This window comes from Manihot esculenta, chromosome 9, assembly GCF_001659605.2.
Source record: "Manihot esculenta cultivar AM560-2 chromosome 9, M.esculenta_v8, whole genome shotgun sequence".
Classification (NCBI taxonomy): Eukaryota; Viridiplantae; Streptophyta; class Magnoliopsida; order Malpighiales; family Euphorbiaceae; genus Manihot; species Manihot esculenta.
In genome coordinates this window covers 29,379,223-29,451,311 of record NC_035169.2, presented here as the reverse complement: position 1 = coordinate 29,451,311, position 72,089 = coordinate 29,379,223, and the positions used below count along the sequence as shown (strand labels likewise).

At 32.2% G+C, this 72,089-nt stretch overlaps 5 protein-coding genes across 8 annotated transcripts in view; 2 read left to right on the top strand and 3 right to left on the bottom strand.

Moving 5' to 3' along the window:
• LOC110623778 (protein NRT1/ PTR FAMILY 2.8) overlaps positions 1 to 1,204 on the top strand; it is a 2,141-nt gene extending 937 nt beyond the window's left edge. The window contains exon 3 of the mRNA XM_021768800.2: positions 1 to 1,204. This exon is cut by the window's left edge and continues 306 nt beyond it. Coding sequence (XP_021624492.1) covers positions 1 to 1,116 — 1,116 coding nt within the window. The 3' untranslated portion in view covers positions 1,117 to 1,204.
• Positions 1,205 to 3,965: 2,761 nt separating this feature from the next.
• LOC110621997 (dynein light chain LC6, flagellar outer arm) lies at positions 3,966 to 14,150 on the top strand. Of its 2 annotated transcripts, none has more exons than XM_043960515.1 (2): positions 3,966 to 4,219; positions 5,253 to 9,556. In XM_043960515.1, the coding sequence occupies exon 2, from the start codon at positions 7,445 to 7,447 to the stop codon at positions 9,317 to 9,319; it is 1,875 nt and encodes a 624-aa protein (XP_043816450.1). In that variant the 5' UTR covers positions 3,966 to 4,219; positions 5,253 to 7,444; the 3' UTR covers positions 9,320 to 9,556. The 2 variants fall into 2 exon arrangements, with proteins under 2 accessions (XP_043816450.1, XP_021622022.1); XM_021766330.2 differs by lacking the exon at positions 5,253 to 9,556 and adding an exon at positions 13,757 to 14,150 and having other exon boundaries at positions 3,990 to 4,219.
• A 3,545-nt stretch (positions 14,151 to 17,695) lies between these two features.
• Positions 17,696 to 22,282, bottom strand: LOC110622770 (protein RETICULATA, chloroplastic). Its single transcript, XM_021767399.2, has 7 exons — positions 21,200 to 22,282; positions 20,946 to 21,044; positions 19,756 to 19,976; positions 19,473 to 19,542; positions 19,315 to 19,394; positions 18,512 to 18,576; positions 17,696 to 18,094 (listed from the first exon to the last, which is right to left on the bottom strand). The coding sequence occupies exons 1-7, from the start codon at positions 21,773 to 21,775 to the stop codon at positions 17,901 to 17,903; spliced, it is 1,305 nt and encodes a 434-aa protein (XP_021623091.1). The 5' UTR covers positions 21,776 to 22,282; the 3' UTR covers positions 17,696 to 17,900.
• A 139-nt stretch (positions 22,283 to 22,421) lies between these two features.
• Positions 22,422 to 25,120, bottom strand: LOC110622769 (putative receptor protein kinase ZmPK1). 2 transcript variants are annotated; one of them, XM_021767398.2, is made up of 2 exons: positions 24,472 to 25,120; positions 22,422 to 24,375 (listed from the first exon to the last, which is right to left on the bottom strand). In XM_021767398.2, the coding sequence occupies exons 1-2, from the start codon at positions 24,990 to 24,992 to the stop codon at positions 22,569 to 22,571; spliced, it is 2,328 nt and encodes a 775-aa protein (XP_021623090.1). In that variant the 5' UTR covers positions 24,993 to 25,120; the 3' UTR covers positions 22,422 to 22,568. The 2 variants fall into 2 exon arrangements, with proteins under 2 accessions (XP_021623090.1, XP_021623089.1); XM_021767397.2 differs by having other exon boundaries at positions 22,422 to 25,118.
• Positions 25,121 to 35,792: 10,672 nt separating this feature from the next.
• LOC110623046 (serine/threonine-protein kinase ATG1c) lies at positions 35,793 to 52,519 on the bottom strand. 2 transcript variants are annotated; one of them, XM_021767884.2, is made up of 13 exons: positions 51,939 to 52,519; positions 51,307 to 51,424; positions 51,150 to 51,208; positions 50,716 to 50,780; positions 49,461 to 49,554; positions 49,301 to 49,381; positions 49,014 to 49,122; positions 48,122 to 48,194; positions 47,662 to 48,044; positions 47,235 to 47,575; positions 41,024 to 41,306; positions 37,067 to 37,137; positions 35,793 to 36,387 (listed from the first exon to the last, which is right to left on the bottom strand). In XM_021767884.2, exons 1-13 carry the CDS (start codon positions 52,179 to 52,181, stop codon positions 36,142 to 36,144), a joined length of 2,166 nt encoding a protein of 721 aa, XP_021623576.1. In that variant the 5' UTR covers positions 52,182 to 52,519; the 3' UTR covers positions 35,793 to 36,141. The 2 variants fall into 2 exon arrangements, with proteins under 2 accessions (XP_021623576.1, XP_021623575.1); XM_021767883.2 differs by having other exon boundaries at positions 47,223 to 47,575; positions 51,939 to 52,499.
• Between the last annotated feature and the right edge of the window lie 19,570 nt (positions 52,520 to 72,089).

Genomic DNA, 72,089 nt, shown 5'->3' with positions numbered 1-72,089 from the left:
AGTTGGGTTGTCGGTTACGCCATTCCAGCCGGTTGCCTGTTCTTCTCCATTTTAGTTTTCTTGATTGGCAGACACGTTTACATAATGAAGAAGCCGCAAGGAAGCGTCTTTATTGAGATTTTCAAAGTTATTGTAGCTGCCTTTAAAAAGCGGAGTCTTGATTTGGCTTCTGGGCATTCTCTTTATGATCCTCCATTGTCTGGATGGGACCAAGGGGAAGCAAAACTTGATCGCACTGATAAATTCAAGTTCTACGATAAGGCTGCTGTGATTGCTGATCCAAGCGAACTGAATGAAGAAGGCAAGCCCAGAAATTCTTGGAGATTATGCAGTGTTCATCAGGTGGAACAGCTAAAACTACTGGTAGGAGTAGTGCCAGTTTGGTTTACAGGAATTGGTTGCTTTATTACCATGGACCAAATGAGTACTTTTGGGTTGATGCAAGCAATTCAATCAAACAACTCCGTAGGAAAATTCAAAATCCCACCAGGCTGGATGGGCCTCAGTTCGATGATTGCCCTTTCAATCTGGATCTTCATTTATGAGAAAATTTACCTTCCAGCAAAAAGAAACTCAAAGAAAGACAAAAGATTGACAATGAGACAGAGAATCAACATTGGTATTGTAATGGCAATTCTATGCATGTTGGTAGCTGCAGGCGTTGAGAAGAAGCGCCGAGAATTGGCTTTGAAAAATGGCTCGCTCGTGTCACCTCTGCATCTTCTTTTGCTCATTCCACAGTTTTCCCTGTCGGGTTTGATCGAAGCATTCTCTGCAGTTGCTATTATGGAATTCTTCACCACTCATTTGCCAGAAAGCATGAGAACAATTGCTGGTGCAATTTTCTTTCTCAGTTCCTCTGCAGCCAGTTACTTGAACACGGTTCTTGTCAATATAGTTCATCATTGGACATCAAAGAATGGACAGACACCATGGTTGGGAGGCCATGATCTTAATAAGATTAGATTGGAAAATTATTTCTATCTTACTGCTGGTCTAGCAGTGTTGAATCTCCTATATTTCAATCTGTTTTCATGCCGTTACTTGAACATTTCTGATGTACCCGGATCATCAGGACAAGAGGAAAGTGACTTGGAACTGAAAGCAACTGCTTAATTTGCTTTGATTTCCTTTCTGAAGCCTCAAGTATTATTTTGTTGTTTATTTGTTTTCTTTGTCAGTTAATTAATTAGCGATTCTTTCTTTTTCCTCTCCAAATCAAGTTAAATGATGAGATTTTTATATTTATTGAGAAAGTAGTATCGTGTTCTCTAATTGGAGCAGGAGGTATTAAGCTTATAAATGAATATAAATAGTCATCTTATAAGTAATTAAAGTACAAGTATTATTCATTTTTTTTCTCTTAACGATTACCGTAAGATTTCGTAAAGATTTTTCAATAAAATAATTTTATTTTTTATTATTTAATTTTAATATAAAAATAAAATATATTGATAAATTTATATATAAAAATTCTAATAAAATTTTTAAAATGGAGAAAAAACATCATTTTCTCAAAATGAATTAATTTAGTTTGAATAGAAAAATATTTTACTTATAATGTCACCAAGAGTACCAATACTCATTAATTAGTGTTAAGAGTGTTAAAGTAAATTTATGATAAAAAATTTGTAAAAATAAGATAAATTAATTATTCCGTTAATCTGTGCGATGAACTAAAAAGTTTTCGGTCTCACATTGACTTAACAGAGGGAGTGATTTTTATTCTTTTATTAATAATTTAATAACACTGAACCCTCCTTCGAAATATTTCGACTTTTAAAAAAAATAATTTAAATGAATTTTTAAGATTTTTATGTTAAATAATAAATAATTTGTAATTTCTAAATGTGTAAATTTAGATTATTGTGTGACTAATTTTTTTTATAAATTTAAATTAATGTGTAATTAAATTTTTTGTGTCTAAAAATTAATGAGTTTCATAAATATAGTTATTGTCCTAGAATATTAAAGAGTCGTTTGAAATATCAAGATTCACAAATGTCAACAGTTAAATTGTTAAAAGAGTCGCTGTTATATGTTTATAAATACTTCTATAGTATTTGTGGTCAAGTGAAGTATGGAGTTTAGGAAAAAATATTTTTATTATTTATAATATAGGAAAAAAATAATATGTGATTTATTGATTTTTCATTAATTTATGATTTAAATTATATTAAAATATAAATTAATGACAAAAAGAAAATTTATATTTTAAATTTTATTACAATTACAACTGTATTTTTTTATTAATTAAAATTTAAAATTTTAAAGTTATTTCAATTTACTCTATTGTTTTTTGTATCGCTAAAAAATTAATCACACTGCTCGCCACGTTAGTGATAAATCAACATGGACAAATTTTAAAGTAAAATTAATAATAATTTAAAATTTTATGGTAGAATTATAATAAAATTAAAAAGTATAGGATTTTTTTTGTAATTATTTATTTTATTAATATTTTTTTAAGAGATAGAGAAATAAAAACTAAATTTATAATTTTGTGTGAATTATATATTCTGTAATTACTTAATCAAAATCAGATTAAATAATTAAATATTTAATTCATATATTATTAATTTTTTTAAAAAATTTATTATAAATATTAGTATAATTTAAAAAAATGGTGAATTAGTATTATACTTGAGAATTAAAAAAATAATTTAATATATTTTGAAAAATTATTTTATTATTTTTAATATTTTTAAATTAAATCATATTAAATATTATTTTAAATTAATTTTTAATATTTTATAACTAATATACTTAATAAGGTTATTTTCTTAACAATAGTTTTAAAAATAATACTAAATAGTAAGGATATTAAATAATAAAAATGGATTGATAATAATTTTAATTATAAAATAAATTATTATTATTATAAAATTATTAATAAAAGTTAAAAAATTAAATAATAATATAAATAATAATTTTTAAATATATTTAATAGTGAAAAAAGTAATTTTATAATTTTATAAATTTTCAATCATTGTATTTGATAAACGTTAAAAAAATCAAATTTAATTGATAAAAAATAAAAATATATAGTAAAATTATAATAAAAATAAAATAAAATTTTTTTATAATTAATTTTAAATTTTATTAACGTGATGTGATATGGTGATATGTATTTACGAAATAATTTTATTAATTTTTTAATAATATAAATATAGACTGAATACAATTGAAATAATTTTAAAACATAACGATTTAATTGATAAAAATATGTATGTGAAAATTAAAAATATAAATTTATTTTATCATTAACTCATATATGTATTTTGAGCGGAAGTAACAATTTATTACAAATTAAATTATAAATTTTAAAATGGAAATAATTGAAATGGCATTATATTTTTTTTATATATTTTTTTAATTAATAATTATATTTTATTAGTTATATTAACATTTTTTAGCCGTGTCAGTAAATTATTATAATTATTATTATTTACTAATAATATAATTTTAAATATATTATTTTAATATAAAAATTCTGAAATAAAAATAAATAAAACTAGAGAATACCTTTTTTATATTCTTTTTCTATTATATATATATATATAAATTCATATTTTCTCTATTTTCTTAATATTTCATCCAATAAAATTATATTAAAATTTTTCTCCAACAAAATGATATCAAAATATTCCCAACAAATGACTAACAGAAATCCTTATGTTTTTCTAATGTTCAACTTATTTTAGAATTTAAAAAGAAAAATTGAATTCTTTTATTTAAAAAAATAATAAAAAATTAATTAAATTTAAATTATTGTAAAATTTTTAATTCCAAAAGTAGGATAAATGATGAAATGTCAACCACCACTCAATTACAAGGCACGTTTTGGAATACCAAAGGCTACTTGGTCACTAATCAGGAAGCTGTCCTACATCTACAAAGATTTTTATGTAACAACTGTTCTGATTTCAACACCTCCTAATGCAAACAGAAAGAGAAAATATCATGAATTGCTCGTATCTGGACCACCAGATTATTCTGCCATTAAAATTAATTTCATTTTACTTGAATGGTATTTAAAGCCTTTATTAAAGTAAAAAAATTTTCTTGGGTTTTGGTGAAGATGTTGGAAGGAAAAGCAGTAGTGCGAGAGACAGACATGCCAGAGTTGATGCAGAACCATGTGACGGAACTAGCTTGCCAAGCTTTGGATTTGCATGAGGTCTCTGATTGCCAAGCCATTGCTCGTTACATCAAACAGGTCTCTTTTTATTCCCAGAAATCATCTTCTCTCAAATCCAGAATTTTATTAAAATTTAATTTAATTAATTTTTTAATAACATTTTTATTATTTAAAATAAAAAATTAAAATTTTTTAAGTTAAAAAATTTTCATTTTATAAAAATTTAAAATTTTATAATTTTATAAAAATTTATCTAAATTTTTTTTTATACAATAAATCATACCAAATAAAAAGATAGATTATAAGGAATTTATTCTATATTGTGGCCTATATACTTGACCGTTAACATTTGATTTAATTTTCTGCTGAATTTATATAGAAATTTATTAACTAAATCATTACATATAACTAAAATCCTTATAGGATCCTCGACACATTCTTATTGTTTTAATATATAAATGTTGATAATCGATTGAGATAAATGTATTGAAAGTAGATAATGTAAGGTTGAAAAAAAATTAGCTGCTACTTAATTTTCTAGAAAGGCAAATAAAGTGGAAAAAAATATATAAAATAAAACTTAAAACGTGGAAGTATATGTAAAGTTGAAAATAGAATTAATACTTAATTTTCTAGAAAGGCAAATAAAGTGGGAAAAAAATTATAAAATAAGACTTAAAATGGAACATGGAAGTACCATTTTGTGGGTTAAATGCCAAGAACCCCACACATTATTTATTAGTCTTCTACAATAAGTTTTAGAGTCTATACTGTTTTACATATGAATTATCTGAATCTCTCTCCATATTTTAGAAAACGAATTTTTTTAAGCAATTGGCCTCTTTTTTATTAGTGTTTTGCGCGGTCTTCTGTCCCTTTTGGACAAAGAAGACTCTTCTCACCTTGTCTAATTATAGATTTTTTTTCTCTCTCCTCTTTTAGTGGGATTGTACATATTTTTTGTTGTATTATTTTTTTGTTAGTTGATGGCAGACGGTGCTATTATGAGAGGGGAATTGGTTTTCTTACCTTGTGTTTGTTTGTTGTATTTTTCTTTATTTCCTTCTTCGGTTGCACATGTTAACCTTCAAAACCTATGCTTCTCTTCAAGATATGTTCGATGGAAGGAGGTCGTGGGGTGCTGGCGATCTCATGACGAATATCCTTCTCTTTGGGCTAGCATTAAAGGTTTTGGAGGTTGTTTGTCTCGTCTCTGGAGATGATGTCCCGATTCAATTGTGAAGGTTCTTGTCTTCCCTTTCTCATACGTCAGGACCATACTTCCAACTTTATAAGACTTTTGTATATACTTTTTAAGGTCGTGTTTTCGCTCTTTCTCATCTGGAAGTTGTGATTCCTTAATGTCTTGGCCAATGTAGCATTTTCTCGTGCTCTTCAGTTCATTGATTTGCTACTTTTAGTCTCGATTGAGAGAGGTTTTGCTTTCGTTGATGTGATTCAGGTAAATATGCGAAAAGCAATTGAAACTTCTAGTTTAAGGAAGGAGCGGCTTGTGTTGTTTAGGTTGCTCGGATTAGATATCTAGTTAAATAAGAGTTGGATTTTTTGGGCTCCATAATTTTTTAGACATTTATCTATTGGGCGTTAAACAATCTTTGTTTCGTTTGATATTCTGAATGTTGTAATCTTGGATTTTTAAGGGCTCATCAATAATATTCTATACCTTTAAAAAGAAAGTCTATATTGTATTTGTTGAGAGAATTCTGCACTAAAGTAATGCACCTTGCATTTTCATATACGTAAGAAATTATAAAAGTTAAATCTCATATTTATATGAGATAACATTTTAATTATAAAAAGATATGTTTGATACAATCATCTCTAATTCAAATTTAAAATCTTACAGTCTTGTATGACTTTAATATTAATAAGCTAAAATCCATCTATAAAAGATATATGACTATTTGTTTTAATCAAGTGAAACTTATTGTGGCTTGGAAACTTTTTGGTTCCGGTCAAACACTAGATTGGCCTAATGGAAAGGTGTCTTTTCTTTTTCGGAAGCAACTTTCCATCGTTAGATTGTGAAGGCTCCACTTGCTTCTTTAAGAATCATTATCTTTTTTGTGGTATAAGCATATGTATCTATTCTTCATTAGATTAAAACTAAATATTGTTCGCATTGGGCTAGCTCAATAAGGAGTAAAGTGTTTTTGGTGAACATTTGGATCATTTATGAGATTAAATACTCAATCTCATTAAAAAAAAAAGGTTTCAAATCACTCAACTCAATGAATTACTACTTTTACATTAAGAAAAACTAAATATAGCAATGAATCATTATTAAATGTGCACGAACAATGCAATGCAGAATAAATTATGGAGGGAAGAAGTGATTTGCACTGATTGATTGGGAAATGGAAAAACAAAACTATATATACAATGTTCACATATTCTATCAAATTTGTGGTTTAGGTTTTAGTAGATGCCATTATTTGTTTGTTTGTCTGTCTTAAATTAACCCAACGATATATCTTATGCTTTAAAGCATTGTTTTTTCTTTTTAAGAATAAATTTTTGAAAAGTTTCCTCTGTGGTCCCTTTATGGCTCGATACTCTCGCCTTTTCCTCTTCCTTAAACCTAACTTCTTCTTTTCTCTTCCTCATGAAAGACGATCTGCATCAATTGACTATCGATAAAGAAGAATATGTTGTTGTCCCTATTAAGAGCTCTAGAGATATTCCGATCGTCACTTATGATTTCTGTATGGTGGAGATGTTTCTCACATACAATCCAATCAATTTTCAGAATATGCAGACCTCTTTGGCAGATTTATGGCATCCAAGAAACACTAAACATAACGTTGTTACATGTTTTTCTTCCTCTCAATAGGATGCCTGAAGAGATATTATATACTCCCAAATCCAAACGACGTCGCAGGAGGGAAGCAAAAACAAGACAGTACACCGCCAAAACGATGCCGCAAAGAAGAAGCAAAACGACGCAGCATATACAGATTCAAAACGGCACCGTTTCCTGTGGATGTAATTTATTCCAAGGGAACCCAGAATATTCTAGAAAAATCCAGAGAACTTAGTTAGTTAGAATTCAATTTTCCAAATGTGTATATATATGCATGAGAATTAACAAATCAGATATATGAAAATACTCTATTTTCCAATCCAATTTTAGCTATTCTTCTCATGGTATCAGAGCATACCCTGTGTAAACTGCCCCAACAAATTCAGATCCAGATCTGAAAGAAACTAACTCAGATCTAGATCTGAAAGAAATCACCCTTCTTTCTTTTCTCAAAACACAAAGTACATTCAGCAAGTGCAATGGCAGAAATTACTGAAGATAACATACCTGGGAAAGCAGAGAAGGACGACAAGATGATTAGGCTGTTGAACTCTGATTCCCCCAGCATGATTCTTGTCAGTTCTCCTTTAAATGGCAACAATTACCTGACATGGAGCAGATCAATGGTTATAGCCTTGAAAGCAAAAGACAAGCTAGGATTCATAAATGGCAAGTGCAAGATGCCAGATCAAGATGACACAAATTACGAGGAATGGCAGAAGGCAGACAACATGGTAATGTCCTGGATCTTGAATGCTCTTTCAAAGGAATTGGCTGATGCTTTTCTTTATGCCACAAATGCCTATGAATTATGGGAAGAATTAAAAGAAAGATTTGGAGACAGTAATGGTCCCCTGATGTACCAGTTAATGAAAGAAATAAGTAATGCCAGTCAAGCAAATGATAATATCATGATGTATTACACAAAATTAAAAAAACTATGGGATGAATATGCATGTTTAGAGCCAATTCCAGTATGTGAATGTGGTGTAGCAAAATCTTTTGCTGAGATAGAGAGCAAACACAGATTAATGCAATTCTTGATGGGCTTAAACGAGTCTTATGACCATGTGAGGAATCAAATCCTTATCATGGAGCCACTGCCTAGTGTAAATAAAGCATATTCCATGATTTTGAGAATCGAAAAACAGAGGGGAGCACAAAGTGATGAAGCTGGAAACAGTGCAATGACAGCAAAAACTTCAAAGATTAACAGAGGCAGAACATGGAAAAATCAATTCAAAAAGAAGGATGACAGAACCTGTTCCTACTGCAAAACCATAGGTCATGTGAGAGAAACCTGCTTCAAACTCAATGGATATCCAGATTGGTTTAATGAGCTCAAATTGAAAAGAAACAAAGGAAAAGAAAATGTTGCAGCTCATGTGTTCGAAACACCCCTAAACTGCAATGATGATTACACTCAAGGCAAAGCTGATTGGAATATGGAATCACTAATGCAAGAGATGATGAAGTACATGAAGAATCATAGCCAAGGCCCTACCAACAGCAATGACGCAAATTGTGTGAATTACACTGGTTTTGCAGGTATGACATCTTATTGCTATTCTAAAGCTTATGAAAATAGAACTATAGGAGAATGGATTATAGACACAGGTGCCACAGCTCACATGTGCAATGACCTATCTCTTTTTTCAAGCCACAGAACTCTAAATAAACCAAGTATTGTGACCTTACCCGATGGCAGCATGAAAAATATTTCCAGAATTGGAACAGTGCTTTTAAACCAGAATATGCAATTGTTAGATGTGCTATATATGCCCACATTTAAGTACAATTTACTATCTGTTAGCCAAATCACACAATCAAACAAAATATATGTGCAATTCTACCATGACCAATGCATCTTGCAGGACCTAGTGACTAAGCACCTACTGGCTGTTGGGAGAATGCACCAAGGATTATATAGACTAAATAAAGACTCATTTAGCCATCAAGGAAGCAGAATAAAGACAATGGGCACAGCGTTGACATTTCAACAATCTCAAGACAGATATGGAGTATGGCACAGAAGATTAGGTCATGCATCAAAAAACAAATTATTACATCTAAATGTAATAAAAGCTAGTGACTGTGATTCCCATGTGTGCACCATTTGTCCCATTGCAAAACAACAACGATTGAGTTTCAATAAAAGCAAGATTACATCCAAAACACCATTTGAATTGATTCATGTGGATCTTTGGGGTCCATATTCAGTAGTTTCAGTCTCAAATGCAAGATATGTACTAACTATAGTTGATGATTACTCTAGAGCCACATGGACATATTTACTACAGCACAAACAATCTGTTTTTGCTGTATTAAAAGAGTACATTGCTCTGATACCATGAGAAGAATAGCTAAAATTGGATTGGAAAATAGAGTATTTTCATATATCTGATTTGTTAATTCTCATGCATATATATACACATTTGGAAAACTGAATTCTAACTAACTAAGTTCTCTGGATTTTTCTAGAATATTCTGGGTTCCCTTGGAATAAATTACATCCACAGGAAACGGTGCCGTTTTGAATCTGTATATGCTGCGTCGTTTTGCTTCTTCTTTGCGGCATCGTTTTGGCGGTGCACTGTCTTGTTTTTGCTTCCCTCCTGCGACGTCGTTTGGATTTGGGAGTATATAAGTCATGCCCATACACACCACAACAGAACGGAGTGGTTGAAAGAAAGCACAAACACTTATTACAAGTTGCAAGAGCTCTAATGTTTCAGTCAAAATTACCAAAAAGATTCTGGGGAGAATCCATACTCACAGCCACCTATATCATCAACAGATTACCAAGCCCAGTACTCAATTGGGAAACACCTTATGCTTGCTTACATAAGGAAAAACCCAATCTAAACTTACTCAAAACCTTTGGATGCCTATGTTTTGCAACCAACACCTTAACCCACAAGACAAAATTTGAAGAAAGAGCCTTTAAAGGAGTATTCCTTGGATATGTTCCAGGAATGAAGGCCTACAAAATTTATGCCTTAGACCTAAACAAAACCATAGTTTCCAGAGATGTCGTCTTCCATGAAGACACATTCCCATTCAAATCACAACCAGACCCTTATGACCCACAGAAAACTGTATTACCAAATATAATACTTGAACCTGACTGATCCCCAACAATACAAATACCATCACAGACCAATGTCAGCCCTCCCCACGAATCCTTAAGAACAACTGAAGGAACTGAAACATACATTGAGAATCCTACAACTGAAGATGAAGAAGAAGCATCTGCCACTCTTGAATCAGCCCAAGCACTTTTAGAAGAAAGGGATTCCACACACACAAGAAGAAGCACAAGACTACCTACAAGACCAAGATGGCTAAATGACTTTGTGGCCACCTCTATATGTCCTATTAATCCTGGTGTGTTCTCCAACAACACCACAGGTAAATCTCCCCAAATCTATCCCTGTTTTACTTCAAAACCTATTTTCACCCCTCACTACTTGAGTTTTGTGGCAAATGTCTCTATAAACTATGAACCTAAATCCTATTCACAAGCTAAGGAAGACAGCAATTGGGTGCAAGCCATGCAAGATGAACTGACAGCCTTAGACACCAATAATACTTGGTACTTAACAACTCTGCCCAAAGGCAAAAGGGCCATTGCCTTAAAATGGGTTTTCAGAACTAAATACAAGCCAGATGGTTCAGTTAACAGGTTCAAGGCCAGGCTGGTGGCTAAGGGATTTAATCAACTACTTGAAGTTGACTACACTGATAACTTTTCTCCAGTAGCCAAATTGGTTACCGTGAGAATGTTCATGGCAATAGCTGCTGCCAAAAACTGGCCTATACATAGATGTCAACAATGCATACCTACATGGTCATATAGAAGAAGACTTGTATATGCTACCTCCGGAAGGCTATGACAAAGCTCAACCAGGACAAGTGTGCAAACTTATCAAAAGTATCTACGGATTAAAATAGGCAGGAAGAATGTGGAATAAAGAGCTTACCCAATGCTTAACCCAGTTTGGCTTCAAACAATCATCTTTTGATCATTGCCTGTTCACAAGGACAAAGAAAGACAGATTTTTAATATTACTTGTCTATGTTGATGACATCCTTATAGCAGGTCATTCAGAAGAGGATATAGCAGAAATTAAATCTCACCTTGACAAAGCCTTTACAATCAAGGATTTGGGGTACGTCAAGTATTTTCTAGGCTTACAAATTGCACGTTCTGAAACTGGATTATTTCTTCACCAAAAGAAATATCTATTAGATATTCTTCAAGAAACAGGTTGTATGCAAGCTAAACTATCTGACACTCCCCTACCACAAGGAATCAAACTTGACAATACGACAGGAACCATTTTGACTGACCCAGAAAAATATAGGAGGTTAATAGGTAAGTTACTTTACCTTGGAGTCACAAGGCCAGACATATCCTACGCGACACAGCACCTCAGCCAGTTCATGCAACAGCCGCGTCAACCTCACTGGAACGCAGCACTTCACGTGCTTCGCTATTTGAAAAGTTGTCCAACACAAGGGTTGTTCTTCCCAGCCCAGAACGACCTCAAGATTCAAGCTTTCTCTGACGCTGACTGGGCTTCCTGTCCGATGACCCGGAAATCACTTACAGGCTTCTGTATATTCCTCGGACCATCCTTAATATCCTGGAAAACAAAAAAACAGAACACGGTTAGTAAATCCTCAGCAAAAGCTGAGTACAGGAGCATGGCCCTTACGGTGTGCGAGCTAAAGTGGATAACTTACCTGATGAAAGAGTTTCATGCTGATCTGCAACTCCCTAATCCTCTTCACTGTGACAACCAAGCAGCCCAACACATCGCGGCCAACCCGGTTTTTCACGAACGAACGAAACATCTGGATATCGACTGCCACATCGTCCGCGAGCAACTCTCCAGAGGTTTCATATCTACGGTGCACGTACCTTCACGACAACAAATCGCGGATCTCTTCACAAAACCCTTAGGAGCGGCGCAATTTCAAACCCTTCTGTCCAAGATGGGTTTTCCCAAAAATTAGGGCAACTCCATCTTGAGGGGGGCGTGAAGAGATATTATATACTCCCAAATCCAAACGACGTCGCAGGAGGGAAGCAAAAACAAGACAGTGCACCGCCAAAACGATGCCGCAAAGAAGAAGCAAAACGACGCAGCATATACAGATTCAAAACGGCACCGTTTCCTGTGGATGTAATTTATTCCAAGGGAACCCAGAATATTCTAGAAAAATCCAGAGAACTTAGTTAGTTAGAATTCAGTTTTCCAAATGTGTATATATATGCATGAGAATTAACAAATCAGATATATGAAAATACTCTATTTTCCAATCCAATTTTAGCTATTCTTCTCAATGCCTCTAACAACACCCTGGTTTTTCTTCCTCTCAATAGGATGCCTCTAACAACACCCTGCGAATGTTAATTTGACAGGCAATAGTGAAGCGGCTCATCCCGTCAAAGGTTGGGATAGCCGAAAGCAATGATCGTCCGGTGTTGGAACTGCCAAGGACTCGGCAATCCTCGAACAGTTAATGCATTGAAGGATTTGGTTACTAGTTACAAGCCGGACATTTTATTTTTGATGGAAACAAAAGCTCTTAGTTCTCATATGGAATTTTTTCGTAGTTTTTTACATTTTGATGGTTGCTTCTCAGTTAATAGACAAGGATTGGGAGGATGCATTTCGTTAATGTGGAAGAGTCATGCGTCTGTTTCTGTAGTTGGCTTTTCTTCAAATTTTATTGATTCAGTTGTTTTAGAAGGTAATATTCAATAGAGATTTACTAGTTATTATGGGTTTGCGGAATCGTAATGACGACGTTAGTATTGGAATCTTATTCAAGCTTTATCTTGTAGAAGCTCTCTTCCGTGACTTTGTTCAAGAGATTTTAATAATTTATGCTTGAGAGATGAGAAAGAAGGAAGAGCATTTTTGCCAAATTATCTTATGTAAGGGTTTAATTTTGAATGTAAATATTTATTAGACTCTAAAACTGATATTTCTGTTAGATGAGTTCGTCGTAATATTATTCTAACTGCTCATACTTTGCCTAAAGAATCTATTGGGCATAATTCTCTCTGTTTGAGATGATTTTTTTTTATTTGATAAAATTTTATTAATACAATCCGTAGTTTTGTTTTAAAAAATAATAATAAATATTTAGAATAGGCTGCTAAATGAATTGTCAATACAAGATATATTAAAATTAGAAATAAAAGTTTTTATTACAAAAAAAATATAGTATTTATGGCTAAAAATTTAGCAACAATATAATTTTGCTATAAAATTATAATTATAGATTTTTTACAATAAAATTATATTTGCTGTTAAAAAAAGTCATGGTCAACTATTGAAAATATTTTTTTATTAATGTTCACAATTTTCATTGTTTTCATATATCTTTTTATATATTATTACTAGCAATTATTTATATTACTAATATATATATATATATATATATATATTGGTCTTTATAACAGTAAGATTAATAGGATTTTAAAATATTTTCGCTACTGATTTTAATATTTGTTGTACTGTATCTTTATTGATTTTATGAATTATGTATTTGCTAATCTGCGAGTGGGCAAGAATCATGGATTGAACTTCTCTCTGCCGCCTCCTCCTCCTTCTTCCCCTCCTTTAACAAAGTTCCTTCCCCTCCTTCTTTAACAAATAATTAATGTAGTTAACTTCTTCAGAGACAAGTGTGTTTTCAATTTTGGAGACTCCAATTAGAGTTCTTGCAGTATACAACAAGTAATTCATTCTGTAAATGTACTTGCTGAGCAGAAATTTGATGAAGCTCATGGGCCAACATGGCATTGTGTGGTTGGTAAAGATTTTGGCTCTTGCATCACCCATTTATGTGGAAGTTTCATTTTCTTCCGGGTGGAGATGTTGGAGTTTCTAATCTTCAAAGATGGCAAGGACTTCACTGAAAGCAAGGAAGTTTCTGGGATGGTGCAGAAGTCTTAAGTGTTAGAATCATGTGATATTATAATTGCTTCAAACTCCAAATTTCTACAAGTTCTAAGAATTTAGTGTATGTATATTTTGTTTGAATTTATATCCTTAAATCTAGCTACAAAAGTAGATAGGATATATCTAAGCTTATAAGATTAATCTTCTAAGTAATTCCTCTCATGCATAGTTGATAATAAAAAATTATTTTTCTTAAAAGTAACTTTTTTTTCCTTCAAACCCAGAAATATGACAAATATATATAAATTCATGTTGAAAATAGATATGAAATAATTGAAGATTTCTAAATTTAGATAATTAATTTTATCTTCTGTTTCCTGTGATGAAAATCAGTGAAAATATATATCAAGATTCAAGCGATTAATCATGCACCTAAGAATGATGCAAGGAAATGAAAGGTTAAGCACATGATGATTAGATAATGAACTATATACTTAGCGATATGTGCAAGTATTAATTAAAGGACGTGTACGTGCATGAATGAGATTATGGAAATAGAGGAGGTTCATTGTAAATTTCTAGTTTCTTTTCTAAATGCTCTATACTATCAAAGGGGTGTTAGAGAATAGTTCTAACAAAGACTGCTTCAACAAGTTCAAGAATAGTTCAATCTTGTAAGAATAACAATGGTTATAGATTAAATTAATTATACTAAATACCTCTTCTTCTCTATCAACAAGCTTTAGAGATGAGTGATTCAGTATTTTTTTCTCTCAAGTCAAGAGTGAAGTCGAGATTTCGATTTTAAATTGTAAGCAATTTAGTCCTTAATGGACCCACTCGATAGAAACAAGATGATGTTTATACCAAAACTGGAGATTGCGTTTTGTTCGCCAGCGACATCATCAGACGCTGTGAGAATGAAAAGTGGAAAACTACTGTATGAGCGTACATAGTTGTGCAGATAAGTATGCTTTTCATAGCCTGATCACTAAAGAAGCTTTCAACCGTGAGAAGAAAATCACCTGAATAGCTAAAGCTAGCCAGCACCTACAGTGGGTGTTGTCCATACACAGCGCAGCCACCTGAAGTTTCTTTCCGGCATTGTCAATGAGGACGAGATAATCTGCATCCCAAGGGCTAGATTATCCAAAATCATTTATGCCAATCTAAACCTCAGGATGCAGATTACCCAATCCTCACCCAACATTCACTATCAACTCCATACAATATATCCTTTCATCAGAGAGAGAGAGAGAGAGATTAAACAAGGTATGAAGGTTTGTAGTAGGGAACTGAAGATTGATGTCCATGATTATGAGAATTTATAATGGTTAAATTTGTTTAAGTGACAGGATGTAAAGGGGGTGGTATAAAGTGGATATGACAAGTTGATCTCTTGAGCTGGAATCAAAATAATGAGAGTTGGAATTCTAAATTCTAATAAAACCAATGATAGAATTAGGAAGCTTACTTTCTGAAGACAATGATTTTTGAACAATCTTGACTGCTTTTCAAGAGGACTGGTTGTCAGAGATATTCTCTCTCTCTGCTGGTTAATAATCTTATATGCTTCTTCTGAATCAATCATTGTTATATATCTATACTTCTACTTGAAAATTGGGGAAAAATAAATAAATATCATAAGTTTTCATGAAGAGAGTGAGAGAAAGAGAGAGAGAGAGAATATTTATATAGTGTGCTTGAAGCTTACTACTGTGATTGAATTCCAGGAATCTGATAACGTGGTATATTGTCATTCAAAGATTGTGAATTGATGAGGAAAGTGTGTTGCATCTTGTATCAGATTTCATTGGGAGCATATCTAATTTGTTCTATTCCCTTTTCTATTTATATTTAATTTCCATTATTGGTCCTTTTAATATTGTTTTCTAATGGAATGTTTAAAATCAATTTTTTTTATATATAATTAGTTTTGATTTTAACTTACATTACTTAAAAAATAGGTTTAAGAGAGCGACAATAACATTTATCTTTATATATTTTAACAAATAGGTTTAACTTCCACCGCCAAGTAGGGGTGAGCATTCGGTCGGTTCGGTTTAAAATTGAATCGAACAGAACCGAATAAATCGAAAATCGAAATTTTAGTGTTTATGAAAATCAAACCGAATCGATTTTGGTCAGAAACCGAATCGAACCGAACCAGTCTGATTCGGTTCGATTCAATTCGGTTTGATCGGTTTCGATTTTTAATAATTTTTTTATATTTTACACTTTATTTTTAATATTTTAAAATTTAATTAAAATATTTTAATCTTAATATGATTTAATTTCTCTATATTATTGAAAAAATATATTATTATCACTAATCGGTTCGATTCGGTTTTTTCGGTTTTTTTCTGATCAAAACTGAACCGAACTGAAATAATCAAAATTTCTGAAATTAAAAACCGAACCGAACCGAAATGTATAAAAAACCGAACTAAAATTTTAAATCGATTTGATTCGGTCAATTTTTTCGATTTGAACCGAATACTGCTCAGCCCTACCGCCAAGTATAAGACAGCAAATTAATTATTTTTTTACTGCACGTAAAAAAATTATTAAAATTATAATTTAATTAAATATAAAATAAAATTTTTATTAAAATATATTATTATATAAAATAAAAAATTAAATTATTATATAGAATAAAAAAATCAAATTTTCTTTATAATAGTTTTGAACCCTAACCTATTATTTTAATTTCACAACCGCTCATACTATTACTCTAAACTTAAGAACATAACTAGTAAATATTGGTGAAATTCAAATAGCTTTTTACTATAACTTTTTTTAAAGATTTTTTTTAATATGTAAAGAAAATTGCATTAAACAAGGTCTATTGAGTAAATATACAGGATGGCATATTGAAAACCAGATGAACATATTAGTTCATGTTTTTCTATACAGAGCTAACTTTTAAATAATATTTATTGCAGAAAAACTCTTTCCATTATAATTATATAGTAATAAAATTAAATAGTACAATAATTTAATACACTGTTTATTATTAAAATTTAATTTTTTTTCTCTAAATTTAAATATTCTAAACCATTACCAAAAAATTATATTTAATCAACATTTTAATTTTATTTTTTTAAAATTTTAATAGTCTAACTAAATAATCATAAAAAAATACTCGATTTATATTTAAGTTTTTAAATTAAATAATTAATATAACATGTTACTTATTAAATTCATATTTTTAAATTTAAATTTTATTTTTATAAATTTAAATAGTTCATAAAACCCTTCATTTATCTAACATTACTCATAAAGCACTTTTTTAAAAAAATAATAAAACTTATTTCTCTAATTTTAAATAATTTAATGTATAATTTTAATCACATAAATATATGAGCAATCTATTTTTAAAATTTTAAAAATGAAAAAAAAATAAAAATAGATTAAATAGTATAATATAAATAATTAAAATTTATTTAAATTAAATAATATAAATATTATGAGCAGCTAATGATTTTCTTTTAATAAAAGGGTCAAAGAATTTATAAAATATAAAGATGTGTGAATTGAATAATTTTGAAATAGAAACTATTTAATGAATTTTTTAAATATAAAAACCTGATAATAACTTTTTCTTATTTATTTAGGTTTTATGAAAAATTATTTAAATAATCCTAGATAGTTTGAAAATTTTTCAGGCACATGGCCTTTTTGTCCAACTCCGCCCTGCATTTAGGATCAACGTTATTTGATTCAAATAAAAAAATTAATAAACTGAATTAATTTTGAACTCTCCAGCCTGAATTAATAGCTTTTGTGATGTGGCGACTTCAGTGATATCATCAATCTACTTGGCCTATTGTGGCCCTTGATTTGAGTTGCAAAGTCTTGCCAACACATTCTACTGCTAAAATAGAAATTCAATCAATACAAACATTCCCAAGCATCAAATAGATGTCTCTCATTTGATGCTACTGCAATTTTAACAACATCCAACATGACTGCTTGAAGCAAACATGAGCATAAGAGACGCACCGATCCGTTATTGAACCCCACTCCATCTAGCCCAATCCACAAACTGCATTCCACCGTAAACGTTGTTGGCGAATCGCACACCGACTGTGAAAGCCATTGCAACAAGCGGAACCTGCTTTGCTAAGGGTGATGCTTCTACTACACGTTCCATCCCATTAATGATTTGGTACCTTGTGTTGGAAGAAACTGCAAGAAAAACACCTGCAAATTGGGGACATAAAAAACCAGTTGTTGTGATTATTTAGAACAGTAAATCTCCACAGAGAAAGTAGTTGGTCAACAATTAAATCTGGAAAATTGCTCATATAATGATTATCAAAACTTGGAAAACCGACAAAGCAAACAAGAATCGCCTACTGTAGATCAGCTGGCAAAAGTATCAGATGAGACATCAAAATTCATATTATCCTAGAAATTGGTAAGTCATTGTAACTTAAGACAGACAGAGAATTGGGACAAAACACAAAATCAAATAAAATGATGAAAGGCCATCGAAAAGCTGAATAAAACATCAGATACATCTAAACAAAAGCAAAATGCAACCATTCAAACCAGTTAATGGGCATTAATGGCAATGAACTTGACAACTTAAGACAAATATAAATGAATGGAACATACCCCAAAGAGCTGCACTTTTCACAAGAGGCGGTACAGGTATGTCATCTTCTGATTTCTTTATGCTCCTGACACAAAAATTACTTTGTAAGGAATGATTCACATGAAGAAAACAAAAGCTGAAGGAAAATGTCAAAAAGCATGCTGGTTACTTTGACATATAATGTTGTTAGACATTAATATATGCAATAGATAACACAAGTCTGTGGGGAATGCAGATATTGTTCCTTGGAAAATGATATAACAAAGTAGAAGTCAAAAAAACCATATATATGTATATGTCATATTTTATATAGCACATGTAATTCTTCAATCAGGAAACGTGTCAATTACAGAAAGCTGAAATAGTAATTTTAAGGAAAACATCTCTATTAAAAAAGAATCATCAAGGACCTATTTCACAGTTTTAGAACTGTCTACATAAGTGTAAATGACTCGATAAATTCCCAATTTACACAAAGGGGAAAAGAATAGCTGCAGAACATCATTCCTATTGGAGATATAACAGTTTGGCTAACAGTGAAACCCATCTTTTCCATTTTTATATTTGCATTAGCATTTCAAGCCACCAAAAATATTATGCGACGAAGAATTTGTGTTCCAACTAGGAAGATTACACTGATACAATGAAACTTATTCCATATTTTTACTCGTCAGAACTAATAATCTGAGTTCATTAAATCAACAACCAATATATATATGTGCATGTGCTCTTGAGTGTGTGTGTGTGCGCGCGTGCAAAAAGATTGAAAATGCATAACTAGGAAATAAAATTAAATAATAACCCATCTAGTTAAAAGTAATACCGCTTGGCAGTCATTATGAGATTTGCTATTCCTTGGCCAATGATACCACATGCAAAGCCAACAGATCCATATAGGACTCCCTATAAACAAAAGTGTTTATTATCAACAATGAATCCAGAAGAATTCCAAAGTTTATTCAACTTCCTTGAAAACCTTACCTTGTAAAAGTATGTTGCAATTCTCTGTTGTACAGAGTATCTACATCCAGGCCTTTCGGCCTCAAAGACACTGCAGCAAATGATTATTTCAGAGACTTATCACCATGCAAGATAAACTGATTGGTAGATACAGTAAATATCCATAAACTGATTGGTACATACAGTAAATATCCAGACCAAGTACTCGAAGACTGATGCCAAGTTTCTTTGTGAAGACAACAAAAAAACACCAAGTTTATTCATGAAAAAACAAAACATATTCTACTGGGCACGAAGTACTAACCTACTAGGAAGAGATCCATAAGCATGTAATAGCCGTCCAAAGAACCCTTTAGATGCAGATGGTTGTCCAATACGTACATAAGGTGCTAACATGCCAACCAAAGCAACGTTTACCACCACACCAACCAAAAGGTCTGCAACATACAGTTCAAACTCTGCCCAAAAGTCTTTACCCCTCTTTTGAATTTCGGCAAATGTGGCACAGCAAGAATCAATAACTATCTGCATGCATTATGCCAAAACTGACAACTTATATACATGAAAAACAGCACAATGCCAAAACCAGCCCAAAAGATTCTTTCAAACATTAAACACAAAAAAGCCATTAGATATGACCAGTTGATAACAGCAGACTACATGAGAAGATGGCCACAACTATAACTCCATTAAGGGTTCAAATTATACAAGATAAATAATCGCATACACTCTTTAAATTCATAATCAGCTGCTTTCCAAGTTTGAGTAGTAACCACCCTCTTAAAGCTTACCATTGAAGGATTTAAATAGTAAGGCCATATTACACTTAAATTTAATTACTATCTATCACTAAATTTCAATAAAATACTCAATTTCAATAAGGTCACTGCTACACAGTTTTTATATAAATTCAGCCAACCAAGTAAAATATTTTTCAGTTCTCTGTAAAGTTAAAGGAGGATCCTATAGCTTTCAAAATTGGCCATCTCCCAAAAAATAAATCCCGATTTTTACTATAATAAGTAATAAGTGATTAGAGAACTTATTGAAGCTCAAATTGAAATGAAGTAATTCTTACATTAGAATTCAACTAGGAATGTAGTGACCACAGGTAAAAGTAACCCACCTGGACATATTTGCTAGTTTACTAATTTAGCACAATCATATATGCGAACTTTCACAAATCATATTTCCTTTATGTTTGAAATAAATGAGTGGCATTCATTCATATGATGAATTCTACTAAGAGAATTAGTTTGCAAATAGATTATCACGTTTGCTATCTTATATATTAATAATAGAAACCATTTGACACCTCTACCAGTTTGACCAAGTATTACAATACTACAAATTAATTGTATAGAATTAAAATGATATTTAATATCACTTAACATGTTAAGTATGGATTTCGAAATAAATTTCATAACATTTTTATCACAAGTATGGCCTTGGGGGCCTAAAAAATGGAGAACGAGAAGCACAACCATAACAAACCTCTGTTCCAATTTTGAAGAGGAAAGATGGATCAGCCAACATTCTGTTTCGGAGCATTGAGCATGACTTCATTGCAAAACCCAAAACCCCCCCAGACCCCTGTAAATCAATAGTTAAATTTAATATAAGAAAAAAAAAGGGATAAGCAAACACGCGCACATGTAATAGGAATAACAGAAACAGCAGCAGAAGCAGAAGCAGAAACTTCTCACAACTCCTACTAACTGAACAACATACTTGAAATCATAAACTACCTGCAAATCCAAATATCTTAGTAGAAGCAATTTGCGAATCCCCACACTCTTGGCGGCCTCTAACATATCAGATGGGAGACTTGCTCCTCTAGCCTCCACCTCTTTAATAACCTCATCAAACTTCATAATGGGTCCAAACTCTTCTTCTTCACCTTTCTCTTCTCCTTCACTATTGCCACCACTACCACTACCACTGCCACCTCCACTTCCACCACTGGGATATTTCCCATTTCCTCCACTACCATCAAAACTATCCCCTCCATCGCCACCAGCATCAGTTTCTAACTCATTTCCCTTCTCCAAAATCTTAACATCATTCCCTACTACACTTTCCACGCCTTCGTTTTTAACTACACTGGTGTTACCGATATCCGACTGCGTTTCAGGCAATTTCTGCGAGTTCCAGACCAGAAACCTCTGTTTCTTAACATAGACATGCCTAACCCGCACATGGAAAGTTACCAATGTTTTGAATCCAACGTCATTGTGGAGGATCGACTTCCAACTCCTCATAAAGACCTCGTTTTGAAAATTCAGACCGTTTGATAATCCGAAACTCGATGCACAAGCCGCCATTTCACTAACCAGCTCAGAGAAGTCGACAAATAAATGTAGATATTCTTTTCAAATGACAAACCCAGAAGAACACAGTACTAATCAACGAGCAAACGCTCACTCTCTGTTAATCAAGAATCAGAAAAACCCTCGAATAAGAGCTCTTCTTAAATAACACCCAATACACCTTGTATGAAGAGAGATAGAGAGAGCGTTGGGTGAAGTGGAGCTGGTTGCGGTGGTGTTGTGAGAAGGAGACTGGTAGGTGGCGGAGGCGGAAAAGCGACGGAGGGGAAAAGATGCCTATAAAGACGTTAACCTCTGCTTTTCCTCAGCTGCTACAAGTGGGGCTTTTGTTTGTCTGGGTTTTTGGAGTTGTTGAGTGTTGGCAGTGGCACATTTGCTGCCGTCGCACGTGTGCGAGGGTATTCTAAGCGTGTGGATATCTCTAAGCTAGCGTTCTGCTATCTTACGCATGAGGCTTTATATGCTGACCGCAGACTATCGCTCTCCGGATTGGTGCAGTTTCGCTCTACCGCACATCGCGCGCACTCTAGCAGAGAGCCAGTGGATGAGTTAAGCCAAATTAACTTAGACTCGATTTATGGCAGATTTAATTTTACTCCTTTCCTTTCCTTTCCTTTCCTTTCCTTTCTTTCTTTAATAATAATAATAATAATATAGTTTCTACTTTTATTTTTTATATATTTTTATTTAAAAAAAGGAAAAACGAAAACTGATTACCAATTTACAACCCTAACACCACAATTACTAGTTACAACATGAAGTGGTGATAAACAGAAGATGCATGCAATTACTGATCATCTGGGGATCGGATTTTAGACTCATCTTCACATTCCAATAAAGCTTGAACTACAGAATCCATGGTTGGTCTCTTATCTCTGTCTTCTTCTGCGCAACGAATCCCAACTTCTACCATTTTCACTACTTGTCTTCTGCAATATTCCCCATTTAACCTTCGATCTACTGCTTCCTCAATCCACGACTCTTCTCCACATTCAATTTTCCTCTTCACCAATCTCACAAATCTCGTCAACTCTGATTCTTGAGCCTCACCATCCTCCATAATAAAATTTGAAAGCCTGATCCCTCTCACCATTTCCAGGATCACAACTCCATAGCTATAAACATCAACTTTTGCTGTTATTGGAAAATTTAAAGCCCATTCAGGAGCCATGTACCCTTTTGTTCCTCGAATACGAGAGAATTCAGAGTTGTTGTCACCTCTTTGGGATAGTTTTGCAAGTCCAAAATCTGAAATCTTGGCCTCAAATTCAGTGTCTAAGAGTATATTTTCAGGCTTCACATCGCAATGTATTACCCATTCGAGACACTCATGGTGAAGATATGCTAAGCCTTTAGCTGTCCCTAAAGCAACTTTGAATCTTTGTTTCCATGGAATAGAGCTTGGAGAGAAGAGATGCTTGTCCAGGGATTGATTTTCCAGGTACTCGTAGACTAGGAGTCTGTGATTGGCCTCTGAACAAAATCCCCACATTCTTACCAAGTTCATATGATTGATTTTTCCAATGGTGCTCACTTCTGCCCAGAACACATCTTCTCCTTGATATGATAATCCTGCCAATCTCTTCACAGCCACTGCTCTTTCATCTGCTAAAATTCCTTTGTATACAGCTCCAGAGCCTCCTCTTCCAAGCTCTTCCTTGAAGTTCTTGGTTGCTCTCTTCAGCTCACTGTAACTGAACTTCCTGAATTGGCTTGTTATTGCGCGATAGCCTTCTGCTAAAGATTCTGGGACGTCATGGATTCCAAGAGCCAACCACCAAACTGATACTATGAAGAGTATTTCAATGACGCCAATTGAAGAAGCAAACCAGTAGAGATAAGCCCATTTCACTTTCTTACCGATAGTGTCATACATAGAAGATGAACCCATCATGAGTGTTGAATCATTAGACTTGCAAATGGGATTTGTTCCATTGAGAATTGCTGATTCAAATCTCCCCACACTCGCTGGTAATTTCATATATATACTTCCTGGAAAATTTGGAGATTTGTAACCATTGAAAAGTGCACTTTTTGTGAAACAGAGTCCTTCCCCTGATACTCTGTAACTGAATGCTGCGCATCGGCAATCTTCCAAGCAGAGTTTTAAACAAGAGTCTCTTGAAATAGATTGAGAATAATTGAGATCAAATCCATAAAAATCCACCTGCGGAACTTGCACAAATCTCCACTCCTGCGAACAGTTTTCAATGGTGAATTTGGGTTTGCAACCTTTATTCCAATTGCCATGCTCGGTGACCTCGTAGCCAGGAGGACATGAACACTTTGGCTCTGGTGTGTACACACAAATTGCGTTTCTCCCACAGATTCCATGCACTTTGCATTGCTCCAACATAGCTTCCCATGTTGTCTCCCATAATCCTGTCTCATTGTTAAGGCTGTAAAGCCTGAGATTCCCATCGAAATCCATGGTTAGTCTCCTGAGAATCCCAAAACCCATGTCGGAAGCGCTGAATTGCAACTGATCGCTTGATAGAAAGTTACCCATTTCGTCAAAAACAGCAATTCTGCTACCATTATAATTTGTTCGACCACTTGCAAACACTTTGAAATCTGGATTTGGCCAGTAAATGCTGGAAATATCAGGCCCATCATACATCAATGTTAGAACATTATTATTATCGAAAAAGAAACTAAAATACCCAGAAGAATACATCCCTGGACCCAACCTAGAAATCAACTTTGTGCTCTTTGTGAAGAACTGGTTTGGAAGAAGTGTATCAGTAGGAAAATCAAAGCTTTGCCATATAATTTTACCACGAGGATCTTTAAGAACAAGGTTCCCAGAATCCAAAACCTCTGCTCCGCTAACATCAGTAGAAGTTGTGTTGGTCTCCCATATGGTGGAGCCATCAACATCAGTTAAGACCATGGCACCGTTTCGTCGCAGAGAAATTCTTGAGCCCCGACCATTTACAGGTCTGTCTCTGTTAGCCATCCAGACAACAGTCCTCTCCTTAGAATTTGTGAACCAAACAGAGAAGGAATAAGCATTATCTCCTATCCAATAGAACCCACAAGTGAAAGTTCTATTTGGTGAGACGAGGATGTCTGAATGATGCTCTACAGATAGAGAGGAACCTCTAGGAAGAAAGTTTCTGGCTTCAGAAAATGAAGAAGAAAAGAACAGAGAAAAAGCAACGACGAAGAAAGAAGTAAAACTTGGTGATGCTGAAGTCTCCATTCTCATGGTTGCCTTGCCGTCTTTGCACTGGATATCTAAAATTTTTTTGGATGGTGAATATAAAAAACAATAAACTTTATTGCTCTTACACCTAACGATGGAAAAGTATGTCTATTTTGTTTATGGGGGAGAAAAGTCAGACAGTGAGAGCTATTGTCGTTCCTTGTTTGTAGTCGAATGCCTTGTTTCTTTCACTGGTTTCACTTGGAAAAGTTGACAGGTGTTATTCAGACTTCGATTAGAAAAAACAAGTTAGAATTCTTTTTTAATGGATTTTATAATTAAGGTGTAAATTTGATGATGAGAAAACATAAACCCATCATAAATTGATTGGTTTTTCTCTAGAAATTGACTTGGAAGTCGGCTGATGGTGCAATGCATCAACTCTTAGTACCAGTTTTTCTAACAAGGCTGTAGAAGTCAGATGAAAGTGCCGGTGAAGAATGAACTCGCCAAAGGGTTCAGAAGGCAAAGTTCAAGTTGGACCCCATTTCATAGTTTATTCTCCGTCAGATACCAAGAAAATTATTTTCGTTGACCAATCCTATAATTAACCGTTCACATATATTTTTATTTTTTATTTATAATTTAAATTTTTTATATAATTATTTAAAAAAAAGTCGAATTATTTAACCCAATCTAATACTTTTGTTAATATTTAAATTTTATTTTTAATTTACTTATTTTAAATTAATTTTTATTTAATTTTTTTTATATTTTTATAATTATTGATGTAAATCAATATTAAAATATTTTAAATTTAAATTTTAATAATTTAAATTATGTTAATTATTTAAATATTTTATTATTTCAAATAAGTGGTAGAATTTTTTTCCTTTACAAATCGTTGCCACTAATATCGCTAACTAGCGAAATGCTCATACAATGCATGGTGACAAATATAATATATATTTGTTAAATACTTTAATTATATTTTTTTTCATTTAAATTTGTAATGATTATTCTATTTTAAATGGAATTTCACCCATTTTTAAAATTTTTAAGTAATAATTTAATTATAATGTAACTTTATTTTCATTTAAATTTTCATAAATAATTTAATTTGGATAGTCTTTCATATATTTTATGAATATTTTTTAATTAAATTATAAAATTAATACCATAAAAAAAAACAATGATACTTAAGAGTCAATACCATAAAAAAAAAGCAATTAGTTTAAATTAATTTCATAGGTTATAATATTTATTAATTTTAAACACACCTAAACAATAAAAACATTAACATAATAAAGGTTACAATATTTATTAATGATAACTCTAAATCTCCTTGGGCTCCATATCCGATAGATCTGGTTCTCTCTCGTTCCCTGTTATATGGATTTGATTCCTTTTTGAGCTCTCTGATGGGTCTGTCAAATGGGTCTCTCCATGTTCTCTTTGAGGAAAGGACCTGCAAAATAAGGGAAAAGGGGGTCAGGGGTCCACCGGGGATGCCCCAGCGGAGACCCTCCGACGCTCAAGTCAGATTTACGAGCTAGAGTAGTGTGGATAAGCAAGAGTTGCAGAGAGAAAATAAAAATGGAGTTAAGGAAGAAGGAGCCGGAGAGAGAGTATGCCCCTTGAAGGAGAAGACCCTCCAGTATATAGTGCTTTTTGTCCTATTCACTCAGGCCCGTACGTACGGTTGTGTCAGGTACCTGCTCCATGCGTAACGGCCATTTAATGCTCTCCAGAGCTCATGCGAATGGGGCTAGTGAATGATTGGGCCTACTCCCTTATGGGGCTTGTGCTCGTATCTGATCCGGATCACCCTGGGTTGCCGGCCCAGGCTCGTGAAGTCGAGCTGTCTCTCGAGCGTATGATCTGATGGGCTTTGGACCTGTGGCCTTCTTTTGGACCCGACCTTATTCCTGGGCTAGGAAAGATCTGGAGGTTATCAATTGCCCCTTTACCTCCTCAGCAGTTATTCCATGACTGGTGAGGGGGTAAATACTTAGGCTCCACTAATGACCAGGCTGGCTCTACTGGGTCTTTACTGGTCGAACCGATCCGGGCTAAGAGTTCGGAGTCTGGTTAAGCTTCTGACTTGCGAGTTTTTCTTATTCTTATGAGGGCATTTCTGTTTTTGGCTCACGATCTCGTCATTGTCGCGAGCTCAGAAATATAATACCTTGTTCCTCTTGAGATAACCTTCTGGTAGTCGGTGTGGTTTGAGTTGTGAGCTCCACTGGGATAGAGTACTCGGTCTTTTGTTTTTTTCCTCTTCCTGGGTTATTCTTGCTGAACGTCTGTTTATTGTGAGTTAATCCGAGCTGTGAGCATGGTCCTTCGCCTTCGTTTATCCTTTTATGCGTTCCTGCATTTGTGGGCCTTTTCGTAGAGGGAGCTCGATTCTCTGTTATTTCTTTTGTATTTAGCTTTATTCTACTTGAGTGTTTTCCTGTTGCGAGTTCATCCGAGCTGGGAGCTCGGTTCTTTGCTTTTCGCTTAGGCTTTTGTGCCTATAGCCTGTGATGGTGTCTATATCGCGAGCTCCGAAGTTCAGAATTTCACTTTCTTCACTTTGGTGCCCCGAGCTCTTTTGTGAAGTCGGACTTAATTTCTTGCTCTCTTGTTGAGCCTTATTCGGGCTGCCTATTGTGTTTACCAGTACCGAGCTCATTTTCTTGAGATCGTCATGGTGTTTTGACACTTTTGGCTGTTGTGTGAGATCAAAGTCTCTCTACCTGATGACTCGAGCTCCTTTGGGAGGTCGGAGTTTAGCTTTTTCATTTATGGTCCTGTGCCCCAATCTTTTATGTGAGATCAGAACTATGTTCTTATGAGTTGTTTTTGCTTATAGCACCAGATGATCTTGGGGATTCCAGCCATTTTTGCTCCGGGAGATCTTTGAGATCTTCACCGGTCTTCTACCTCAGTGAGGTCTTCTACCTCTCAGTGAGGTCTTCTGCCTCAGTGAGGTCTTCTGCCTCAGTGAGGTCTTCTGCCTCATTGAGGTCTTCTGCCTCATTGAGGTCTTCTGCCTCAGTGAGGTCTTCTGCCTCATTGAGGTCTTCTGCCTCAATGAGGTCTTCTGAGGTCTTCTGCCTTAGTGAGGTCTTCTGCCTCAGTGAGGTCTTCTGAGGTCTTCTGCCTCAGTGAGGTCTTCTGCCTCAGTGAGGTCTTCTGCCTCATTGAGGTCTTCTGCCTCATTGAGGTCTTCTCTTGCCAGGACCTCATTGAGGTCTTCTTTTGCCAGGACCTCAGTGAGGTCTTCTCATGCCAGGACCTCAGTGAGGTCTTCTTTTGCCAGGACCTCATTGAAGTCTTCTGCCTCAGTGAGGTCTTCTGCCTCATTGAGGTCTTCTCTTGCCAGGACCTCAATGAGGTCTTCTTTTGCCAGGACCTCAGTGAGGTCTTCTCATGCCAAGACCTCAGTGAGGTCTTCTTTTGCCAGGACCTCATTGAAGTCTTCTTTTGCCAGGACCTCATTGAAGTCTTCTTTTGCCAGGACCTCAGTGAGGTCTTCTCATGCCAGGACCTCAGTGAGGTCTTCTCATGCCAGGACCTCAGTGAGGTCTTCTTTTGCCAGGACCTCATTGAGGTCTTCTCTTGCCAGGACCTCATTGAGGTCTTCTTTTGCTAGGACCTTATTGAGGTCTTCTCATTGAGGTCTGCTCTTTTGCCAGGACCTCATTGAGGTCTTCTCATGCCAGGACCTCATTGAGGTCTTCTCATGCCAGAACCTCAGTGAGGTCTTCTCATGCCAGGACCTCAGTGAGGTCTTCTTTTGCCAGGACCTCATTGAGGTCTTCTCATGCCAGGACCTCATGCCAGGACCTCAGTGAGGTCTTCTTTTGCCAGGACCTCATTGAGGTCTTCTCATGTCAGGACCTCAGTGAGGTCTTCTTTTGCCAGGACCTCAGTGAGGTCTTCTTTTGCCAGGAGATCTTTGGGATCCTGGTCTTTGTTGTTCCGGGAGATCTTGGAAATCTTCGCCGGCCGTTTTTGTTTTGTTTTTCCAGGAGTTCTAGGGGATCCCGGTCTTCTTTGTTTTTTCGGGATGGCCTCGGGGCCTCGCCGGTTGTTTGTGCTCCAAGAGATCTTACGAGATCCTGGCCATTTTTGTTCCGGGGTGACCTCGGGGCCCCGCCGGCTGTTTGTGCTCCAAGAGATCTTTCGGGATCCTGGTCGTTTTTGTTCCGGGGTGACCTCGGGGCCCCGCCGGCTGTTTGTGCTCCAGGAGATCTCACGAGATCCTGGTCGTTTTTGTTCCGGGGTGACCTCGGGGCCCCGCCGGCTGTTTGTGCTCTAGGAGATCTCACGAGATCCTGGTCGTTTTTATTCCGAGGTGACCTCGGGGCCCTGCCGGCTGTTTGTGCTCCAGGAGATCTCACAAGATCCTGGTCGTTTTTGTTCCAGGGTGACCTCAGGGCCCCGCCGGCTGTTTGTGCTCCAGGAGATCTCACAAGATCTCACGAGATCCTGGCCATTTTTGTTCCGGGGTGACCTCGGGGCCCCGCCAGCTGTTTATGCTCTAGGAGATCTCACAAGATCCTGGTCGTTTTTGTTCCGGGGTGACCTCGGGGCCCCGCCGGCTGTTTGTCTTCTCAGTTTGGTTCATGGTGTCAGGAAATCTAGGGGATCCTGTACACCTACCTCCCTGAGGTCCTGCGCAAGATTCGGGCTCTGTGGCCTTACTGTCGCTTCGTCTTCTCAGTTTGGTTCATGGTGTCAGGAAATCTAGGAGATCCTGTACACCTACCTCCCTGAGGTCTTGTTCATTTTTCTGCAAAATAAGAGCTTGCACAGAGCATATATAACGAGAATGCTCGTTGTTAATTCAATAAAATTCATCAATAAATAATATGTCGCACATGTCACTTAGCTTTATGTTTCAATAAAATATTATGCTGGAACACGTAAAATATTGTAAAAGGTTTAAGTATTATTTACACTTTATAATTCTGTAATCAATAATGACTGCAGAACGATAAATACGATGAAAGTAAAGTAGAAGATTCTTGATTATAAAGTTTGTCTGATCGTGACGACGAATAGTAATTAATTATTTGCAGGAGGAGTAGATTGTGGGTAAGCTAATTTTAGAAAATCATTTACAATGGCATTGTTGTAATATTTATAAAGGATTTGGGTACTTACCTCCCGGTGATCAAGAGCCACGTCGACCACTTTTGCATGGATTGTGTGGGCGCGTCACTTTACTCCGATCCCACCAAACTCAATCTTGAAAAATTGATAATTTTGGTGTTTGGCCGACCTGCTATAGTCCGAGCTCCTCCCTCGTGTTTTTCTGCAGTTTTCCATCGACTTTTATCTCAAGTTCTTCCACCGACCTATTTTTCATCATTTGTTGTGCGGTCCGACCTCGTCTATTTGCTGTTCAGAGCTGTCTAGTTTATCCAACCTGCTTTATTTTTCCTCGTGAGTCTCCTTTCTCTCTCCTCCCAGCAGATAGGTGAAGCTAGGAGCTTTCTATGATCTTGCCCAGAAGTTTGCCTGTAAACTAGTTAAGCTAGATTTTTGAGTGACTTTGTACTAAGATTCACTTAAAACTACCAGATAATATAGAAGGAAACTGTGTTATTCTGCTAAAATTATCTTAATCTCACTACAAAGAGGAACCATTTATGCATAAACTGTGATCCTTAAAAAATTAAAAAAAAAAAAGCATTGTGCAATTAATATATGCTTGTATGCTATTGGAGGATAATCAATAAAAGTTTTTCCATAATGTCAGTCCAAAACCGAAATATGATGCCCATTTGGCAAATGAACGAGGTGGCAGTATATAAGTGCATGCTTGCAAGGTGTCAAATCCAAATCAATAATTGGAGGTTCCATGCGAAAGCTTAAAACTTATAATTAAACGAGCAAAAGCGCATTGAATGGAAAAGAACCAAACCCAGAAATATTTCTCTGCAGAACACTAATTCCAGAAGCCAAAACCCAGGAAGAAAGGTAACGCTTCAAACACGGATCCGACCTCCATCACAGATCTAAGCTCGAGCACGGATCCGACCTCAACGAGTACGCTGTGGTTGTCGGATTTGCCGAGCTCCTTTCAATCCTGCTACTCCAACCGATCGACCAATCTATTTCCCCAAATTCACTCAATTCGGCTGACTTGTTAATTCGAATCTTGAGGACAGTCCGGCCATCCGACCCGGAATGCGAGACCGACTTCAAACATAACTTTGACCTCAAGCATACGTCTATCCGACCTCACGCGTTCAATCTCAAGCATGAGTCTGTCGACTACTAAGCGCGAGCTGATTTATTCATGTGGTTCAATGTCTAGCCGGGTTCGTGATGTTTATTGGGAATCTCTTGTTGGTTTGCCAAAATTGCTCTTTCCAAATTTGCTTTTCCTCCGACCTACTAAGCGTGCTCTGCTGGAGCCTTCCCACTCAAAAACTGATCTCAAATCAAAATTCTCAGACAAATTTCCCCACTCAGACACCATTGATGTGTTGAGCTCACATTCTGTTTGGTTTTCTCAAACTGTCTTAGTAAGAGTTCCCTTGGAGACTCAGGTTCACTCTCTGAACTTAAGCCAAATGGACCGAGCTCAATCCCCAGCATATCAAGAAATTCATCTGCCACAAACTCAAATGCTTCAATTTCCAAATTTGCCACATTACTCAAGGCAGATTCTAATTCTTTCATCACAGACTCTTTTGAGCATATCTCATCCTCCTTAAAACTGCAATCATGCACCATGAGCTCATCTTTGATGCTGTCATTTCTGCATCATGGGGATGAAGCCTACCACCCTCTTCCTAACCTTTTGTGAAAACTCTCATCAATGTTGTCTTCTAGTAAAGAAACATTATCAGCCTTATCAGCAACTTCCACTGGTTTCTCCATTTGCCAACTGTGTGGTGTTGGCTCCATCATGTCCGCCCATCTGCATTGACAGACGGCGTCATGCCGACCTCGCTTGTTGGACTTCTTTATTAGCAAATTCTTCACTAGGTGGACACATCTTTGACAGCTAGAGCTTTTTCCAACCTTGCTACCCGACCCACCGACCTCTCGGTGTTTCGATCTACGAACTCTGTCCATCTAACCTTTACAATATATGTACTGTCGACCTCACAATTTCAACAAATATATACATCATTTTTTTTTTTTTTAGAAAAGATTAAAATTCTATACTCATAAATAAGTATTTTGATCTGAAGTTTCACCTCGTCAGATCTTCAAAGAAAAAGTTAGTAGTAATAAAATTTAATAAATGTTAAAATAAACAATGAGGGCAGGAAAATGAAGATTAAAAGACTGTCAAGTTATTCTTGAACCAGCTGGGTCTTTCTTTTCAGCTAGGCTATTCAGCTGGGTTATTATAAATCTTCAGCTTTCTTTTCACATAAGCTTTCATACCTCCATGTGGATCTCAATGGGTGGATTTAGGAACTCCGGTGACGAAAAGATCTCCTTCGTCCCCACAGACGGCGCCATTTGATAACTCTAAATCTCCTTGGGCTCCATATCCGATAGATCTGGTTCTCCCTCGTCCCCTGTTATATGGATCTGATTCCTTTTTGAGCTCTCTGATGGGTCTGTCAAATGGGTCTCTCCATGTTCTCTTTGAGGAAAGGACCTGCAAAATAAGGGAAAAGGGGGTCAGGGGTCCACCGGGGATGCCCCAGCGGAGACCCTCCGACGCTCAAGTCAGATTTACGAGCTAGAGTAGTGTGGATAAACAAGAGTTGCAGAGAGAAAATAAAAATGGAGTTAAGGAAGAAGGAGCCGGAGAGAGAGTATGCCCCTTGAAGGAGAAGACCCTCCAGTATATAGTGTTTTTTGTCTTATTCACTCAGGCCCGTACGTACGGTTGTGTCAGGTACCTGCTCCATGCGTAACGGCCATTTAATGCTCTCCAGAGCTCATGCGAATGGGGCTAGTGAATGATTGGGCCTACTCCCTTTATGGGGCTTGTGCTCGTATCTGATCCGGATCACCCTGGGTTGCCGGCCCAGGCTCGTGAAGTCGAGCTGTCTCTCGAGCGTATGATCTGATGGGTTTTGGACCTGTGGCTTTCTTTTGGACCCGACCTTATTCCTGGGCTAGGAAAGATCTGGAGGTTATCAATTAATATAAAAGAAAAATCAAATAATCCTGTAATGAAATAAATTTAATATAAAATAAAATTAAAGAAAAATTATTAAAAATATTTGTATATATCAGATTATTAATTTAATTTAATTTTAGTAATTTTCACTTTAATTTATTTTTAATTTAATTAATTAAATTGTAATTTTATTTTTAATTTAATATTTATAAAATACCTATTCATATTTTATAACTTATTTAATAATAATTATTTTTTTATCCCATAATTTTTATAAATCTTTATTTTTAATTGTTCATAACATTGTTTAATTTTTTTATATTAGATTTAAATGAAAATAAATTATCATTAATTAAAACTAATAAATTAGACAAGATAATTTACTTGAGAAGTTTCACATGTCAAAATATTAAGTTACATCTTTATAAGGTGTCACATGCCAACTCTTTAAAAATAAAATGTAACACATGCCAACTTTTTGAAAAGGAAAAGTGTCACATATTTACTTATTATAAAAATTAACTTGCTATTTATCTGCACGTTTTGTCGATATTAAAATTTTTTATATTAATATTATATAAAATAAAAATTTTTTGTTTAAATTCACTCGACTAATTAAAATGAGCAAAACATTTTCTCTTTCATATTTACATTTAAAACTTAAAATTATTAATTAATAGAAAATGAATCATAGCATTTTATTTTATCTCTTAGAATTCAAAATAATATAAGAAAAAAAATAATTTTTCAGAAAATAAAATGGTTAATCTTTTCAATATACCTTATTTTATATATTAATTAAATATGCAATTCATTACCAGCAAACAAAGAAAATAAAAATATTTTTGTATGAATTCACTTGACTAATTAAAATGAGCAAAAAATTTTTATTTACATTTGAAACTTGAAACTATTAATTGATATCTTATTTTATTTTTTAGAATTCAAAATAATATAAAAAAAAATTATTTTTCACAAAATAAAATGGTTAATTTTATCAATATATTTTATTTTATATATTAATTAAATATGCAATCTATTACCAGCAAACAAAGAAAATAATTATTGAACAGAATTAAAAATCCAACTAATATGTATAATTTTAATTTTAGAGTAAGAAAAGTAAAGATTTCAAATATTAATTGAGTATAAAATCATCCATCATCAAACTTAATTACATTGAAGAAAATTAAATATTTTAATATTTATTATCATATATTATTAATATCTAATAATAAATTTCATGTAAAAAACTACATTCTTAGAAAAATAAAGTTTATTAAGCTTCGACTATAGTGGATTGCAGTGGTAATAGTAGCGGTGGTGGTGGAGAAAAATTATATGTTTTATCATAATAACTTTTAAATATGTCATTTTCTTGCGTGATAAAATTTGGTGTTTGAATCATGTTAGACGAACATTATTTTATAATAGAACGAATAAGTTCACAATAATCATAACCTAAATATATTTCACTATTAAATAAGAATATAATGATCTCTCCAGAATATGCTTGAATTTGAATTAAGAATTTTAACATCTTAATGATTTATCGTTCGACTTTAATCTATCCAAGAGAGTTGAATTGGCTTGGGAGAGTTGTTCAGTCATGTATTCCATGCTAGATGCTAAGGGAGTAATAAAAATGAAAAATAATAAGTTTCAAAACATGAGTCATTTGAAGATGGAGAAGAGAGAGGTGTGCGAGCTAGTGAGTTTTATATAAAATAAAGTTACATTTGTGTGGAAAGTGAATAAACTAAAATTATCACAATCATTCATATAACAAATTATAGTGATTTAAGTTTAATAATTTGGTTCTTCAATACTTATAATGCTTGATTTAGATTATTAAAAATATTATTTTATTTTTGTTATATTTTAGTTATTTATGTCTTTATTTTTTTTATAGTTATTTTGAATTGAATAAAATTTTAATTTGTTAATATTTTACCTAATTAATTCTATTAGTTTTTAATTATATTATAGTTTATCACAGTTAATACTTTTTATAATAATTTTAGTTAATTATATATATTTATTCCATATAATTATTCACATTAGAGAAAAAAATATATAGTATTTGTTAATTAGATTATATTAGGTATGATTTTCAAAAAATTATCAAATCAATAAACAATACTATTATGAGATCCTATGGAATTTTATAAATATATTTTGTCTTTTGGGCAGATCCTATGGAGTGTTATAGGGATGATTTTTAGATCTGCATTTTTCATTTGATGCTTGGATGTTGCTTGGGTTGATTTTCTTTCATTAGATCTATAATTTTCTTTGTTCTTTGCCCATCTTGTTTCTTGTTTATTGTTTACATGGAGTGGAAGCCCTCACATCTTGTTGTAAAGAGTTTTTTCTTGGCCAATAATGGGCGGATAGGAGGCGACTCGCGGAACTTTATTCGGAATGCGTGATAGGAATGCCAAAGAGTGTGCTTTCCCTACCTCCGTCAATTCCTTTTATCGGCAACACTTCCCTTGACTTGGCTAAGTGTTTATTGTTTTATCTTCTCTAAGCTTGGTTTGGTGGTGCTTCTTTGACTTTGGCGAGTTTCATATTCTATGAAAGCAATCGTTTTCTAGAATTTTCTTAGCCCTTTTCTATGTGCTTTAATGTGTTTTTTATGTCCAAAAATGACAATAATAGTGGGAGTCTACGACTTGCAGGGCCGTTGATAGGGCGGTTTGGAGGACCAATCCACCTTATATCAGTCACCATAGAAATTTGGGACGTAAACCAACAAACCCAACAGCCAAAAATTCTCTAGCGTCATCAATTCCAATAGACTTGTAATGAGAGAGATTTCATCTCTATAAACATTGTCAACAGAAAACTTATCCGATGCAAAACATAATGCACGTTCCTTCATTCTTCATATCTTTCTTTCATACATCTTTCTTTTTCTTTTTCTTTTTTTACCTCGCCTCTTTTGTCGTCCCGCCGATCCCCAATCACATAAATAAGAATATTACAACAGCCTTCCCTACCTGTGACAATATCCCAATCCCAGAATCTCAAAAGAATAGCTGTACAAACAAATAATTTTACATGACAAACGTAAACCGGTCATTAGGTAACAGTGTACAAAGCTTGGCCACACTAGGGAGGGCACTGCGGTGCTTGTTCATCGCATTTGAGAAGTGCCATTCTTTGTGACCGTGAATGGCCCTGCCGATTATTGAGGATATCAATGTAAGTACGGAGTCTATACCGGTCTGAGTTTGTGAGAGAGAATGGAGGATTGAGAATGAGGGATGGTGCTTCCACTAGAAGGAAGATTAACAAGCGTACTGCTTTTGAATACAAGAAAGATGCACTTTCCATTTCACCAATGAGCTCCTCAACCTGCCAACCCATGAATAAAACAATTTTCTGAGAGCAAGGTCAAGGCCCAGTTCACTTTATCATGAGATTTCATTGTCTGTAATCATTCATTGTCACTTAATAAATATACTGACAATTGTCCAACTGAAACCATAACTCTATGAAACTCCAGAGCATAATTTTAATTCCAGGAAAGAAGAGGCATTGGTTTATCAAATCAAATAATGATAATAATTCTTCCAAAATTGATGCTTGGCAGATGGTAGAATTTAAAATGATCAATAATCTGATGATCTACGTTCATAAGTTTTGACAAGTCAAATGAGCAGCTATAGCACTTGAAACAAAGGAGACTGGCACTACACTAGTGCCTTTTTACTTGTGTTCCCTTGTTTCTGAAAAAATATCCTATTCGCCACAAAGTGCTTATGCAAAGCTTGTGCTTGCAAGAACTGTAGCCTCTACTCTTGAATTTTTTAAGATTGCTGTTACGAGCCTATCTGAACTGGTGACCCAGATCCTAAAATTTTACTTCATGATTCCACAATTTGTTAACATTCTATTCTAGTATTAGTGTCTCGTCAGTTAGTAAGCATAGAGCTAGGCTATGTCTCACAAATATATTAAAAAGGTAATCAATGTAAATGACAAAAAGGAAGTCAACTCTTTAAATACAAGCAATTAAAATTTATATACTTACTCCTCCGAGTCTTCCCAGAGCAAGGGCAGATTGAAATATTGTTTCCATGGCATCAGGCATCTCAATATTTCCTGCAACAATCAAGCAAAAGTTCTATATTCAGAAAATCCAACATCATTGTGCAGATTGTATTTATAGCAACAAAAAAGAAAATTCCCAAAAAATGTCCCACAATTTTGCAAGAGTTATGTGTATATGTTAGCAGACCCTTGCTAATATATAAGAGATTCACACGTGGAAAAAGAAAAATATTAAAATGCAAGTGCTATGGATAACGGATAAATTAAATCTATAATAAATAGATTATATTTATATGTTGTCTTATCTGTGCTATCTTATCTTATCTTATGCATTTGTTATTAGATTTTTATTATCTTATTTTAAGAGTTTTTTATCTAATAGTTTTTTGTGTTAAGACTTTTAGAGTAGAAGTATTATGATTGTATGAACTTCCACTATATAAATGATTTATTTTTATTCGATAAAACAAGCATAATTTATTTTTAAAATTGTAAAATTTAAAACCCTCATTATCGAGTCTGAGGTATTAAGAGCTCCCTCTAATGAGCTCCTTTCCTATCAACCATCCCTTAACGTGATCCATAACTCGAGCCGTAACAAATTGGCATCAGAGCAAGGCTTCATGGGAGATCAATCCAATTTACAATAAAAATTAGATTCCTATATCCAATAATCTAAGGAACGGTATCAACAAGAACAAAAAGAGATACGAGTTTTGCTTGAAACTATGGCTAAGCATTTAACCTTAACAAAAAAAGCGAAAGAAAAGTCGATTGTCATGGGTAATTCAACAAATCTATCAGAAAAGTTGAATTCCTTTGTATAACAATCACATTTGAATGACTTAGCTCAGCAAATCTTTGAACTAGTTCATACTTTCAATAGGGAGGTAGGGAGGCAAACCAGAACCAGGATATATCTAAGTAGTAGCCAACAAAACTTTAGTCGATAAATAAATGAGAGGATAGAGGTAGTTGTGGTGCCCCAAAATGCCAAAGTTGGTTTTCCTCATGTGATGATGAAAAGGGACATTGAGTTACTGCTGTTAGTCTAGACACCCAAATTTAGAAATTATTAGTTAATTAGTAAGGTTGTCCTAAATCTGAAACTACATGGGAGTCGAACAATTATTTTCCACCTTTGAACTTGAGGACAAGCTCCTTTTCCAAGAGGGGAGTTATATTATGGATAACGGATAGATTAAATCCATAACAAATAAATTATATTTATCTGTTATTGTATCTCTACTATTTTATCTCTACTATCTTATCTTATCTTATATATTTGTTATTAGATTTTTGTTTTCTTATCTTAGAAGTTCTTTATCTAATAGTTACTTGTATTAGACTTAAAATTTAGAAGTATTATGATTGTATGAACCTCCACAATATAAGATATTTATTTTTATTTAATAAAATAAACAAAATTTATTCCTAAAATTGTGAAATTTTTAGACTCTTTCATTAATGAGCCTGGAATGTTAAAGCTCCCTCTAATAATGAGCTCATTTCCTATCAATCATCCCTTATCGCGATTCATAACCCGGGACCGTAACAGCAAGACCAGGTCAAATCCGTCAAATCCACTAAACAGAGCAATTAAGAAATTCTTGTTTTTCTTGCAACATGATTGAGCAGCTACCATATTCTGTGGGTTTAGTTTAGCCATGTTCTCCATGTTCTCAACTTAATTAATTGTTGCTTCAAATTCTTTAATTGTAGGAGGGTGATCCTCCATATTTAATTTATGCCTTTGAGTTTCCTTGTTTATAGGAAAATGTTACCTCTTCCCTTTGCTACAGTAAATTAATAAAGGAGACATGATCAGAATTTTGCCAAAAATTGTTGAGTACTTAACTCAAAAGATTTTCAAGTTTTCCCTTAATGAATTTGTACAACCTTCATTATAAGTCGAAAAAAGAAAAAAACTTATCCCACCCTTATCCATTAACTCCATTTTCCCACTCAATCATCCCATAGCCAAATACTATTATAGAGACCATAACAATTTGGTATCAGAGAGCCTGGTGATGGGGATTCAATCCAACAACTCAACAGAATTTTAGCCTTGTTTCTTGAAGAACAAGCTGCCAATAAATCCTGACAGGAGGAACTCAATGCAAAATTGGAGAACCTCACAAGAGTTGTTGCTAATGCCAAACAGTCTACATCCATCTCAGATGGCAGTATCCAAAGTCAAGCTCCAAAATCAAAAGAGGCAGCCAAATCAACTGATGCAGGATCTGATTCTTCTAGTAGCACTCCTATGATCTCTAAATTCATTACATTGGATTTTCCACGATTCAACAGGCAAAAAGATCCTCTGGGTTGGTTAACTCATTGTGAGCATTTTGTTCGCCATCAACAAAACGGGAAAAGATGAGAAGTAAACAATCACTCAGTTGAAACAATAATTCCCTGCTCTCGTGCTTGAGGACAAGCACGTCAACAGTATAACTATAGCTTCATGTATCCAAGAGATACACTAATGTTGAAATACTAATTTCACAAGCCAGAAGATTTCCTTATACAGAACCTCACTTCAACTGCTTGTCCATAGTTGAAATACACTATGATTTATAATCATAGATACTTGGGTATCCCTGAATACTTTACCGCTACTATTTAATAACAAGCATAGATTTTAGGGAAAAAAAATTTTAAACCCACCCTTAAAACTTTTGGTCAAGTTTCAAATAAGGCAATTTTCAATTTTTTGTTCAAATATATCTAGAACTTTTGTTTTAAGCTCTAATACACCCATTTCTTACCCCCCCCCCCCCCCCAAAAAAAAAAAAATAATAAAATAAGAACAATAAATTTTTTTACTAATTTTAGTAATTAAATATTGATTTTTTCAATTTTAAATATTAGGATTATTTATTTTTTAAAAAATAAAATCAAAAAGCTTTCACAGCTCCTACCAGAACACACATTTTTCCCTAAAATCAAAACACCCACTTCCCCATAATCAAGACTATCTAATATCTTTCTCGACTTCTTCTTTCTTCTATCCACAATTTGAAATCTCCATAATACCCATTTCACATATCCACAAATCTTGCAATTTCCACAATTTGGGCTTCCACACGTGCCGTCATTGTACATAGGTTAGTAGCTCTCCAGGGTTGCATTGTGGATTTGAGGTTTTGTTATGTTTCTGCTGAGTTTGTTAGGGGATCTTCTAGGTTTGTTGTACTTGTGCGATTTTTCTGTTCAGTTGGTTTGGGGTTTTTATGGGTTTGCTTTACTTGTGAGATTTTATTGCTCATTTTGTTGGGAATATTCTTGGTTTCTGAGGTTGTTGCATATCATATTTGATGTATTTCATTTTTGAGTCACTGTTCTTCAAGCTTGGTTGATTGTTTTATTGAGTTTTTGGATTGATTGAACTTTGTTGTTGGATTTGTATATCTGAATTAATCTAGGTTGAAAGTTCTTGTTGAATTATTATTTTTTAAATTAATTACAGAAAAATTTTTTGAAATTAAAATTAGAGAAAATAATATTTTATTGTTAAAAATATATTATTTTTACTCAAGGCAACAATAACTTGAACTTAATTGAAGGTTGAATGTCAATTTGGACAAAAAGTTGAAAATTGCCTTATTGAACCTTGACCAAAGTTCAGAGGGTATTATGAACTTTTTTCCATAGATTTCTATCATCGATCAATGATTGAATTACAAATGTTCCTTAATTATTTACAAGAAGTCTTCATAATACCTCAGGATCAAGGGTTTGAATATTCATAGCATACTTGGTGTTTTGCAGCCTTACAAAGTCAAGCTAGAAAGCATAGGCATTAAAAAAAAGGAATTATTTTGACCTTACAGGCCAAAAACTGCTCATGCAAGATCATGCAAACACAAGGGGGGGAAAAGAGAAGAAAAATCATCTCAATGCATGTGGCAATATAAAAATATTTAAACCATACCAGATTCAATTGCTTTCGCAAGTTCGTCAGCATGTTCAACTTCCCGCAAAAACTCTCTCTCAATCTGAGTGGATATACTCTCTGGCCCAATATCAGGACAGTCTTCTGTATCAGGAGTCTCATGCTTCTCGCTGCTGGTTCTCCTCAACCTTGTGCTCTCTTGGCTTGGACTTCCTTCAATAGCTGAGGCAGCCTGAGTGTGGCATATATGCAGCGCTTGCTTCCAAACTGCAAGAATAACAAGTTGTATTGAGAATGCTTCCAGTTGCCTACCTGCATCCACCTGATCCAAGAACAATGACCCAGTATTGATTTGAGAACAGACACATAACGAGAAATTTTTGTCATATGCAGGCAGCAAACCTAATCCAACTCGTTGCAAACCATAAAAGTAGATAATAACGTTATTTAACACCAATATTTCACAATGCAAATAGTCATCCAATACAATGAGTTAATACCCAAATAGGCAGAAACCATCCTATGCTGCAGCTAATATTAAAATATATGAATTTAGCAAATATTTGTATATAGGTTCACTAAACTTCAGTATTTTAATCTAATTTAATTTTTTTTATTTTATTGAAGCTTGACAGCTTATTTGGTCATTAATATAATTTATTGAAGGATAAGTTAATTTGTTCCTTTTTAGCAACCAGCAAATAGCAATAGAAATTTCATCAAAAAAATATATTAAATTTATATCTTTAATATTTAACTAAACAACCTAAAGGATCATATGAACAAAACCTAACTAAAGGTTTCTTGCTAATTTTATAACTGGACTTGCTGGTGCAATAAAAATCCTAATCTGTAGACCTATTAAAAAATCCTAATCTGCAGGCCTATTCAAAAATCCATCTACCATTTGAATAAGCTCTCTTAGTTTTCTCTGTCTCACCTATCATTATTTCTCATATTCTTTTTCACAGAACTGTTACCACAACACCCTGAAAGATCTGTTTCAGTTCATTTCAAGGTCTCATATTGTTGTCTCTTTTGAGATTAAGATCAAGTTACCCCTTTGATCTTCTTCGACCCATGCTAATTTATTTTCAAGCAATAAGAAGGGGAGAACTCAACCATCATCAGTTATAGGATAAAGTGCAGTCTAGTTTTGTAGATTGGATTAGATGTGATCAATCATAATATATGGTCTTTTGTGCATGATAACCACATCAATCATGAAGAGGAAAGGTTTCAATTGCTTCATAAGAAAACTCTCCCGTACAGTCAAAAAAGAAAAATTGCAGCAAGATATACTGAAATTACTAACATATAAAAATCAAATATATATGGCTTCAATATTCATAGAGATAACCAGAAAACACTGTTTTTGCAGCATGTTATAGGTTATAGGAAGTAAATATTGATAGATGGGTTAGTTACTTAATTTTAGGGATTACATAATTATAGGCTTGATTTTTCTTCCTGTTTAGATACCGTCTCTCATGTATAAATAGGTTGTAATCTCTATTGTGATATACAACAAATATTATCTTTCTATATGGTATCAGAGCCTTTCTCGTAGAGATTTTTTTCTTTCTCGTAAAGTTTTTAAAATTTTATTTTGGAGACTTAGGACTCCGTTCATTTGGGTTATCCATAAAGGGTAACATTTGGATCTCACCATCGATGGAGTCGCCACACCGACTCCTTGTCAGATCTGAGGTTTGTTTGCCGTTCAGGTGTTGGGTGGAGGTGTTTTATTTGGTACTGTTCACGGCACTGTTCATCGGTACTGTTCACGGATACTGTTCACGGTACTGTTCATCGGCACTGCTCGTCGGTACTGTTCACGGGTACTGTTCTTCTGATCCTTTGCTATTTTGATTGTTTTGGGTTGGTTGTTCTGATGGCTGAAGTTAAAACCACCGTATGTGATTCCTGTGATGACTAAAATCACGAAACACAAATTAAATGGATCTAATTTTTTAGATTAGAGTAAAACTATCCGTATTTATTTACGAAGTATTGCAATGGATGATCATCTTACCAAGGATCCTCCAACTGATGAAACTCGTAGAGATTGGATGAGGGATGATGCTCGTTTGTTTCTGCAGATTCAAAATTCTATTCATAGTGAGGTGATTAGTCTTATTAATCACTGTGAATTTGTTAAAGAATTAATGGAGTATTTGGAATTTCTGTATTCTGGCAAAGGGAATATTTTCCGTATTTATGATGTGTGTAAGGTGTTTTACCGAGCCCAGAATAATGATAGAACTTTGACATCCTATTTTATGGATTTTAAGAGTTTATGAAGAACTTAATGTATTGATGCCCTTTAGTACAGATGTGAAAACTCAACAAACTCAACGAGAGCTAATGGCTGTTATGAGCTTTCTTGCAGGTCTCCCTCCAGAGTTTGAGACAGCTAAATCTCAGATTCTTTCTGACTCTGAAATATCATCGTTACATGATGTGTTCACTAGGGTATTGCGTACAGAATCTCCAATTCCTTCACACCCCACTAGTGCCCTTGTTAGCCGCAATGACAGTAGCAGACAGAATAATAGAGGTGGTCAAAGGGGAGGTATTAATGCTGGTAAAAGATTTCAACATTCTGGGGAAACAGGTTCTACTTCTGACTCAGGAGGAATCATTTGCTATTACTGCCGCGAACCAGGACATACTCAGAAGACATGTCAAAAACTACAGAATAAGAATCAGCGCACACAAATGGTGCATATGGCAGTTGAGGCCCCTTCAGATCAGGGGATTTTGATATCTGAAGATGAGTATGCACAATTCACCCAATACCAGGCATCTCTGAAATCCTCCAATTCCTCCTCTATCACTGCAATTGCCGAGTCAGGTAACTCTACTGCATGTCTTGTGTCTTCATCCTCCAAATGGGTTATTGATTCTGGTGCTACCGATCATATGTCAGGTAATTCTACCCTTTTGTCCAATCTTGAGTCTCATGCATCGACTTCTTATGTTACTCTTGCTGATGGTACTAAATCTTTTGTCATGGGTTCTGGTCATGTCAACTTAACCCCTTCTCTTTTTGTATCCTCTATGTTATGTCTCCCTAACTTCGCATTTAATTTGCTTTCTGTTAGTAAACTCACTCGTGTACTGAATTTTTGTGTCTCATTCTTTCCTGATTACTGTATTTTTCAGGATCTTTCGACGAAGCAGATTATTAGTAGAGGGCGTGAGTCAGAGGGTCTCTATGTCTTGGATCAGCAACTACCTAGATCACTTGCATGTTCCACGCGTTTAACACCTTTTGATGTTCATTGTCGTTTGGGGCTTCCTTCTCTCTCAGCTTTGAAGAAGTTATATCCACAGTTTCATTCTTTGTCTGTTTTAGATTGTGAGTCTTGTCAATTTGCCAAACATCATCGTTTGCCTTCAGTATCTCAAGTCAATAAACGGGCTTCGTCCCCCTTTGAGTTAGTACATTCAGATGTTTGGGGTCCTTGTCCTACTGTGTCTAAGTCTGGCTTTATGTACTTTGTCACTTTTGTTGATGACTTCTCTTGTACTACTTGGTTATTTTTAATGAAGAGTCGTTCAGAATTATTTTCTATCTTTTGTGCATTTTATGCTGAAATCCAAACCCAATTCAATGTTCCCATTCGTATATTGCAAAGTGATAATGCTAAAGAGTATCTCTCTGGGAATTTCAATCTTATTTGTTACAAAAAGGGATTCTTCATCAGTCCTCTTGTGTTGACACTCCTTCACAAAATGGAGTTGCCGAAAGAAAAAATCGACATCTTCTTGAAGTAGCCAGAGCCCTCTTATTCAAAATGAAAGTACCTAAATGCTTTTGGGCTGATGTTGTATCCACTGCTTTTTTTTTTATTAATCGCATGCCTTCCTCCATCCTTCATGGTGATATCCCTTATAATATTTTGTTTTCCACTAAATCTTTGTTTCCTATTGAGCCACGTATCTTTGGGTGTACTTGTTTTGCTCGTGATGTTCGTCCACAGGTTACTAAATTGGATTCCAAATCACTCAAATGTGTTTTCCTTGGCTACTCTCGACGTCAAAAAGGGTATCGTTGTTTTTCTCCTGATCTGAATCGGTATCTTGTGTCTGCAGATGTAACATTCTTTGAGTCCACTCCGTTTTTTCCACCATCCTCTGTTTATAACACCCAAGGTGAGGAAGATGACCTTTTGTTATACACTGTTCGCTCTCTGTCTCCTCAGACTACTCCTACACCTTTCGCTCATGTGCCAGGTCGCCCTCCCATCTTTCATGTGTATTCCAGACGCTTAGAAGACTCTGACTCCGCTCCGCTACCCGCTTCTTCGTCGACAGATCCTGCTCACACTGATCCTTCACTGTCTGATTTGGATTTGCCCATTGCTCTTCGTAAAGGTAAACGTACTTGCACTTATCCTATTTCAGCTTGTGTCTCTTATGATCAATTATCCTCTTCTTCTCGTTGTTTTGCCACTGCTTTAGATTCTATTTCAGTTCCCAAAACTGTTATTGAGGCTTTGTCCCATCCTGGTTGGCGTGTTGCAATGGAAGAGGAAATGATGGCCCTTAACACTAATGGTACTTGGGAGTTGATGTCCTTGCCCCTAGGAAAGCGGGCTATTGGGTGCAAATGGGTGTTTGCAGTAAAAGTAAATCCTGATGGATCTGTTGCTCGCCTCAAGGCCCGTTTAGTGGCCAAAGGTTATGCACAAACTTATGGAGTTGACTATTTTGATACATTTTTCCCGGTTGCCAAGCTCGCATCTGTTCGATTGTTTATTTCCTTGGCAGCTACACATGATTGGCCTTTGCATCAACTAGATATTAAAAATGCTTTTCTTCATGGTGATCTTCTGGAGGAGGTTTATATTGAGCAACCACCTGGTTTTGTTGCTCAGGGGGAGTCAGGCAAGGTTTGTAGACTTCGAAAATCCCTTTATGGCTTGAAACAGAGTCCTCGGGCATGGTTTGGCAGGTTTAGTGAGGTGGTCCAACAGTTTGGAATGAAAATGAGGAAGTGTGATCACTCGGTGTTTTATAGAAATTCTGATAGTGGAGTAATTCTACTTGTAGTATATGTGGATGATATCGTTATCACAGGAAGTGATATTGCTGGCATCACATCCCTAAAAGAATTTCTTAAAACACAGTTTCATACAAAGGATTTGGGTTCATTGAAATATTTCTTGGGAATCGAAGTTATGCGGTGTAAGAAAGGCATCTTCTTGTCTCAAAGAAAATATGTTCTTGATTTGTTAGCAGAAACAGGAAAATTGGATGCTAAGCCTTGTAGTGCCCCAATGACCCCTAACCTTCAACTTACCACAGAAGACAGTGAGCCATTTGCAGATCCTGAAAGGTATAGAAGATTAGTTGGCAAGTTGAATTATTTGACGGTGACTCGTCCTGATATTGCATATTCAGTGAGTGTGGTAAGTCAGTTTATGTCATCTCCTACTGTTGCCTAGTGGGATGCTTTGGGACAGATTCTTTGTTACCTTAAAGGGGCCCAGGGCGAGGGCTATTCTATGGCAACCATGGGCACTCAAATATTGAATGTTTTTCTGATGCTGATTGGGCAGGCTCGAAGGTTGATAGGAGGTCAACTACTGAGTATTGTGTTTTTGTGGGAGGTAACTTGGTCTCATGGAAAAGTAAGAAGCAAAATGTGGTCTCCCGTTCTAGTGCTGAATCTGAATATCGAGCCATGGCACAAGCCGTTTGTGAAGTCTTGTGGGTACGTCAACTATTAGAAGAAGTTGGGTTCACAAATTCGATGCCTGCTAAGTTGTGGTGTGATAATCAAGCAGCTATCCACATTGCCTCCAATCCAGTATTTCACGAGAGAACTAAACACATCGAGATTGATTGTCATTTTGTTCGCGAAAAGGTCCAACAAAAGATAATATCAACAGGACATATCCGAACTGGAGAACAATTAGGAGATATCTTTACTAAAGCTCTAAATGGAACTCGAGTTGATTATATATGTAACAAGTTGGGCATGATTAACATTTATGCTCCAACTTGAGGGGAGTGTTATAGGTTATAGGAAGTAAATATGTTAATATAGGAAGTAAATATTGATAGATGGGTTAGTTACTTAATTTTAGGGATTGCATAATCATAGGCTTGATTTTTCTTCCTGTTTAGATACCGTCTCTCATGTATAAATAGGTTGTAATCTCTATTATGATATACAACAAATATTATCTTTCTACACAGCACAAGTAGGCATGCAATGAATTACCTTTTCACGTACTAATTCAGAGATGGCAGATGCGCACTGCTGCAATGACTTAATCCTAGTCATACAATGAGTCGATGGCTGCTCCACAACATCTCCAATATCTGTAGATCCTTGAGAAGTCCCAGGAGCAGAGCTTGGACCTTCCAAGCTTCCAATGTGACATGCATTACTGTTAGCAGTGCCAATTATTGGCATGGGGGCAGAATTTACATTGTCTGATGCTCGAGGAGGACTTCGTGATTTGTATGGTATATTTCTTGGTTTAGAAGTACTTGCCAAAGAAGAAGACACATCCAAAGGAGGGCCAGAAACAATAACATAATCTTGATCTATTAACTCCAATGAGTCCACAACTGTACAAGTACAACCCACAAGAAAAAGTAAGACAAACTGAAGCACATAAGCTGTAAAGAGAAGCACATGTTGGGATTATTAGTACCTCTTGATTGTACATTCATAGACCTTTGGTTCATGTACTTGGAAGCTTCATGTAGATGTTCATTGGAAAATTTATTAATATCAGGCTTAAAACTAGGAGTTTCCAAGTTACGTCTAGTGCTAGAATGTCTGGGAGTAAAGTCCATGTTATTCAAAGCATTAGATTTTGCTTCCTTCCCATCAACTTGTGTATCAAGAGAAAATCCATAGGTGGATTTCATTGAGGGCCTCCTCTTAGAAAAGGAAGGGCTACCCTCAGGACCACTAGAATCATCATCCAGGAAGAAAGGCAGATAATCCTCTTGGGAAATGTCCTCTGTGTTCCTTGCAGAATTGCTTTCAGACAATGGAACACCATCAACTGATCTTGAGAATGTCCTATTCCTGCACACCACAATTTACTTTAGAAACTTAGACAAAACACATTAGATCATGAAGACCGACTCATTTGTCTCATTTACCCAAAAAATTCATCAAGTTTCCTCAGAGAAAGGAATGGATGATTAAAAAACTCCTCAAATGTCAATCGTTCCACTGCATATACAAAAAAAATTGCAAAGCTGGTATGAGATTTTAAGTATTTGTAAGAATGCAATTCACCAATAAAACTGAAAATTGCACTCCAATATCATCCCTTGCAGATTAATTTGCAACAAATCGTATGTACTTTACCTATGTACCAGACATCTAAATGACAGGAAACTTCATTAATTTCAAATGCTATGCAAGCAGTCAAAATTAGTATTAGAATGCCCAGTATGATCTATGTGAACAAAATAGATGGTACAAATTGCTATCCTTCATAACTATTCTAAGCATGGATATCAGGAGCAGGTAATCAAAGTCATATGACTATAAAAAGCTGGTTAGATGTTAAGCCCAGCACAATAATTCAAAGCAATTCACAACTATTCAACTCCCAGTCAGGGGCCAAGGAGCAGGATGATAACTGTAGCTGTTTACAAATGTTGTTCTATAATTAGACATAGGAAAATTTTTTCTAATATGAATTAGAAATCATTCAACTTAAAATGAATACTCTTTTAAACTACCAGAAGGTTCAAAAAACTTTACAAATTTGTTGTTAGTTTCCTGTGTTAACATCCATAAGCCTTTTTTATTACATGCATATAAACATATGCATCAAAATTTATCAACATTCACCCACTTATAAGCAATTTGTCTGTTGCAAGTTGGATATCAGCGATTTATGTACAATATGTGATCACTCAGAGGCACACATCAATGCACATGGATCCATTGACACAAATACCTATGTATTTATTTCCCATTTCTTTCTTCTTTTCACTTTGGACAAATACTTCCAAGTTCAACCTCCTTTGCATGTAATACCTGGATTACGACGCAACAATTTCTGGCATAAATCTTTGCAGTCAGCACTCAAATCCTTACTATCTGAAGGAAATTGTAATCCAGTTGACTTCACAATATTCTGGAGCAACTGTACAACAAAAGTTTGAAAGCTAATCATTAATTATGGTAACCTTTCAAGGCATGCAAAATCACCAGTGTAATTCAGGGTTGAGAATTATTTCAAAGTCATAGAACATGGAACTTCCCCATAAAGAAAAATATGTAAAAACCACATTAGTTGTATACATTTACAGAGCTAACCACACCTGTATTTGATTGTTTCCAGTAAATGGGGTTTTTCCTGTCACAAGCTGAAATAAAATGGCACCAACACTCCAAAGATCTGCCTGTGTATTTGGTTCAAGGTTAGTAGGAAGAACTTCATGAAGTTAACAGGAGTATTTGACATATAAGAGACAATGTCACCTTAGCATCATACTTCTGTAGCTGCATTATCTCAGGAGCCATATAAAGGGGTGAACCACACAAGGTTTCTGCAAGGCCTCTAGGTTGCAGAGATCTGGCAACAAAGCATGACATATTGATATTCAAAATTTGCAATACAAGTTTAAAAAAGAAAATATTAGTCAACCAATATTGCAAGGAAAAGGGTAAATTATTAATGAAGTCTGAGATTTGGTCTACATACTTTCCTCCTTGCTATTTGAAAAATTATTTTGGCCCCTAAAATTTGTAATGGATCTACACTTTAGTCCTCATGTACAAGACTGAATCTTTTATGTTAATCTAATTTCTTATATTTAAAATAATGTCTTACTTCAGTCATTACAATTCAAATTTTAATTACACTTAAATACTTGAATTGTTATATCAGTATATTTCAGACATATTAGTCCCTCAAAATCTTCTATTTCCACTGGCAACAGTACTATATGGCTTCTAATAATTAATCTTGAAACAATAGGAACAAATTGTACATTAGGACAGAAATTAGAGGATTTTTAGTAATTTATCCTATGGAAAATCAGTAACATTCAAATATCAATTGAAAAGTTTTAATCATTAAAAAAGAACAAGCATGGTAATAAAAGAAAGGTTTGGCATGATAGAGACCACCATTTTTTATTAACAATTAAATAGAAATTAACACCTTATAGCTAAAATTCCGAGAACAGCAAATTCAGAAAAACTATCGATCAAAACAAATGCCTAATAAGTATGAAATATTTTATGGGTATCAATTAATTCATGATAAATAAATAGTCCAAATGACAGCTCAGTTATTACACCCTCATTTCTTATCCTTTTTCTCAAATTCAAACCTGTTCAAATCAGCAGAGATTAATACTTCCTGAATAACAGCTATATCAACCTTGCTAACATATTGAAGAGATCCTGGCAACTATGACACCTTTTAAAATTGGAGGTCTTCAATCATTTAAGAAAAAGAGTACTTTTTATACTAATCACTAACAGCTTAGAAGTACTTCCTAGCATTCTAAAATATGAAGTAGAACTCATGACAGTACTGAGAAGAAAATGAACTTAATATAAGGCAATTTAGTCATGTGGACAGTGCAACACATTCATAAATACAGGAGAGCAGAGAAACAAGCATCACTAAACTCCCTTGAAAAGCTGATCATGGGCAAGTAAAAAATAATAAACAGAAAAATTATAGAGCTGGTGAAGATAGTTCATAGTTATCAAGTCAATTTACCTAGCAAATCCAAAATCAGCAATTTTCAGAACTGCGTTGCTGTCATTGGTAGAAAGGAGGAGATTCTGTTGGAAAAAGAAAGTACACATAAGTGGAATATATCAAATACTGAACCTCTCTGCATGGACAAGATTAGTAGACACCTAACAATATCTTCTAGCATTTCTAAGCTATCTTCCTACAGTATATGCCAAAAATACCTATACTCAGAGATTGTAAAAATCATGAACTCTATAGTCTTATGATGAATTACTAAAGTGCTAAATGTTTGCAACATAATCTTGCAATTGGCACATCACAATTAGCCAGCACAATCAAATAGGAACTACAATTTATGCATGGAGTATACTCCTGCCTACAATAAAGTATGTAGCCAAGACTTCAAATTCAAATTGGAACATAAGCAAACTAGAATTTTGTGCAATCAGCCAAACCTGTGGTTTCAGATCCCGATGTATGAGATTATTGTCCCGAAGAATTTGCAGACCAGCCGCTGCAAAATAAAATATTTTCAAACCATATTCATCCAACTTAGCCACCATAGATGTTGAAAGTGGAATGCATTACAACGGGAAAATGTTTCGGACATACCTAGTTGCTGCATGAAGTGCTTAGCAATTGCTTCTGGAACTCTTCCATGTCGTTGAATATACATAGAAAGATCACCCCCTTTGCAATATTCCAACACAATATGTATTCTCCCTGGCACCTATTAGACATAAACATAAAACAACCCTTAAAGCTGCTAATGAAGGTAAAGGCTATTAAAACTCCGGCATACTAGGGGATCATGTTATGGTAAAATTGGGATATCATTAAATGATACCACAAATGAAGTCACGTCCCAAGCTTATTTCAACTACCTAATAGCCAAGTTGTAACTAGCATCGCAGCAGCAATGTTTTCCTGGTGAACTTATGCCATGGCACTTTCCAGTAAGAATTCCATAAATTCCCAGAGGCAGAGACCAACTAAGCTCATTAGCAGCTTCAAAGATTCAAACCAGTATGCATAACCAAGGTCCCGCTTTTTTCAACGGAATGATTCAACATCCCAAAAATTCCCACTTTGAGATCCCAGCTTACAACTAGTCGTCTAAAAGTTTTCAATCAATATTTATATGGAAATAACTTCCCATTTTATTTCCCCTATTTTATTTTCCGGGCAACCAAACAGATTACGTAATTAATTAAAATCATAAAATAAAAGCCTGATAAACACACCTCAATAATATCGTGCAAGCAGATAATATTCGGATGGTTAATCCTCTTCAAAATAAAGATCTCAGACATGAGACTATCCTGCAACTTCTTATTGAGTCGACTTGTAGCTATCTCCTTTATAGCCACCTCGGTGCCATGAACCCGGTGCCTGGCATGCCACACCACCGAGAATGAACCCGACCCGATTTGCCGACCTACCAGGTAGTCCCCGACGACTCTACCCCTACCAGTCGCTTGAGCCATAGTTGAAAAGAAACAGGTAAAACCCTAGGATCCGAACCGAAACCAGCTGAATTCACGGTAGAGAACGAGCTCTGGTTCGATAAAATCAAAGCAGGAAAGTATTAAATCGGATTGGTACGAACTGAGGTGAAATCAGGATAGGAAGAAGAAGGCAGTATTGTGATTACACAAGATTTAATTATACAGCTTTACAATAATAATATTTTTTGTTATTTTATTAATGTCATAAAATAACTGGAATAATTATATTGGCTAATCATCATGATTAATGAACAAAGTGAGCATATGATAAAGTATACGGAAACTGCGGAAAGAAAAGACAAAAGGCGACTAAGGGATGGAAATTAATATGTGTGCGACGAGGTTAGCGTGTGGTTACTGGTTGGGGGTAGCCCGGGTAGGCACCTACGGATTCTTGTCCAACCGAAGAATCTCTCTCAACTGTTAACAACCCAGCTTTATTTTAGGGTTTTAGTTTGTTTCTTATTTTTTAGTAAAATTTAAATTGAAATTATTGCGTACACTCCTAAAATTGAAATTTTATATAATTATTTTATTTATATATATTAATATTGATATATATGTTATAATTATTATATTGTACAGTATAATTATAAACTATTTAGGTATAATTGTTCTTAAAGTATGGTTAATAGTAAATTACCAGCGAATATAAACGTGGAAATTAAACTATTTAAGTTCAATTAATATTAATAATATTTGACTTTATTTTAAATTTGATTAAAAATTAATATAAATTATTAAATTTGATTTTTATTATCCAAATAAAACTTTATGTTTAGTTTCATATATTTTAATTAATAATTATATAAAAAATATTTTTTATTAATAATTTTTATTTAAAAAATTAATATTTTTAAAAAATATTTAAATTTAATTTTTTAAATAAAAACATATAAAAAATTTTATTGATATTATTGTAAAATATATTTTTATATTTAATTAATTATTTATATAAATAAATTCACCTATAAATAAAATTTAAACTAGATTGAAATCAAATATGAATATGATTTTATTTGAAATTTATCTCAATTTCAATTATAACTATATAATTATATCCTTTTAAATTTTAATCGGATTAAATATTTAAAAATATCCTATCCATTTGCCTTCCATATATAAAAATAACTTCACTTATATAACGGATTCGAAATGCTTAGCCGGATTTAAAATTTTGAGTGGGTTCAATTGTATCTTTTTCTAATAAATTCTTTGTTAGATAAAAAATTATCAAGTTAAGAAAGAATAGAAAATTAATATTCATAAAATTTAACAGTTAAATATTTTGCATATTTTAATTTTTTTTAATTTGAATAATTTAATTTATTATCCATATAAACATAATTTTATTTTTAAAAATATTTAATATTTTAAAAAATAAATAATTTGATTTATAACCTATTAAATCTATTTTTTATAAATTTATTTTTTTAAAAAAATATAAATTATTCATAAAAACTATTAAATACTTTAACCTATTTTTTATAAATCTATTTTTTTAATCTAAATTATTCATAAAAACTATTAAATACTTTAATCATTACCCATAGAATTTTTTTTTCAAGTTTAAAATAAATAAATTTTAATAGTCAAACATATAATTCTAATTGTATAAAAAAATTAAATAAAAAAAATTTACCACTTTTTACAATAAAAAATAATTATGTAAAAATAAATTAAATAGTGAATAAATACCTTATAAATATTTTGACAAAAACAAGATAATTAAGATATTTAAAAGTTAAAATCTTTAAAAAATAAAATTAAACTTGCTGTATTGAAAAATAATTATTAAATTTTGAATTTTTAAAAATTTACTAGTTTATTTTTATATTAAAATTAATTGAGTAAAATATTTTTATATTTTATAAAATTAAATTATTTAATAATTTATCAAAAATTATTAATCAATTTGATTTAGCTTTAGTTATAGAAACTAACTAGTATATATATTTAAATTTATACATATTAAATAATATATATAGCTAAAATTATATAAATTAAATAATATATATATTTAAAATAGATTAATAAGTTTTTTAAAATAAAATTAAAGAATTTAATTTTATAAAATATAAAGAGATATTTTAATTGTATAATTTTTAAATAGGAATTAACTAATAAATTTTTTAAAAATTTAGAGATTAAATAATAATTTTTATTTTATTTATTTAAAATTAAAATAAAATTACATAATAGTACTAAAAAAATTTAAAAAATTTAGTAGTCCCTTATCTCCAATGCGGTTCCGCCTATACTTTTTAAAAATTTTAATAAATACTAAATATATATCAGCTATTTTGAAATACCCTAAATTGCTTTTAATAAATACTAAATATATATCAGCTATTAAAAAGTAATTAAAATATATATTAAATGATTTAGTCATACTATCATAATATATTTAAAGTCTATTAAAAAAATTTAAACGTTTATTATTTTTTATATTTATATTATAACATTAAAATTGTAGATAATAAAATAAATCTTTTCACATTTATTTTAATTTTAACTATTTATTTTAATTAATTTTGATCAAAAAATTTGTAATCCACGTAGTATGTATAAATATTTCTCAAAAATCTATTAAATAAAAAATTTTATATTTATATTATAACATTAAAATTATATTTATATTATAACATTAAAATTGTAGATAATATCATGTCCTAATACATTAGTTTCTAAACCTAATTGTGTAACTTTAAATGGATATAACATTTGTAAAAATGGATTGCCTAATATAATTTGAGTATTAAGATTTTTAATTAGCATAAAACTAGTTTTAAAACATATTCCATTATTACAAATATGTGCACTTGGTATTTTGTAATCTATTTTTACTTTGGTTGAATTTGCTGCAGATAATGTTTGTTTAGTTTTATGAAAGTATTTACTTGGTATGATTCCTTGGTCTATGCAGTTCATATTTGCACCTGAGTCTAACATGGCTATAGTTTCTAATGTAAAATCTTTTATTGTCAAATTGATTTTTAAATACCATTTTTGATATCTTATTCTCGTAATATCATTGAATTTTAGCGCTGTTTCTCCCTCACTTTCTGAAGTTATTTCTGTTGGTTTTTGTTCTATGTTTACTTTATCTTTACTTGAACTTTGTCCTATTTCTAAATTCTGTGTTAATTTTTGATTTTGTTCTAAATAGTCACATCTTATTTTTAATTGTATCTACTAATGGTAAACTTTTGATTTAATAAGTCACTTTGGAATTTTGTAACACATAAAACTATTGCTAAAATCTCTTTTTTAATTGTAGAATATTTTTCTTGTGTAGGATTCCATATCCCAGAATAATATCTTATAATATAATCTTTATGGTTTATATTTTGTTTTAATATTCCACCATATCCTTGGTCAAATGCGTCTGTTTCTACAATCTTAGGATAATTTGGGTTACAAAGGTTTAAATATTGTAAAGTTTTTACATGCTTTTTAATTTCCTGTATTAATTTAGTATGTTCTTCTGTCCATGGTTTGGGATTCTTTTTTAATCTATTGTATAATTGTTTGCATAATATTCTTATATTTGGTAAGAAATCAACAACATAATTTAAAGAACCTAAAAATCTTTGTAATTGGGTTTTATCTTTGATCTCATTCGGGAATTTATCTGCAAATTCTATACTTCTCTGAATTGGTATTATAGTATTTTGATATATTGCATGACCTAAAAATCTAATTTTTGTTTGAAAAATTTTTATTTTGGGTTTGGATAAAACCAATCCATTTCTTTTTATGATTTTATAAAAGATATATAAATGCTTAATATGTTGATCAATGTTTTGACTAAACACTAAAACATCATCTATATAAGTTATGATAAAATCATATGGTGTAAAGATGTCATTCATAATTTTCTGGAATTCACTTGGTGCATTTTTTAAGCCAAATGGCATAATGTTCCATTCATATTGTCCAAATGGCACGGTAAATGTTGTTTTATATTTATCTTTTTCCTCTATTTGTACTTGCCAAAAACCTGATTTCATATCAAATTTTGAAAAGATTTTTGCTTTATATAATCTATTTAAGAGATCTTGTTTGTTTGGTATAGGATATCTGATCCATCTTAAAACCTTGTTTAATGGTTTATAATTGATTACCAATCTTTGTGCACCTCGTTCTATTTCAGCATTTTTAATGACATAAAATGCTGCGCATGACCATGGTGATTTACTTGCTCTAATTAAATTTTTGTTTAATAAATCTTGAATTTCTTTTTTACAAAATTCTAACATTTCTTGGTTCATTTGAATAGGCCTGGCTTTAGTTGGTATATCATGTTCTTTAAAGTCTGGTTCATATGGTAAAGTTACTATGTGCTGTTTTCTATCCCAAAATGCTGTTGGTAAATCTGAACATAGGTCTTGTTCAAATTGTTCTTGAAGTTTTTTAATTTGTTGTTTAATGTTTGGATTTTCTAACTGTTCTTCTATTCTCATAGAATGTAAATCTTTCTTTAAAAATTTTATTTGGTTTTCTAAATTATTAATTTTACTTATGTTTTTTTTTTGAAATAAATTAACATCATGGTAATTAATTGGTGTTATGAATTGAAATATAATATCCTGTCCTAATACATTGGTTTCTAAACCTAATTGTGTAACTTTAAATGGATATAACATTTGTAAAAATGGATTGCCTAATATAATTTGAGTATTAAGATTTTTAATTAGCATAAAACTAGTTTTAAAACATATTCCATTATTACAAATATGTGCACTTGGTATTTTGTAATCTATTTTTACTTTGGTTGAATTTGCTGCAGATAATGTTTGTTTAGTTTTATGAAAGTATTTACTTGGTATGATTCCTTGGTCTATGCAGTTCATATTTGCACCTGAGTCTAACATGGCTATAGTTTCTAATGTAAAATCTTTTATTGTCAAATTGATTTTTACATACCATTTTTGATATCTTATTCTCGTAATATCATTGAATTTTAGCGCTGTTTCTCCCTCACTTTCTGAAGTTATTTCTGTTGGTTTTTGTTCTATGTTTACTTTATCTTTACTTGAACTTTGTCCTATTTCTAAATTCTATGTTAATTTTTGATTTTGTTATAAATAGTCACATCTTATTTTTAATTGTCTTACTTCTGATTTTAATTGTCTTATTTCTGCTTGTAAATCCATAGAAGAAATTGTGATTACTGATTTTTTGTTTTTAAACATTTGTTCAATATCTTCAAACTTTGTTGGAGGTTCAGTTTCTTGTTTTATTTCTTCATTGATTAATTTGGTTAATTTTTTAAACATTTTCCTTTTTATATTAGAATCTTGTACTTGTTCTATTTGTTCTAATACTTGATGATATTCTGTTAAGACATTTATTTTATTGTTGCAATTACAAATTTCTCCTTGACAATTATGGTTACTATCTGTACTACTTATTGTGTCTGATGAATTGTCACTACTATATTCATCATCTAATTCTGAAGAAGATAATTTAATTTGGTCAATCTTATCTAATAATTGTTCTATGTTGTCAATTTTTAATTCTAAACCAAATTCATATATTTTCTTTCTAGCAGGACATTCTTTTGCATAGTGTCCTTTCTAGTTGCATAAATAACATGTTATATTATTTTTATTATTTGGTCTTTTGAAGTTATTTTTCCTATTATAATTATTTCTTTTAAATTGTTTTCTTCTGAAGGGTTTTTTGTCTATTTGTTTATTATATCTTTTATTTTTGTAATTATATTTTTTATAAATCTTTTCTGTCTTAAAAGGTCTAAATCTCTTCTGTTTATGTTTCTTTATGGTGCCAAAACCGAATTGTTCACACCAATTTCCTAGTTCTTTTCTGGATTGTCTATTTTCTATTTTCAATTTCTGTTGTAATTTCATATCCCTATATAATCTTATTCCTGTTAAATTGACACATGTTATTAAGTCTCCATATGTTAAATCATCGTATGATATATAGCCAAATTTTTGTTCAATTGTTTCTTTTACTTTTGTTGCAAATAATCTTGGTAGTCCTGTTAAGAACTTTTCTTTCCAATGATATGCATTTGGATCTGCGAGAGCATAAACTCGTTTGAGAAAATTGTCTTTATACCATCTAAAATTTTCTAGTTTTCTACATTTTAGGTTTTGTAGAATTTCACTGTTTCTTTCTGTATATAAATCTAAGTCTCCTATGAAGTGTGATATAATATTATACACGAGATATGCTAGAGTAAAAGATTGTGGTTGTCCTGTTGCTGGGTCAATAACCGGTTCACCTGTAGTACTATCAATTCTTCTTGCTGTTAATATATTCGTTTTTATCTCATTACTTAATAATTTATCCCACCATGTTCTTAATTCTCCAGTAAATCCTAATATGATATTTTTTGCGGCATCTCTTTCTGTAATGCTAACTCTTTGTTTGTAAATATTTCCTACGATGACCATTTCTTTAGTTATTTGTATTATTTTTGTTTCTGATAGATCATTTATGTTCCATTCGTAAATATTTTTTGCATTATATTGTTTTTGTTTTCTATCTATTCGTAAATATTTTTTGCATTATATTGTTTTTGTTTTCTATCTAATATTTTTAAATCATCTGGTCTGTTATTTTGTCTTTCAATAGTATTTAGGGAACTATTAATGTCTTGGTCAGAGTCTGCTACTTCCAATGGGTTGTATATACTTTCATTATCTGAAGAAGAAGAAGTGTCATTATATTCTGTGAGAATGGTTATTTTTCCTTTATCTTTAGTAGTACTTGGTTCTTCTATTTTTATTCCTCCAGTTGTGCTAGTTTTTGGAGACATACTTTGTTCACTTATTATTTTTTGTAATAATTTTGACATGTCATTTAATTCTGTCTTTGGACTTAGTGTTACTGTATCGATGGGGTTCTGTGAAGGTGGTATTATTTTTATAAATGGTTTATTAATCTGTTTTTTAGCTGGGTCGATATCGTATGGTTTTGGATTACTATATCTTTGGGATAAATATGTAGTGTTTGGTTTAGGAGTTATAGGAGATGGTGTTTGAGGTGTTTCTATGTGTTTTATATTTGTGATTTCTTCATAATTTCTATCTATTTTTTCTTCTATTCTATCTAATTGTCCTCCTATGATATGTAATGTAACATTGGTCCAATTATTTTGTAGACTAATATCTCTTATGTCATTAGTTGGTATATTTGTTGTATCTACTATTGGTTGCATTCCATGTGCTATTTGGTTTTTTTTAAAAAAACTCTATCCATTGGTGGTTTTTCACACTCATGACATATATCACTAGGTTCTCCTGCATTATTGACTTTGTGCCATTTATGTATTTTCTTTTCTAATATATTTAATTTCTTGTCATGAAAATATTTTAAATATGTAAAGAATGGTATAGTTTTTTCTACTTATCACAAAATGCAAAGAATTGTTTTTTAATTAAACTTTGTTCGTTTCTGGAATAGGTGTGTAAAAATATGTCCATTTTCCCCCGGTTTTGATCTGACATGTAGTCAGCTTGAATTTGGTCTTTATCAATTGCAAAACGCTGGGTTAAGGTATTAATAGTAAAATCACTGTCTTCATATGGTTGACTAAATTGACCTTGTCTAAATACTCCTTCTTGGATTTTTATACCTTTGGCAGTGGGTTGTGGTATGGTTTGATGATTAAATGTTTCTTCTACAGGTTTGGTTCCAGAGGTTTCTCCAACAAAAGGTCCTGTATATGGTGGAATAGTAGTTTCTTCAGAAATACTTGTATCTGTCTGTATATCTATGTGATGTCTTCTACGTGAGGATTCTAAGGAATGTCTAGATGGTTGATATATACTAGGAGTGGTTTGTCTAAAAGAATTAGATCTTTTAAATTTTAATTCAACTGTTCCATCATTATTTCTAATAATATAATCTATTTCTGTATTTTCCTTAGCAGGTAAACCTGGCATGGTTTTGACTGGATATTTCCATGTTTCTGGTAGATTGACATCTTTCCATTGTATTGACTTTGGTATATTTATATTAGCTTTGGTTTGGTCAATTTCCCAAAAAATTGTTTCTCCTGTTTGTCTATTATGATCAATGGCATTAGGGCACAATCCTGTGTTCATGATTTTATAATTTAATCTATAAAAGACTTCATAAATATGGGATCCTTTTAACATATTATAATTATGTGTTAATATGTCTAATGTCAGTATTTTCATTATATGAGGGTCCGTTAACGAAATTGTAAAATTAGGGAAACAGTTTGAATATATGGGTCCATTTATTAAACTAGTTTCAAATAATCCTAATAAAGAATCTTTGTAATTAAGATGTCTACAGTCTCTTAGTGCTACATGCATACTAGTATTTAATCCTTCTATTGTTAATGGTTTTATGGCAATTTGTACTAATCCTATATGCATAAATCTATATCCTTGATTGATATATTTTAATATGGTCTTTTTACTTAATAGACTCATAGATTGATTTTCAGAGTATAAAGGTACTACCTTTTCTTTTGTTTTAATTGCTCTGGCTGATTTAAAATCTAATATACCTATTTTATATATTGTTTCTATTGGTGTTTTGGGAGGTTTCCAATTTGTTAATTGTTGATTATTCCATATACTTTCTCTAGATAATATTGTTGTACTGCTACCTGTATTAATATTTAAATCATTTATAAGTTCGTCATTTGGTTGTCGAGACCTAGAAGATCTATTTCTCCTAAATAAACTCATCTTAAATGTCTCGGGTTTTCACATACACTTCCTTCTCTACTCGTTCTGCAGGACTTACACCTTTTGCCTGACTTATGACTTTCATGACACAGTTCCAACCCTAAGAGTTTAATTTGAATTTATCTAAGACAAATAAAGCCTTTACTGGCTCTGATACCATAAAACGATCCCAGGTATGATTTAAATATTTTCTATGATTTAAATATTATACAGTTGTTTAAAAATTATTATTTCTTAATAATTGATCTAAGTAGGCTATAATGCAATTAAATAAGTCTAGTGTTCTTTGTGTTTTTCTACAATCACAGAATTGGTTATGATTGGTTATATGCCACTCATACATATGTGTTCCTTGTCGTACTAAGCAATGTCTAAAAATTTCTACTTCACCTTTATTTGTTAAATCTATTAAACTTAATTGTTCTAATGCGCTTATTATAAATCTCATTTATTGATGATAGATTATAATGTCCAAGACTGAATGGTAAAGTATATAAAGAGATATTTCCATAATAAACATGGTATTCAGTAACATATCTATTATCAGATTCATAAACATAAATTAAAAGTAAATATTCCATTATTTGATTTTAAATTTATACAATAGTAAGACTAAGATAAGGATCGGTAATATCAATAGTATACCAATTCTTACAATCATAACAATAATATAAAATATAAAATTGATCACAAATATGACAATAAAATATTCCTATTTCAATTTGCATGGTTTCTGATGTGCCAGATCAGTTTGAACTGCAAGCACAGAGCATACTTATTGGTCAAGGTTCCTGCACTGTTAACCTAGATCCCAGAGTTAACTCAGATTGAAGAGCGAAGAGAGAAAGAAATAGTTGCCGTCAACACGGACTTATACAGTAACAGGTGTATGAAATACTTTGTATTACAGTACTGAATAGAATACAACTTACTTTGTACAAAATAATTAAAATACAAATACAGCTACGTTCCAGTTGTAGTAAACTTGGAACTCCTTACAGATTGAGAATAAAACTATGCTAGAATACATGAAGGATTTTGGTAGAGAATTTCTTTCTGAAATGTTCGGTGTGTCTTGCTTTGAGTATGAGAGTGCCTTATATAGGCGACGGACTTCAAATTTTTCTTCATTTTGGTTGAGCGGTCCGTGAGTTGGCTAGTGCTTTGTCGAGTCACTTGTCTTTTTCGCTTTTCTTTTTCTTTGTCTGCTTTGTCTGTTTCTTTCAGTGCTTTGGTGAGTCACTTGTCTTTTTCTCTTTTTCTTTTTCTTTGTCTGCTTTGTCTTTTTCTTTCAGTGCTTTGGTGAGTCACTTGTCTTTTTCTCTTTTTCTTTTTCTTTGTCGGCCACTTGTTGTCATTTTCTCTTTTTCTTTGTCGGCCACTGGTAAGTGCTTCTTATCTTTATTGTTTACATCATATGTCTGACATCATATGCCTTGTGGGTCCTGTCTGGGCCATTTATATCTCTGCTTGTGTGAAAAAATCATCATTGTCGTTGGAGAGATCTATAGGAGAAGAGACAGAGTTTTTGGTTTCTTTTATTTCTTCCAATAATTTGTCATATTCTTCTTCTGAAGTACATTTGGCCATTTGGGCCATGACTTGTTGTTTCCTGGCTAGGAATGTTTCTTGTTTGGTAATTTGAATTGGGCTCAAGGTTTTACAATATTGAGGTTGAGAGGACAGAAATTGGTCTACAGCTTTTGGGCTACAATTATTTGGATCGGTTTTATTCCACCATTTTATTTTATATTTGCGGACTAGATTTGGTATTTGAAAATTATCTAGGGTTTGGTCTTTTATTTGGTATTCTGACATATAAATCCATGGGATATGAAAAAGGTGGGAATAAATAAACCATTTAGGAGATGTGATAATATGGTCAGGTAATTGAGCATTATCAAAAAATTGATCATGGGCTAGATGAACGGAATCTGGTATAATACTTGAGTCTATACCAAATTTATTCCACCAATAATGGAACCAATAAGGTATTGGATAGGGAAAGTCATCAGAGATATAAAAGAAAAAGGAAATAGACATTTGGTCATTTTGTTTTAGAAACGTTCGTTCCCAAGCACTTTGATAATCATAGTAATTAAATTTGGTCAATTGTCCATTGGACAAAGAAATATCTTTACTTTTGTGAGGCTCTTGTCCCCAATCAGACATGGTGAGAACTTTGGTAATTCTTACTTTGCAATATCTTATTTTATTCGGAATATGAGGATCAAGATTATTATGCACAATTATAGAATTGGTTTTCACAAGGATAGACTCATAAAAAAACTGATTTTTAGAGAAATTGTCTGGAATATAAAAATGAGTTTTTGGGAAAATGGAGTTGCAAATCTGGTAGGCATTAAGGTTTGGATTTTGTATCTAATATTCTAGTTCTATAGTAAGAATAATGTCTTCAATCTCTTTGTAACTATATTCTGATTGCTCTAGTGGTGAGGATCTCATTGGTGATGGATTTGGGTTTGAGCTTTGTCCTGTGACAGCTTGTTTGAATGTAGAGGGCGTGATTAACTCTTGAGGTTGTAAAGGGGTAAATTTATTTAGTAAAGTAAATCGTGGGCTTGGTGACTTGGGCTGAGGAGAACTTGGTCTGAGGAGAACTTGGTCTGACAATAAGAGCGCTGGACATTGGGCTTAAGGGCCTACTCACTATACTTGTACTACTAGTAAACATGGGCCTATGCATGTATGCATTTTGTCTAGGACTTTGTCCTGATATTGATGATAAGTTTAAATTTGGTCGAGGACTTTGTCCCGAAAATAAATTGATATTTGCATTGGTCAAATTGGCTTTTTGTCTTAAAGAGACTTTTGGTGTTTCTTCCTTGCCTTTATCCTTGTTCATGGTGTTCCCTGCAAAAATTCTCTGGTTAGAAAATCAGCGATGGAATTATCAGTTCCTTTAATATGTTCAATTTCAAACTCAAAAATAGACAAAAATGCTTGCCATCTAGCAAAAATATGTTTGGCTGCAAGATTTTTTACATCTTTGGTCAAAACATCTTTCGCAGCTTTACAATCAACTCTAATGGTAAACTTTTGATTTAATAAGTCACTTTGGAATTTTGTAACACATAAAACTATTGCTAAAATCTCTTTTTTAATTGTAGAATATTTTTCTTGTGTAGGATTCCATATCCCAGAATAATATCTTATAATATAATCTTTATGGTTTATATTTTGTTTTAATATTCCACCATATCCTTGGTCAGATGCGTCTGTTTCTACAATCTTAGGATAATTTGGGTTACAAAGGTTTAAACATGGTAAAGTTTTTACATGCTTTTTAATTTTCTGTATTAATTTATTATGTTCTTCTGTCCATGGTTTGGGATTCTTTTTTAATCTATTGTATAATTGTTTGCATAATATTCTTATATTTGGTAAGAAATCAGCAACATAATTTAAAGAACCTAAAAATCTTTGTAATTGGGTTTTATCTTTGATCTCATTCGGGAATTTATCTGCAAATTCTATATTTCTCTGAATTGGTATTATAGTATTTTGATATATTGCATGACCTAAAAATCTAATTTTTGTTTGAAAAATTTTTATTTTGGGTTTGGATAAAACCAATCCATTTCTTTTTATGATTTTATAAAAGATATATAAATGCTTAATATGTTGATCAATGTTTTGACTAAACACTAAAACATCATCTATATAAGTTATGATAAAATCATATGGTGTAAAGATGTCATTCATAATTTTCTGGAATTCACTTGGTGCATTTTTTAAGCCAAATGGCATAATGTTCCATTCATATTGTCCAAATGACACGGTAAATGCTGTTTTATATTTATCTTTTTCCTCTATTTGTACTTGCCAAAAACCTGATTTCATATCAAATTTTGAAAAGATTTCTGCTTTATATAATCTATTTAAGAGATCTTGTTTGTTTGGTATGGGATATCTGATCCATCTTAAAACCTTGTTTAATGGTTTATAATTGATTACCAATCTTGGTGCACCTCGTTCTATCTCAGCATTTTTAATGACATAAAATGCTGTGCATGACCATGGTGATTTACTTGGTCTAATTAAATTTTTGTTTAATAAATCTTGAATTTCTTTTTTACAAAATTCTAACATTTCTTGGTTCATTTGAATAGGCCTGGCTTTAGTTGGTATATCATGTTCTTTAAAGTCTGGTTCATATGGTAAAGTTACTATGTGCTGTTTTCTATCCCAAAATGCTGTTGGTAAATCTGAACATAGGTCTTGTTCAAATTGTTCTTGAAGTTTTTTAATTTGTTGTTTAATGTTTGGATTTTCTAACTGTTCTTCTATTCTCATAGAATGTAAATCTTTCTTTAAAAATTTTATTTGGTTTTCTAAATTATTAATTTTACTTATGTTTTTTTTTGAAATAAATTAACATCATGGTAATTAATTGGTGTTATGAATTGAAATATAATATCATGTCCTAATACATTGGTTTCTAAACCTAATTGTGTAACTTTAAATGGATATAACATTTGTAAAAATGGATTGCCTAATATAATTTGAGTATTAAGATTTTTAATTATCATAAAACTAGTTTTAAAACATATTCCATTATTACAAATATGTGCACTTGGTATTTTGTAATCTATTTTTACTTTGGTTGAATTTGCTACAGATAATGTTTGTTTAGTTTTATGAAAGTATTTACTTGGTATGATTCCTTGGTCTATGCAGTTCATATCTGCATCTGAGTCTAACATGGCTATAGTTTCTAATGTAAAATCTTTTATTGTCAAATTGATTTTTACATACCATTTTTGATATCTTATTCTCGTAATATCATTGAATTTTAGCGTTGTTTCTCCCTCACTTTCTGAAGTTATTTCTGTTGGTTTTTGTTCTATGTTTACTTTATCTTTACTTGAACTTTGTCCTATTTCTAAATTCTGTGTTAATTTTTGATTTTGTTCTAAATAGTCACATCTTATTTTTAATTGTCTTACTTCTGATTTTAATTGTCTTATTTCTGCTTGTAAATCCATAGAAGAAATTGTGGTTACTGATTTTTTGTTTTTAAACATTTGTTCAATATCTTCAAACTTTGTTGGAGGTTCAGTTTCTTGTTTTATTTCTTCATTGATTAATTTGGTTAATTTTTTAAACATTTTCCTTTTTATATTAGAATCTTGTACTTGTTCTATTTGTTCTAATACTTGATGATATTCTGTTAAGACATTTATTTTATTGTTGCAATTACAAATTTCTCCTTGACAATTATGGTTACTATCTATACTACTTATTGTGTCTGATGAATTGTCACTACTATATTTATCATCTAATTCTGAAGAAGATAATTTAATTTGGTCAATCTTATCTAATAATTGTTCTATGCTGTCAATTTTTAATTCTAAACCAAATTCATATATTTTCTTTCTAGCAGGACATTCTTTTGCATAGTGTCCTTTCTGGTTGCATAAATAACATGTTATATTATTTTTATTATTTGGTCTTTTGAAGTTATTTTTCCTATTATAATTATTTCTTTTAAATTATTTTCTTCTGAAGGGTTTTTTGTCTATATGTTTATTATATCTTTTATTTTTGTAATTATATTTTTTATAAATCTTTTCTGTCTTAAAAGGTCTAAATCTCTTCTGTTTATGTTTCTTTATGGTGCCAAAACTGAATTGTTCACACCAATTTCCTAGTTCTTTTCTGGATTGTCTATTTTCTATTTTCAATTTCTGTTGTAATTTCATATCCCTACATAATCTTATTCCTGTTAAATTGACACATGTTATTAAGTCTCCATATGTTAAATCATCGTATGATATATGACCAAATTTTTGTTCAATTGTTTCTTTTACTTTTGTTGCAAATAATCTTGGTAGTCCTATTAAGAACTTTTCTTTCCAATGATATGCATTTGGATCTGCGAGAGCATAAACTCGTTTGAGAAAATTGTCTTTATACCATCTAAAATTTTCTAGTTTTCTACATTTTAGGTTTTGTAGAATTTCACTGTTTCTTTCTGTATATAAATCTAAGTCTCCTATAAAGTGTGATATAATATTATACACGAGATATGCTAGAGTAAAAGATTGTGGTTGTCCTGTTGCTGGGTCAATAACTGGTTCACCTGTGGTACTATCTATTCTTCTTGCTGTTAATATATTCGTTTTTATCTCATTACTTAATAATTTATCCCACCATGTTCTTAATTCTCCAGTAAATCCTAATATGATATTTTCTGCGGCATCTCTTTCTGTAATGCCAACTCTTTGTTTGTAAATATTTCCTACGATGACCATTTCTTTAGTTATTTGTATTATTTCTGTTTCTGATAGATCATCTATGTTCCATTCGTAAATATTTTTTGCATTATATTATTTTTGTTTTCTATCTAATATTTTTAAATCATCTGGTCTGTTATTTTGTCTTTCAATAGTATTTAGGGGAATATTAATGTCTTGGTCAGAGTCTGCTACTTCCAATGGGTTCTATATACTTTCATTATCTGAAGAAGAAGTGTCATTATATTCTGTGAGAATGGTTATTTTTCCTTTATCTTTAGTAGTACTTGGTTCTTCTATTTTTATTCCTCCAGTTGTGCTAGTTTTTGGAGACATACTTTGTTCACTTATTATTTTTTGTAATAATTTTGACATGTCATTTAATTCTGTCTTTGGACTTAGTGTTACTGTATCGATGGGGTTCTGTGAAGGTGGTATTATTTTTGTAAATGGTTTATTAATCTGTTTTTTAGCTGGGTCGATATCGTATGGTTTTGGATTACTATATCTTTGGGATAAATATGTAGTGTTTGGTTTAGGAGTTATAGGAGATGGTGTTTGAGGTGTTTCTATGTGTTCTATATTTGTGATTTCTTCATAATTTCTATCTATTTTTTCTTCTATTCTATCTAATTGTCCTCCTATGATATGTAATGTAACATTGGTCCAATTATTTTGTAGACTAATATCTCTTATGTCATTAGTTGGTATATTTGTTGTATCTACTATTGGTTGCATTCCATGTGCTATTTGGTTTTTTTAAAAAAAAAACTCTATCCATTGGTGGTTTTTCACACTGATGACATATATCACTAGGTTCTCCTGCATTATTGACTTTGTGCCATTTATGTATTTTCTTTTCTAATATATTTAATTTCTTGTCATGAAAATATTTTAAATATGTAAAGAATGGTATAGTTTTTTCTACTTGTTCACAAAATGCAAAGAATTATTTTTTAATTAAACTTTGTTCGTTTCTGGAATAGGTGTGTAAAAATATGTCCCTTTTCCCCCGGTTTTGATCTGACATGTAGTCAGCTTGAATTTGGTCTTTATCAATTGCAAAACGCTGGGTTAAGGTATTAATAGTAAAATCACTGTCTTCATATGGTTGACTAAATTGACCTTGTCTAAATACTCCTTCTTGGATTTTTATACCTTTGGCAGTGGGTTGTGGTATGGTTTGATGATTAAATGTTTCTTCTACAGGTTTGGTTCCAGAGGTTTCTCCAATAACACCTCAAACACCATCTCCTATAACTCCTAAATCAAATACTACATATTTATCCCAAAGATATAGTAATCCAAAACCATACGATATCGACCCAGCTAAAAAACAGATTAATAAACCATTTACCAAAATAATACCACCTTCACAGAACCCCATCGATACAGTAACACTAAGTCCAAAGACAGAATTAAATGACATGTCAAAATTATTACAAAAAATAATAAGTGAACAAAGTATGTCTCCAAAAACTAGCACAACTGGAGGAATAAAAATAGAAGAACTAAGTACTACTAAAGATAAAGGAAAAATAACCATTCTCACAGAAAATTTGTAATCCACATAGTATGTATAAATATTTCTCAAAAATCTATTAAATAAAAAAATTTTATATTTATATTATAACATTAAAATTGTAGATAATAAAATAAATCTTTTCACATTTATTTTAATTTTAACTATTTATTTTAATTAATTTTGATCAAAAAATTTCTAATCCACGTAGTATGTATAAATATTTCTCAAAAATCTATTAAATAAAAAAATTTAAATTTTTATGTTAATTTATATTTATATCTAAAATTTAAATTTTGAATAATAAAATTAAACATTTTCCGATTTGTTACTGTTATAATAAGAAAACTAAATTGAATATAAAAAAGTTAATAGTAAATTATAATATAGTCCCTAAAATTTTATATTAATAAATATATAGCTCTTAATTTAAATTTTATATTAAAAATATTTTTATTTTATATTTATTATATATAATGTTAAATAAATATTTATTATAAATAATTTTTTTTCTATATAAAATATTGATATAAATATTATATATTAAAATATTTAATTGAAGGATTATATTCGTCATTATAAATTATATATATATATATATATATATATTTTAACATATAAAAAACCATATTTTATATTAATAATATTAAATAAATAAAATATTACATATGTTTCAATATATAAAATTATTCTCTTTATGAGTTTTATAAAAACTTAAATATGTTTTTTATTCTCTTTATGAGTTTTATAAAAACTTAAATATGTTTTTTTTTTTTTGAAATGGGATTGGAGACTGGAAAAGCAAAATCTGAAATCTCCCAAATTTACTCAAATGCACTTACTATCATACTAAATCTGTGAGTGCTACTTAAATATATTAATTACGTCATTTATAAATTATTTAAAATATTAAATATTTTTATTTTGTTCACCTAAGTAAACTTATGACATATATTAATTTATTAGCTAATTCGACAAAAAATTATATTTCATATCAATAATATTAAATAAAATGAAATATTATACATTTTATATTATTAACTTTTTATATTTTAAATTTTTATTGAACTATAATATATATATAAAAATGAGAATGGAAAGTAAATAATGAGATTGGAAAGTAAATAATGAGATTAATAAAAAAAAGGCAATGTTGAAATAAAAATATTTATTTTAAGGACTATATTGTAATTTTTTATAACTTTTCAAATTTCATTTAATTTTATTAATTATAATTGAGACAAAATCAAAAAAATTAAATTTTATTATTTAAAATTTTAAATTTTAAATATAAATATGAATTAAGGTAAACGTTTTTGATTTTTTTTATCTAATAGATGTTTTAAGGAATAATTTTAAAATAACTAACTAAAATTGAGATAAATGTTTAAAATTTTTATCTAATAGGTCTATATTTAATTATATATATATATTTTATAATTAATGATTATACTGTTTTTTTTTTAAGGGGATTGAGGATTGGAGAAATAAAATTTTTGAGATGCACTTATCACCGGACTAAGCCTGTGAACACATGATTATACTGTTTTTTTTTTTGAAATGAGGATTGGAGATTGATTTAGGGAGTAGAATCTGAGACTTCTCATATTTATTCAGATGCATCTACCATCAGATTAAGTCCGTGAGTGCACATGATTATACTGTTATTACATAGGTTAAATGTGCTGTAATATAATTTAAATTAAAAATTTTAATTTGTATTAATAATTAATTTAAAATTTAAATAATTATTGATACATGACTTTCATAAATAAATGCATAAAACTGTTTAAATAATTGAGAAATAAATTGGAATCGTGCTACAACTAAATAACGAAAAATAATATCAAAATTAGAATTATAAATAGTAAAGGACCGAAATTAAAAATATTTTATTTTATTTTAATGCCTAAATAGATTCAAAACTAAAATGGAAACCACACACAATGACTGGTTAGTACATATACAACTATATATATGTATTTTTAGGCAGGTAATATTAATCAATTTAAGTGTTACTCATACAATTTTTTTTATTATCACATAATTTAAAAATGTATAATTAAAAATATTTTATTTTATTTTTCTAATTCACTGTCCACTCATATTATTTCAGTAAAAAATAAATAATTCATATTACTAAATTATTAATAAAACGTTTTTTATTTTAAAGGAAATTCATTGATATGAAGCATAATACAATGCCAATGCTTTATTTAATTTTTTTTTATTGTAAAATAAATTATACCGAACGAGGAATAAGAAACTAAATAACCTCTAAAAAAAGTTTATTTTTCTCTTGTTGTTTTGCTATTTCTTCCCCTTTGGTATAGCTAATTTTTTTATCCTCTTGTGGGTTTCTCCTACCTCTGTATCAGAAGTATCCTAACTATGAGTTGTGCCCTCTCATAATCAAGAGGTTGTAGATAGCTTTTTACTTTTGTTTTTATATCAATAGATCTATACTGAATAGTGAGAGCATCTTTTGATCTGTTTATTTATGAGTTTTTTTAGTTATTTTTATTCTTGCATCTGATGTGTGTTTTTTACATATTACCATGACTAAACTCGTAGTTGTGTCTTCTATTCAAATTGGGATACATATTTAGAAAGTTGACCATTGGCAATCTCAAGAACACTCATAGTGATCTACCTACTATGTCATTTTAATTCTCTTTCCAAGATTTGTTTTGTTCTGCTTCAGTTTTTTTATCCAGCTTATTTATTGTTTTATCCTTCTCATAATATTTTTATTTGAAGTTTTGTTAGTAGACTAGTCCTCCAGACATGTTTCTAGTAATTTTTTTGTGGAGAAAGATATTTCTCCAATGGCAGCACTCTTTCAGAAAGTAAGTTGCAAATCCTTTTATCTACGGAGTTAGATCTAGATTAGGGCAACAAAGAGAGTAGCCACCATATGCTGGGGTTTGTGTTAGTTTGGCTTCCTCTTTGTTAAATATTAGGCAGCTCTGAGCTCATGGGTATGTATTTTTTTATTTTAGAACCAAATAATTTATATCCTATAAGCTTGTTAACTTTTCTATGATCTTTATGGATTCATTGTATTATTTTCATATGGCCTCTTCTAATATTATTATAACTTTGATTGATTTTTCTTTTTTGGGTTTAATTTTTTCGTAAATGATTTGGATATATGAAAAATAAAAATATTTTATCTTATTTAAAAAGAAGCAAATGAGTGGAATGTACAAAAATATCAAATTGCCATTTTGTATAAATTATATTTTAGACAATACGATTTGGAAAAAAAATTTAGATACAACTAAATCAAATCACAGTTAATTTTTCTCAAATCATCATTTATTTCAAAATAAATTAAAAAATTAGATTTCGATTGATATTAGCTATAATTAAAAAATGATCAAACTATTTAATATTGTCC

Bases quoted from the DNA above. Each gene is read 5' to 3' on its own strand.
- LOC110622770 (XM_021767399.2), bottom strand. From the start codon at position 21,775: ATGGCGGCTTGTGCATCGAGTTTCGGATTATCAAACGGTCTGAATTTT. The intron at 19,977-20,945 runs GTTTGTTATGGT...TAATGCATGCAG, and splicing joins TCTTCAAAATTGGAACAGAG to ATAGTTATTGATTCTTGCTG. The intron at 18,577-19,314 runs GTATTACTTTTA...TTTTTGTGTCAG, and splicing joins CTCATAATGACTGCCAAGCG to GAGCATAAAGAAATCAGAAG.
- LOC110621997 (XM_043960515.1), top strand. From the start codon at position 7,445: ATGGCAGAAATTACTGAAGATAACATACCTGGGAAAGCAGAGAAGGAC.
- LOC110622769 (XM_021767397.2), bottom strand. From the start codon at position 24,992: ATGAGAATGGAGACTTCAGCATCACCAAGTTTTACTTCTTTCTTCGTC.
- LOC110623046 (XM_021767883.2), bottom strand. From the start codon at position 52,181: ATGGCTCAAGCGACTGGTAGGGGTAGAGTCGTCGGGGACTACCTGGTA. The intron at 48,045-48,121 runs GTAAATGAGACA...TGTGGTGTGCAG, and splicing joins AAACTTGATGAATTTTTTGG to GAATAGGACATTCTCAAGAT. The intron at 41,307-47,222 runs GTAATTCATTGC...TTCTTGGATCAG, and splicing joins CTGAATTAGTACGTGAAAAG to GTGGATGCAGGTAGGCAACT.